The 72,089-nt window shown below is 46.0% G+C and overlaps 1 long non-coding RNA gene and 1 other non-coding gene across 2 annotated transcripts; one reads left to right on the top strand and one right to left on the bottom strand.

The window, feature by feature from the left end:
* Positions 1-31,391: 31,391 nt before the first annotated feature.
* LOC134365272 (U2 spliceosomal RNA) lies at positions 31,392-31,582 on the bottom strand. The gene has a single exon (XR_010021984.1). It is a non-coding gene; the product is annotated as a U2 spliceosomal RNA (small nuclear RNA).
* An 11,273-nt stretch (positions 31,583-42,855) lies between these two features.
* On the top strand, positions 42,856-50,554 carry LOC134364385 (uncharacterized). Its single transcript, XR_010021848.1, has 3 exons — positions 42,856-42,932; positions 48,477-48,574; positions 50,440-50,554. It is a non-coding gene; the product is annotated as an uncharacterized LOC134364385 (long non-coding RNA).
* Positions 50,555-72,089: the final 21,535 nt, after the last annotated feature.

Consider the following 72,089-nt stretch of genomic DNA (forward strand, 5'->3'; position numbering starts at 1 on the left):
TAACAATTCACTCTTATAAAGTAAAGGAAAAAAATTGCATTTCCATGTTTTCTTACTTACTGGGAAGATGAGTAGCTATCATTAAAACCATTATTGCTGCTGTCAAAATGCAGACATGGAATAAATCAAAAACTGTCACAAAGAACACTTATGTATTGATGGTTTAATGTATGATGGAGCCAGAAAGAAAAAAAAAAATGTTCAGAATATAGGATGCTGCTCACCCAGAGGCTACATGCAGGTACAGAACAAGAGGTATTAAGGATTGTTAAGCAGGAAGGGAAATGTTAAAAGATGATCTGTCAAGTTTTACTAAGGTAGATTCGATGTGCTGAAATAGTACATATTTTAATTTAATCAAGATCATGCAGATCAATACTAAATTTGGAGGCAAATTAATAAGATCTATAAAATAAAAATAAAATTTTAATTTGAGTAAAAAGCAGTAATTTTTATATCAATTTACCAAAAGCAGCTGATAATCAATGTTAAGAGTCCTGACTTAATTTCTGGAAGCAGACAACTTGGAAGGATATATATTCTGCAGATAGAGATGTAACTGATAATGGGTTTAGGAACAAATTTTCTATGCTGGAGCTCAGAAGATTCAGGAATGCTGAACACTATTTAGCAGAGCTAGGAAATTAATTCACATCTATCTTAACCCAAAGCCTGTGTGCTCTCTGGCTCACTATGGCTTACATGCTAAAATCTCTCCCTGTGAATCCATAAAATGTGCTATTTCACCTACAGGGATTTCACAAACCATTTAAGTATGCAAACAGGAAAAAAATTAGTTCATAGTTTCTTCATTACTGTTATGGACTGCATGTTTGTGTCCTACCCAAATTCAGATGTTGAAACCCTAACCCCCAATAGGATGGTGCTGTGGTTTGAACGTTTCTCCAAACCTCACTGAAGCTTGATCCCCACTGAAACAGTGTTAAGAGGGTGGGAAATCAGACTACGGTTTTTGAAAGGTGGGACCTCTGGGAGGTGATTGGATCATGAAGACTTTGTTCTCATGAATGGATTAATCCATTCATGGAAACAGGTTCATGGTTTAATGGGTTATCAGAGCGTGACTGGTGGCTTAACAAGGAGAGCAAGTGAGCATGTGGAAATGTGCTCTTGCTCACCCTGTGCCAGGTGATTGTCTGTATCACCATGGAGCTCTGTAAAGATTTCCCATCAAGAAGAAGGCCCTCACCAGAAGTACTTCCTGGACCTTGGACTTCCCAGCCTCCCAAACTGCAGGAAATAAATTTCATTTCTTTATAAATCACCCAGTTTCAGGTATTCTGTTATCAGCAAAGAAAAGTGGACTAATACAGATGGTACTAGAAGGTGAGGCCTTTGGGAGGTAATTAGGACATATGGGTGAAGCCTCTATGATGGGACTAGTGTCACAGGAAGAGGAGGAAAGCTTGCCCACTTGGTTTCTACCATATGATGCCACATATTGGTGGTCTGCAACCTGGAAGAGGGCCCTCATGAGAACCTGACCATGCTGGCACCCTGAGGTTGGACTTCTAGCCACCAAAACTGAGTAATAAATTTCTGTTTATAAGCCACCCAGTCTATGGTACTTTTGTTATAGCAGCCCGACTAAGATACTACCCATCTATCTAACTTGTTTCGCATAAAACAAGAAGGCATAGTACATGCCCTCAATAAGCTCTGATTTACATCTAATCAGAGATTAGAATTTGGAAAATCTTTTTATTTACAGAAGGCTTCAGCCTCAGTCAGAAGATGGAAAAGAAGTGATGTCAATATCCATAGTGTAAAGCTGTTTTAAAACACCCCCTAAAGAACATTTAAACTTTAGTAATCAAGGTCAAGAATTATTTTTGCAAATAGCATAAAGTTGTAGAACTGTTACTCAAACTAGGTATGTAAGAAGAAAACTCATATGGTTAAGCATTATTTCCAATTTAGTCTAGAAGGAAAAAAAAATGCACTTAAAGTATGCTGTCATCCCTTGGTATCCACAGGGGACTGGTTTCACGACCTCCCAAGGACACCAAAATCCACTAGTGCTCAAGTCCCTAATATAAAATGGCATAGTATTTGCATATAACCTACACACATTCTCTCACATACTTTAAATCATCTCTAGATTACTTATAATACCTAATACAATGTAAATGCTATGTAAATAGTTGTTATACTGTATTGTTATAAAATGACAAGGAACAATGACAAGGGGGAAAGTCTGTACATGTTCAATACAGATGCAATCATATATATACATATGTGTGTGTGTGTGTGTGTGTGTGTGTGTGTGTGTGTGTGTGTGTGTGTGTGTGTGTGTATAGACACACACATACATACAGCTTTCTCGTTACCAAGTTGATGGTCTCTGTCCTCTTACCTCCTTGGATTAAAAAGTCTCTAAGATGTGTTTATCTTGTGAACTACTACATTTAATTTCCATTTAAATTATACAGTGAGCATTAATTGACTGTCTTCTCACAGTCTACTGGGAATATGTTTTTGTAGTTATATCTACAGATGCTTATGAGCATGTACAGTGCAGTTGTTTTACATTTAGAGAGCAGAGTCAGGAAACTTATGAATTGCAAAGTCACCTGTCAAAGGAGTAGCTCTTTTATTCTTTTTTAAAATATGTATTGTAAGAATTTATGATGGAAACTGCCTCAGTCTATCCCTAAAGTATGGAACTGACTGACAGACAATGCTCTTTCTAAGGTGAGTCCTTTTTTAAGATGTGATCCACTCTCTTTATAGATGTAAGAACAAGAAACCAACCCTGAGACATAGGTAGGTAATTCTCAGTTTTAAAATAGGCTTTATTCCCAAAATCTAAAAAGCAGTTGTTCCAACCAAGTGCTTTTCCCCTACTAGCAATTGTAAGCATAGCAATCATGTTGCTGAAATACCTCACAAAGTTCACCCAACAATTAATAGAGTTGAAATGTGACCAAAGATCTATGTCCTGAGACCAGATCCAACCATGCAGAGAGGAAGGGGGAAGGATGACAAAATAAAGCTTTTCCCTTTTATAGCTAATGGCAGGGATTACCTCAAAAGGGTTTTGAAATAGGCAAATTGTGTCGGGAGTTATCTCACTTCATTTTTTATTCTCTTCCCTTGGTGCATGGCACCTCTCTCCACCGGTGACCCTAATCCCAGGGCCCTGATAGTCTTTATCTCCCCTATTGCATCCCCCTTCTCCCCCAGACTTACTTCCAGAAGCCATTTACTTCATTTTCCTGAAATCACATCTCAGAGTTATTTTGTACAGCGGTTCTCGGGTTGGAGTTACGAAAAAAACATTTAAGTTGATTTAAACTCTGTACCTCGTTTTCCACTGGCGTGAAATGGTAATAGACCTTTGCGTAAATCACATGATGGTAGTGAGTAATAAAATTTTAAGTATAGACTGTATGAAGACATAGTGTCAACTAAATTGCAAGCCAAATTCTAAGTATTATTTTGTTGGACAAATTTATACAAATGTATGAAGGAGTCATGGTCTGTTAACACTTTGAGAATTTTATACATTTTAGCAAGTGGGTGATAACTGATTCTAACTAATATCTAACTGGTAAAATTTCAGATAGTGTTAAAAACATAGGTGAAAAGAGTAATTTGGAAGAAAGATGCTCTGTACAAGGGGATGGATCATCCAGACAGAAGCTCCACAGTCTGCCAACGCCAGGGTCCCAGAGGGTCACCCGACTTTCTCAGGTTTTTTTTTCCCCATATTTCTCTTCTCCAAAATTACTAGTTTGTAATATATACACATAACACATATATAGAGGGTATATATAATTTTGTAAATAAGTAATCTTGAAGGAGTTACACACAAGTAGTTTTATGGCAAGGACAAAGGAGCCTTCATATGTTTCTGGGGAGTTCCTGTCACTGTTTTCTGGGAAGAAGGGGACAAGATGTGAAGGAGTGGCCATTCGTTAGTAAAGTCATCTGTAAATGGTAAGGAGTGATCAATGGTATTATTATCCAAGTGGCCACTGGGATGTCTCCAGTGTGATGGTTCAAAAAATTATTTCCAGAAAATGATTCAAGTCATTCCAGAAAATGATTCAATCATTGAGTCAAGTCAATGATTCGAGTCTATAATTTCTCCTATGTGGGTAAAGGCCAGCCATTTTTCGTCTTAAATAGATAGCCCATAATCTAAGTGTGCTTCTTAAAATGCATGAGTGATGTTCAACCACAGAACTTGCTTTGGAACATGTTTTAGACTGATAAAATAGGACAGGGTATATAAAATGGTATATGGCCAGAGACAGATTTTCACTGGACTGAGAATGGGCTGGGTCACTTTTAGTTTATTGTGTGTTCTTGCCACTCTTCACAGTTAGATAATGGTAAGGATAATTTGATACTCTGCTTTAGGATGAAAATATTTCTCCTTACAACATCTTACACTGAAAAGTATTTTCTTAACTCGGTAGGGCACTTAGGTAAAGACTTAAGGCATAATATTACAGGTCTTTAACCCACAATGGCCTTTGCTCTAACCCCAGCCACTGACTGTGATGTCTGAAATTTCCTCAAGGCAGGTAAGTCATCATGGGGCCAAGAAAGCATTAAGAGCACTAAATGCTACCTGATCAGGAAAGCTAATGATGGGCTGAGAGTGGAAATCCCAGACAACTGAAAGGCAGCATGTTGTCTGTACCAAATTCTTATCACTGTATAATAACCATTCCAAATTTAGTGCCTTAAAACAAGAATCATTTATTTGTTTATGTTTTTGCAATTTGTACAGACTAGGTCAGAAGGGCTTGTCTCTGTGTGGTTTCAGCTGGGGTCACTCAAGAGGCTACATTCAGTAGAAGCTCAGCTGAGAGTGCTGGAACATCCAAGCTGGCATGCTCCTGTCTGATGCCTCAGCTGGGATGGCTGGAATATATAGGGGCCCAGTGGACATCTCTCTCTTCCTCTCTCAATCTCTCTCCATATAGTCTTTGCAGCAGGGTAACTAGATCTCGTTATGAGTTCCAAGAAAGTGAAAGCAGAAGTTTTAGGTCTCTTAAGGCTTAGGCCCAGCACTGTTACAGCTTCACTTCTCTGACATTGCCATTGGTCAAAACAACTCACAACACAGCCTCAATTCAAGGGGAGGGTAAATAGACTGTACCTCTTGGTGGAAGGAGCAGATATAGATAGGTAGATAGATAGATAGATAGATAGACAGACAGACAGACAGATAGATAGATAGATAGATAGATAGATGAATGAATGAATGAATGAATGAACGAATGAACGAACGAACAAACAAACAAATAAACAAACAAACAAATAAATAAACAAATAAACATATATATATATATATGGCCATCTTTAGTCCACACTAATGTCCCTGCATGTAAAGTTCGGCAGTCACTCCAAACCAGATAGAGAGTAGTTCAGAAGGGGAACTGATTATGATCTAAAGATAATTGTTGCTGTTGTTTTGTTTTCAGTTTCACAGATTTCTGACCTGGTTCACTCATCCACTCTGAGTTCACTCTGGCCCTACACTTAAGTCTGACCATTTGCAACCTCTTCAGTGCCCATTTTCAGAGCAAAAATCTATAAAACGGCAGTGGAAAGCTACAGCTCACAGTGGCTGCTTTTGTAAATAAAGTTTTTTGGAAAACATCTCTATCCAGTCATTTGCGTATTGTTTATGGTTATTTGGGGGCTATAATAGCAAAGTTGAGCAGTTGTGACGAAGACCTTATGGACCACAAAGCCAAAGATATTTACTTTAAAAACTTGTTAAGTTTGCTAGGTCTACTGTCACAGAGCACCGCAGAGCAGGTGGCCTAAAGAACAGAAATTTATTGTCCCAGTTCCGGAGTCTAGAAGTCTGAGATCAGGGTGTTGGCAGGGTTGACGCCTTCCGAGGGCTGCTAGGGAAGGATCTGTCCCTGGACTCTGTCCTTGGCTTAGAGTTGGACATCCTCTCTGTGTCTTCATGTAATCTTCCCTCTGTGCCTGTCTGCATCCAAATTTCCTCTTCTTATAATACGGACACCAGTCATATTGCATTAGGAACCACCAGAATGTTCTCAGTTTTAATTTGATTTCTTCTGCAAAGGCCCTATCTTTAAATAAGGTCATATTCTAAGGTCCTGTGAGTTAGGAATTCAACACAGGAATTTGCAAGGGCTGCGGGCACAATTCAACCCATAACAATGGCCCTTTAGAAATAGAAATAGTATGGTGACACCTGGAATAGAGAAAAGAAGGCAAATCCAGCTGTTATAAGCCCTGGATTCTAGTTTCAATTCCCCTTTTACTAACTGGGTCACTACAGACAACTCACCAAAACTCTTTGATACTGTTTACATCAATATATGGGGTTCAATGGTACTTGGACTGCACAGCACACAGAGTGATAGTAAGATCAATTTGGGATGCTGTGCAAGAAAGCAGCGTGAAGAATAAAAGGTGTTGCAAGTGAGTTCTATGTATATGACGTATTGGGATAATTTGCTGACATTCAACTCTGGGGCTTTGTCCATTTGAACTTGACCTTGGATCTCATTCAGTAGGAAATATATTAGAAGCTTCCTCCTGGTTGGAGAAAAAAAATGATCTCTGTGGTCAAATTTGTTCAATGCTTCTGAATCATGCTGCTCAATACTGACCTGCAGTTTTCATAATTTCTGAGAGCTTCTTTCAGGAGCTTTTGACTCACAATTTCTTCTTGTGTGTCCCACCTGCCTACCTGGTTTACCCCTTGCCTAGCATCCCTCTGGCACAGCTAGTCTCAGACTCCTGCCTTGTATCTGAAAGAGTTTCTAGAACCAAACTGCCTCCAAAGCCTGACCCATCCTGGATCTGTACTTCCATCTCTGTGTTCTGCCTCCTGTACCTCAAAAAAAGCACCTAGAAAACTTGGACTTTTCCCTCTGATAGTAAGTTGCGTAAGTCAGATCATTTAGAGCTTATAAGACATGTTGTTAAATAAGGGAGGCATCTTAGTCTGTCCAAGCTGCTATAACAAAATACCATAAAGTGGGTAGCTTATAAACAGCAGAAATTTATTTCTCCCAGTTCTGAAAGCTGGGAAGTTCAAGATCAAGGCACTAGAAGATTTGGTGTCTGGCAGGGGCGCACTTTCTCATAGAAGTCACCTTCTTACTGGGTCACTCAAGAGGTGAAGGATCTCTCTTGTGCTTATTTTATAAGGGCACTAACCCCAATCATGAGGGTTTTGCCCTTATGACCAAACCACTTCTCAAAGGCTCCATTTCCTAACCATCACCTGGGGGTTAGAATTTTAATGTATGAATTTTGGAGGAATACAAATATTTAAACCACAGCAGGAGGAAAGATAATTACATTTATTTCATACAATGAACATTATTTTCTGTTTGCCCATTTTCTGTGTGTGTGTGTGTGTATGGTCAATTTCCTCTTAGCCTCTTGGTTTGTGTTTTTCAACTTAAAGATCATTTTTTAAAAGTTTAGGAAAAATGTGTGCATTTTATGGAATGCAGAAAAATTGGTTCTAAATTAAATTAAATATTAGTCTAAAGTGGTAAACGCAACTAAACAAAAAGTCTCCCCAACAGAACAATGAAATCATCTGACCTCAGCAAAACTAAACATTAGGTTTTGGCGGCTATGAGTTCAAGTACATAGTTCCACTCAGTAGAGCCAAGATAGCACTCATTTTGGAATTTGCTTTTAACGAAGAGAAATGGGTGCTGTTAATCTTACCTTGACAAATTATGAAATGCTATCCAATTTTCCCCATGTTGATATGCTACCTTGCCTTTTTTTTCCTATTTGCTGGGCTTGAACTTTCCAAATGTTCGAGTCAGACAGCACAGCAAAGTCACTTTACTGAAATGGGTATGTGTCACTGTCACTCTGGAAAAAGAGATGGCAGTGCTATATGCCATAACCAAAAGTCACTCAACCATAGTATTCGATCACTCTGCCAGGTATTTGCCAGAGATTGCATGCTGAAGGGTCCTAAAATCCTCAGCAAATATAATCATAACATTGCTCATTACTCCTAAGCTATCTCTATTTGCTGTGACATTTTAGCAACAAAGCCATACATACTCAATGTTATTAGTGATACGAGTGATTCAGGTATGGCTCTCCTCAACTAAACTTCATATCAATTGAGAGAAAATAATCAAGTAAAAAAAAAATCCAGTTTCTTTGACTCTGGGTTAATTCTAACCAATTCATTAAGCTTTAACTTGATGCTGTATCTATGTTTTGTTGAATTGTAATTTATGGAAAAGATTTAGTCGAAGATAGGGGTGAAATTAAAAAGTGTAAAATGAGCTGAGGTCTCTACTCTGTCATTTTAAAAACAGAGGCGATCTCCCATTATCCAATAGAATAGAATTAATAAAAGTTATATATAATGTCATAATAGATTTTATTTTGTTAGAACAACATTATTACATCTGATTGTAAATCACATGAATACTTTCTAGCAACCAAAAGAAAAAAAATCGCACTGTTGATAATTGTGTAGTTTCCCATATACCAAAATGTATGAGGGGTGTATGCTACTTGTATCATTAAATTCTTATTATATTATAATGTAGTAATCTAATTTCTCTAAGTGCCTCATTATTTTTTCATTTTAACTGCCAAATGCACATATATTTTATGCTGTTAGTGAATTAAATGGAAATATACTAAACAGATTGATATTCTGGATTCACTCTGTGATTTAAATGTACTGATTATAGTGTAAATTAAGACAAGGAAAAATATGCTATTTCCTGTAGGCCACACCCTGTGGTTTCTAATAATAATATCCATGGTTTATAATATCTGTATTGTGACTAGAAGCATATTACATGCAAACAACTGGTGTGATAAGTAATATGATTTTATTTTATTTTATTTTATTTATTTTTTTTTTTTTGTCGTTTTTTCGTGACCGGCACTCAGCCAGTGAGTGCACCGGTCAGTCCTATATAGGATCCGAACCCGCGGCGGGAGCGTCGCGGCGCTGCCAGCGCAGCACTCTACCAAGTGCGCCACAGGCTCGGCCCAAGTAATATGATTTTAAATGAGTGTAGTTGCTTATTTGAATCAGAATTTCTGAGATGCCAGCTACATTTAAGCTCTTAAAACATCTGTGGGTAAATTGCATTGTTAAGTGCCCAGCACAACCTAATGAGAATATAGTCACTTAGTAACTTACCTACCATCCCCAGTGATGACAACTCTTGGACGAAGTTAGATATGATTAGCATAGAGGGATAGAACAAAACAGAACGGTTTTTCACTTATCTATGACTGAGTCACAAATCATACCAAAACTTAGTCACTAAAATAAATAAATAAATAAATAAATAACCACTTATTTGGCTCAGAATTGTGAGTGTTGGTAATTTTGGTTGTGCTCAGTTGAGCTGTTCATCTGGTCATGGCAGGACACGTTCATGAGTTGTGGTCAGCTGTAAGTTAGGCTGGTAGCTATGCTGATCTTGGCTGGGCTCTCTCCATGTCTGGACCCCAGCTGGGACAACTGAGCTTGTGTGGCCCTGGTGATTGGTCTCTCATCACCCTGCAGACTAGCTTGGGCTTATTCACATGGCCTCCTAAGAAATCAATCAAAAGCACTTAGGGCCTCGTGAAGCCTGGGCATGGAGTTGCCCATACTACCTATCACTTCCACTAAAGTCTATCAGCTGAGCCAGCCCTGGTTTAGGAGTGGAGAGATTTAGGAGAGAGACTCTGCCCTGTGATGGGAGGAGCTGTGAGGTCTCAGGCCTAGATATAGGTAAGGGTAGAAAATTGCACCCATTTTTGTAAACAATCTCCCACACGTGGTGACTTATTAAAAGTGATATTTTGGATAAACATATTGAAAGAGTTCATCAGCGCTATTGTTAGTAGGACTAGTTAAAGGGCCACAAATACTGCCAGAGACTGGGGAAAGCCCAAATCTTGCCCTATGAATCATCTATAGCCCTTTCTGTCCCCTGCCATGGGGTTTCAAAGAATGATTACACAAAAAGCCTGTAGCTAAATGAAATTCATTTATTATTTTATTGATAACTGCTGCCAGGCCCTGATAATCTGTGGCAGGCTGGGTAGAGGAAGGACATTGGTAAGAACTATTTAGTATAGCCCTCTAACATTTCATCAAGTCCCCATGGACAAAGACCTATGGAAAAGAGACTGACTATATGTCTTTAATATGAAAACCTTTACTCACTAGGAAAACATAATTCAGTGAATATTCTGGACTTCTGACCATTACGATTAGCAATTGTTCCTCTTTTAGGATATTGATAGCTAGGAAGGAGGTGGTCAGGAATGGGCCTGACATGCCTCTGTCACTTCAAACCCCAAACTCTATGCAAAAAGTGAAGACAAAAACAATAATAACAAAGATAGCTTGAAGCTGGGTCTCCTGCCAAAATCTCAGCCAGACTGATGCAGGTGCTTTGTGCATATCACCAGCTCTGTCTATCCCTCCTCACAAAGCAATAACTCAGTAAGCTTGTGGTTTTACCCTTTGGAACAAGCTGACAGATAAAAATATGCTTATAACTTTGTAATAACTTTTCCAGCTGCAATATTGACCTGGTGGCTATTCCTGTAGTTTCTACCTCTTTCATAATTCAATATGTATAAAAATATTTTTTGAGTATTTAATCCAAGTTCATAATTTAATCCTAGGACAGTAAAGAAAAATAACCAGAATCCCCAGACTAGAACTGCTAATCCCAGCTCTATCAGTAGATAGCTGTGTGATCTTAAACATCACTGAAGTAAAAATACCTTCCTCTACTTATTTCTTCTTATCAGCATTTACGTATGCCTGAGTCTTTTGCAGTTTACACACACAGAAACACACACACACACACACACACACACACACACATCAAAATTAAAGCCTCCTCCAATGCCATTTTTAGTTTCTGTCCAGTGATCACTCTCGCCCACCTCTGCCTTTAGTCAAATCTCTACTGTAATTCCCTCCATCTCCTCATGTCCCCCTCCTGTGTGAGCCCGCTCCAGTGTGGCTTTAGCCCCGGCAGTCCCACCAAACTTCTACTAAGTCCGTGAGTGCCTACCGTCTTACTCAACCCAGCGGAAGTTTTCAATACTCATCTTTTGTTTGGTCCATATTTTTTTTTTTAACTTATCTTTTCTGACTGCTTGGAAATATCTGGTACAGCTGATGATTTTGTTCTTTCTTGGAATACTCTCCAATTTTAGTGTCCTTCTTTTTCTGGGCTCATCTCACTCCACTTAATCAGAGTTCTCACCCTACAATCTCCTCTCTCCTCCGTTCATACTCTCTCCAGTCTATGCCCAGGGCCTCAATTACATCTGTATGTTGGCAAATTCCAAGTTGAGCTCCTTGCCCATATTTCCAACAGTCCACGTTACCTCTCCACTTGGATGCTTTAGAGGAAGTTCAGATGAACTGACCTCATTATCTTTCCCCCCAAAACTTGCCCTTCTGCCAGCATACTTAAAGCCAGAACCCGGGGCCATCTTCCACCTGTTCCTCTTCTGCCTCACAGTGTCCCCACCACCATCTCTATCTCCTGAAGCCGCCCATTATGTTCACGTCCCCTGCCTCATACTAATTCAAGTCAATCTCATCTTTTGCCTGGTGCACAGCAAGAGTCTTCCATTGAGCCCTTTCCGCTCTCACCCTCTGCAATCCATTCACTGCTGTCCCATCCAAGAGATGTAAACCTGGTTACGTCAATCCCCAACTTCAAATCAGCTCTTCAGCATTTTCTCGTTTCCCTCGGAAATAAGTTTGCATCCCTTCACAGGCCCAGGAGGCCCCGGGTGGTCAGCCTCCCGGCTACCACTCTAGCGTCACTTTCTGACACCCTCCCCTTGCTCTTTACATGTGGCCTTCTTTGAGCTTCTGGATCGTTCAGGTTTTGTTTTTGAATTTTTTCTTCTCACCATTGTACATGCTCCTATTTCTCATGCAGAATGCTCTTCTACTCCATCTTCATAATTTTTTTTTTCTTTTTTTACCTTCCTGGCAAATGTGCACTGTACTCCATAACACATCCAATTGCTTGTTCAATAGCTTTATTCCTTGGAGAATGTATTATGCTTTCTAGAGCAGGGCCTCTGCCAAAAGCTTTCTGCCTAGTTAGGTGCCTGACACATAGTAGTTGTTTATTAATAAATGTTTGTTGAGTAAATAAAGAATCCCTAAACCTCTGAGTGTCTCCTGCTCAAAAAAATTTTCAAGTGGAAGTGTGAATTTCTCCACCCATCCCTTCCATCAGCCAATTCTTGAGGTGGTCTAGGGCATCTAACAAGTAATAAAAACAAATAGAAGTGACAGTTCTATGAAACAAAGAACACTTCCTGGAAGAAAAAAATATTGTAACACTTTCTATGTAGTATTTACATAAATGGTTTGAAAAGGTTTGGGGAAGGTTTGAGAAGCCAAATTATCATGAAGGAAAAAAATGGCCTCAAGTTTCAATGACATAGTCAGCAACTTTAGGCATTTCAGATGGAGACTGATTGTTACCAATCTTACTACCATTTGAATGTCCAAATCGCTAATTTCATGCCTTTTCAAGATCCATGGTAGCTTTCTACCCAACACCAACCCAGTGTTTAATCTCTTTTTTACTTTCTGGTTTCATTTTACAAATATCGATTATGAGACAATTACTGTATCAGGTAGATTTAGTAAGATAACCATCACATAGTTCTAGCCCTTTCCACTTGCTATTAAAACCATGGAAACCCTCTGATATAACGTGATGATTTAGAGGGAAGAATCTGTGTCCAGTAAGGTGTGGCTTGAATCTCACCTATGCCACTTACTAGATTTGTGAGTTTCAGCACATTTCCTACATCTCTGACCTTCAGTTTTCTTATCTTTGAAATGAGTAAAAACCTATTTTAGGCAGGACAGTTTTCTGGGTGGCCTTGGACAAACCCAGTTCTCTCTTCTTCTTGCTTATAATTCTCAAGAATAACCATAGAATGTGCTCGGAATGCAATATCCTGAGATATGAAAGAGCTGGTCAGAACCATCCAGGCTCTGATCCAGGCCCTCCTAGAAACAAGAGGCCCTTCAATGCTTTCACACAGCAATCCATGGTGCCCCTGGGTATAAAACTTAGACTGGGTTGCTTTCCTGGGTCCCTCAGCTGCCATGCAGATGAGATTCCATCTGCCCTGGGCAGCTCTCCTGAGCCTTGGGGGACCAGCTTGCCTTGAATTCTAGGCTTCTACTGTCCCTTGCTGCCTATTGTAAGTAACAAATTTGCTTCATGTAACTTATTGTGTGTGTAAGTGTTTCGTCTCACCAGATTTGGGCTAGTAGTAGAAACTGCAGTCCAAGATGCAGTGTGCTGAAATGGTAACCAGTGCACAGTGAACCTGCTTCACAAAATACCCAAAACAACCATCAAAACTACCAACAGAATTAAATGAGGTAGCTTTTGAAGCATCTAGCATGTGCTTTGCATGTAAGTACTCAGTAAAGTAGAATTACCTGTAATAACCCTGTAACAATCCAATACGACAACTAAATATGCCATTAAAAAACTAAGCTAAGGAAAAGCATTTCATTTTTCACTGTAAATAAACACAAATAACTCTTTTAATAAGTTTTCAGTTTCTGCATCTATGCTGCAAGATGACATTTTACTATGTGAGTGCATCATCTAGCACAGACATGTGCTTAATAAAATACTTGATAATTACATAAGAAGTACTTTAGATTAGTGGTCTCAAAAGTGAGGTGTGTACTCATTAGGGCAAAAAATGAAATATTAGAGCGTGATTTCATATATGTTTTTATCTCTAACCCAAGAAACAAAAGTTTAGTAACATTTAATCCACAAAGATGATTTTGGTACTCACCCTCAGTCTATGAGGAAATATTGAGAGATCTACAACATGGAGGGTTTGACAGCAGTACCCTCAGGAGTGATGTTGCTTTCAGAGTCTGCAAGATATTGTAGTCTACTTGTGCCTGCAGATTAAATTATTAGGTTGAAACCAATCTAGCCCTCACAAAGAAGACCAGTGGCTAGGAAAATTCCTGCAAACACTAGGATTGAAGTAACACTAATAATGAAACCACAAGCAAACACCAAGAAAACGGAAAAACTGACATTTCTTTTATTACAAATACTGGCTCTTTATCAGTCATATTATGAAAAAACAAACAATAGTAATCCTAACATATTCAACATATTACTCTCCCTAAAATTTAATATTCTGTCATTGAGCTCAATGTTTTTGTACATTAACAAATAAAATATAATCAAGTAATGACTAAATGATTAATTCATCTTTTGTAATATATTTTAGCATACATTTTATAATAATGATGATATTTATTAAGTTTGTACATGTGCTAGTTCTTGTTCTAAGCACTTTACATATGTTAACTCTCTTAATCCTCAAGATAACCTATAAAGTAGATCCTATTATCATCTTTATTGAATCAGTATGTAAGCTGAGGCCCTAAAAAATGATTTAACTTATAAGTTCATGTATTCAGTAAGTGGAGGAATTTGGGCAATCTGAGCCCAGAGTCCATGCTCTTAGGCTAATGTATACATAAGTAAATATACATATGTTATGGTCTTTTTGTTTTTACTAATAGCAGTGTTTTATCAAGAAAATTAAAATCCTCACTTTAAAGTGAAGGTAGTAGAATAGACCACCCCAAAGTATGCCATATTGACATAAGGATTATTTTGAGCTGGAGGCAATTGAGAAAAACCAGATACAAGGAAAGCTCTCTGCCCTCTGCCTATTTGCCTAAAAGCAGGACGTAAATTTACAAAGGTGTTCCTCTTGTCCTTTCTACCAGGGAGGACAAATTTAATCACCACAATTTATACCATTACCAGCCTGGAGATGGCACCAGAGGAATCCACATAACTACTCACCGGTCTTTATCTACCACTAGTTATCCATCGTATTTGCCTTACCTAGTTTTTTTTTTTTTTTGCCACCCCTAGAGACTCAAGGTCCTTCTCCTTTGTTTTTCACATCTTTAAAAATGCACTGCTGTTTGTTGAAGATGCTGTATAAGCTGGAATTCTAAGCCACCTCTCAGTTACTTTTTGAGTTTTCTCCCTTGTATATATGAAATATACATAAATAAACTTCTGTTTCTTTTTCTCTTGTTAATCTGACTTTTGTTGCTGGGGCCCTAGCTGACAACTTAGAAAGGCAGAGAGAAAATTATTTTTCCTTCCCTACAAAACCACAGAGAAGAGACCCCTGGCAGAGAATTCTGGAAAAAAATGGCAACATGCCAGTCCAAATGTTAATCTGCCTTTTCTAGACCAAATGTTGTTAGGGAAGAGAGAAAATGAATGCAACAAGATCTTGGTCTTTGTAGGAGAGAAGTGGTGTGCAGCTTTCTCCTTTGTGAGCTGATGTGAGCCTGGACACAGAATCAAACTTGTAAATTGAGTCCTTTCCATCCAGAGGCTGAAAAAATGAGAGAGAATTCTGGGAAACAGAAAGTATACTCTGGGTGCAATGGTGGAGACAGGAACTCTGCCTGCTTCTGCCATCCACTCCTTACCTGAGCTACTCTAACAACCAGACCAGAGATCCCGAGACAGGCAAAAACTCACATCTCATCTAAGGGGTCTTATTAGCAAAATAAAGGAAAAAGAAAAAAGAAAAAAAAAAAAGAAAGAAAGAGAAAAAAGAAAAAAGTCAATCCACCTAACTACTGAAGAGGTGTCTTCATTTTCTTTTGCTATATAACAAATTATCACAAAGTTAGCACTTAAACTAATTTATGATTTCACAGGAGTCTGGGCACAGCTTAGCTGGGTTCTCTGCTCAGCATCTTACCAAGCTGAAATCAAAGTGTTAGCCAGGGATGCGCTCTCATCTGAGTTCAGGATCCTCTACCCAGCTCATTCGAGTTGTTGTCAGGATTTAGTTCCTTGCAGTTGTATGACAGATTCTCATTTTCTGGTTGGCTATTGGCTAGGAGTCAAATGGAAGAAATATCTCAACGTGTAAACTGATGAAATCATCTCGGCTCCTAAGATAATAGCCTCTAATCCTAGCTACCTAGCCCTCTTATAACATGGCAGCTTACCTCTACAAGGCCAGCAGAAGAATAATGTATCATAATCTTGGGAGAACATAAACTAATAAAGGGGTAACAATCCCAGCCACCTGCACCAAGGCAAGGGGATTATCCTGGGTATGTGCACCAGGAGGAAAGAATCTTGGGGACTGTTTTAGTCAGGATTCTCCAGGGAGACAGAAACTATAGGATGTATAGTTTATTCGGAAAATTGGCTCTCTCTATTGTGGAGGCTGAGAAGTTGTCTGCAAGCTGGAAAACCAGAGTCTGGTAATGTGACTCAGTCCAAATCCAAAGGCCTCAGAACCAAGGAAGCTGATGGTATAACTCTCAGACTGAAGCTCAATGCCTGAGAGCTGGGGAGGCTCTGGGTGCAAGTCCCAGATTACAAAAACCAGATGACCTGGAGTTCTGATGTCCAAGGGCAGGAGAAGAAGGGTGTCCTGCTTCTGGAAGAGAGAGCTCCAATTTGCCTTTCTTCCACCTTTTTTGTTCCATATGGGTCACAGTCCACTGACTCACACATCAGTCTCCTCTGAAAATACCCTCACAGACACAACTGAGGAAGCCCAATCATTCTACTCAAAAGCAAAACCACCCAGGTTTCCCTTTCAGCAGAATAGCTAATGCTTGATCAGCTGTGTGGGCATCTCTTAATCCAGTCAAGTTGACACCCAACATCAACCATCACGGGAACCACCTTAGAATTCTGCTACCATAAGGAAAAAGACAGCAATGTGAAAAAAATAATAATACTGAGGAGTTTCTGTTCCATAAAAAAATGAAACACAATTTCTCTACTACACAATTTAGGAGGTTAAGTATGCCCACTATTAAGCCCAGACATGGAGCCAAAAAGAAAGAGTGGACAAAATACCTCAAAATGTAAAATGATGAAATCATCCTAGAAAATGTAAAAGGCTTGAAGGATAGATTCTAGAATACTGAAATGTGGTTACTATATTTCCATAAAAAGATAAAGTAACAAATAAAGGATGGGAAGTAAATCAACGACAGAAGAATAAAATTTCTGCATTGAAAACAGACTGTGTCTACAGGTCTCAGTCCTGACTGATGTCAGCATAGTGTGGTAAAATTTGTGAAGTTAAGAATTAAAAATACCTACAAGTATTTAAACAGAGAAAAGTTAACTTCAAAGAAATAAATATCGTATTGACATGATGACACTTAAGGCCACTCTAAAAGCTAGAAAATGGTGGAATACTGCTAAGAAAAAAACAGCTTAATTCAACAATCCTATACCCGGCCACGATGCCATTCATCTGTCACAGCATAAATATATACTCGAGAATTTGCAAGAAGACTGAGAAGTTGTGAAACACATAACAGAGCTTAGGGAAATACGTGCCTGCGTACTTCACCTAACACAAATGAAGTGGAACCAAACCTCACACCGGCAAAAACAAATAAGGGCTAAAACAGTGATGAGCCATGAACCTTCCAATTTATACAGATAATTGAAACAGATGATGATAGACCATCCAAAAATATGTGCTGCAATTGCTTGAAACACAATAAGGTATTTAGAAAAATACTGTAATGATAAAAGGCAACATTTAAAAGACAATATAACAGTAACAAACCCATATAGAACACACTAAGGAGCTAACCAGAAAATGCAAATATTCAAGAGATTCCAGGAGAACCAGATAAAAACATCCCTGGAGTCTTTAATCTGCTTCAGTCAGAATTAAATAACTCTAGTAAACTAAAAACAAAAAGACTGCAGAGGAGTTTAATAATACAAAAATAAAATAATCAAGAAAAAAATTAATAGGCATACATACTCACATCTCTAGAACAAATAATAAAAAAATTGGCATAAGAATGGAACTTTTATGAAAATCAGTATGGACTTGTCCACAAAGAAAACTTAAACACATTTTCAAAGCAGAAATCACATTCTCTGATCATAATCCAATAAATATAGAAATAAATAATAAAAACTTGGCAAGAAAATTACTTGGAAACTGAGATACATTCCTAGCTAACACTTAGGTTGAAAAAGAAATCAATGGGAAATTTAATACTACCTAGAAAAAAATTAAAAAGTGACTACTTGATATTAAAAACTATGAAAGACAAGAAAAGCTGTTCACAGAGAAAACTAGATAGGTTTCATTATTGAAAAAGAAAGGCTAAAGAAATAAAGAACCATATTCATCACATGAAATAAGAGAAAAAGCAGTTCTTAGGAGTACTCCTTTTGGGATTTTTTTGGTGGGTATATAAAATAATCCATAGCATATAATGGATCAGAACTTTGGGTGTATACATAACCAGCAAAATTTACTTTGTTTAAATAAAAAATCCTAGTGTGTATCAAATCTAAGCCATAAATAGTTCTTAGTAACAGCTGGTTAATTCAGGCAGAATGAATAACGAGATCTGTTTAACTATAAAATCAGAGTATGAATTTGAAAAATTATTGAACACTGCTAAGAATAAAGTCAAATAAAATAAAATAAAATAAAATAACAACAAGAAAACACCCGAAGAACTATATGGTATTTTCTGATGATGTCTACAACAATCTTTTCTGTAAGACTATCCCTACTAAAGGGACAGGCTTTATTTTTGGTATGCACAAATATGATGTAAGAAGTTTGAAAGCAGAGATGTTTTAGGATGCTAAGTCTTACAAATATCCCCAAAGAGCCAGATCCAGATGAGATTCCTCCACATCTCAGGATGCAAAATTTCTCTAATGAAGAACACCTTGTTCTTGGGGGCCCACAGAAAAAACTCAAGAATATTTTTAAAACTCACTATTGAATGAAGCACCTTTGTGTTCGTAAAAACCTGGCCCTTTGCACCTTCCCCTAAAATTATCATAAAACAGCCAATATAATAGATGAAAACCAGGAAATATACAACAGCACAGAAAATCAAAGTTAGGTGCTGTACACTTGCCAAAACACTAGAGGTTCCAAAGAACACTACAAACCAAACTGGGTGACAAAACATAGACGGAGACTTAACCATGTAATGAGTACATATAAATAGAGAAGGAAAAAGAACTAAGTCTTTTATAGCTAATAAACAATAAGAAATAACTTTACACACATATACATATATACACATAAACAAAGAAATAAAATAGTTAATAAACATTTAAACCTCAACAGAAATCAAAGGCTGTACATTAAGACTATAGTCATATACCATTTGCCCCTCAAATTAGTAAAATAAGGGCCGAACCCATGGCTCACTCGGAAGAGTGCGGTGCTGGGAGCGCCGAGGCCGCAGGTTTGGATCCTGTAAAGGGATGGCCGGTGCACTCACTGGCTGAGTGTGGTGCAGGCGACACCAAGCCAAGGGTTGAGAGCCCCTTACCAGTCACAAAAAAAAAAAAAAGAGTAAAATAATAATTATTAATAGTATAAGATTTAGTGCTTGAGAAGGTACATTGTGATAGACACAAACAGTTGGTGAGACTGTCAATTGAAACAACATTTTTGGAAAATAATTGTGCAGATTGTTTCCAGAAACTAAAAAGTGTTTATATCCTTTGACCCCATTGCTATTTTTCTAGAATTCTATCTTAATGAGGCCTCTTCACCACAGTCTTATGGTAGGAAAAAAATTCAAAAGAAAATAAATGCCCAACAACTTATGATTAATTAAGTACATTTATGGATCATCCATAATATTACATAATCATTAAAGTATCACTTATTAAAAGTTATAATGATACAGAAAAATGTTGTATAATTTTAATGAAACATGCAGTCTAACAGTCTATGTTAAATCAGAATGTAAAAATTGTAAGAAAAATGCTGGAATAAGATGCAAGAATACATTAACAATAAATACATTAGGGAAAAATTTGAATTTTGTTTTAAAGAGTGTGGTTTACTCTGAAAGGCTAATGTTTACAAGATTGGTTAAATTAGCTGAATTCTCTTATAACTTGGTTCCATGACAGTTTTGTAATTTACATAAGGAGTTATTTGTCCATGTTCTACAAACTATTGCTTTGTTTTGATTAAATTTATTTTCTTTTAATGCCATATCATATCAAGTCTCAGCTGAGGTCTTGGATATGCCTATTATAACATTGTGAATTCACGTATAAAACATTTCAGATTGCTTTGGTAATCAGTTATATTGAGAGCTTTTAATATCAAGATACCTGGAACCAGAAGTATTATTCCCTGTTATACCCATTTAAAAATTATGGAATTTTTGTCTTGCCATATTTCTTACTTATCTAATTCTCACGTTTTGTCCTCTATTTGCAGTCTTGTATGGCAGTTGTATTAGGGGTTTTTCTTCCCTTCATCAAATTCAGATTAAAAACAAGAGACAGAGTTTTATAGTTCTTCCAAATATACTTTTTGTGGTTTTCACCAAGTATATACTGAACCCTACTCTTTATTTCGTTCACTACCATGGACATACCCTGCTGTTTTGTTCTCATACTTTTATTCTCTCCAAGTATCACAAAACCAGCAGAATTGAAATTGTCACTGGTCCCTCCCCTCTACCCCATACCCAGCCGATCCCTTAATTTTATTTCAGAACATTCAGTGTCTAGAGTTGTATCAGAAATTTTTATCCCAACGTATAATGTATTCCCACTTGCTTCAGCAGAAATGAGTCGCCCTGAGAAAATGTAAGTTACCAAGACTTCATTTATATTTTTTAAAATGCAAGTCCAGGAATGCAGGCACTGTGGAAGGACTACACCTATCTTCCATCTAATACCTTCCTGACCTCTTGGTGTGAAGTGATCACCAATGCCACGACCTTCTAGAGTTGACAAGACCTCTTCTACCTGCACTTCCTGGGCCTTCTTACCTGAATCCTCCTATGATTAGCTAGTGATAAATCCTCTTCAAGATGTTCTGAGTTTCCACTGATGAAAAAAACCCTTATCTATTTTAAACATCCAAGGGTAAAGAGTTTCCTTTCCTCTTTCTTCCACTTCTCTCTTGCAACAGATATACTATCACACTCAGAATTCTGTTCTGTGAGAATTCCTTCCATTTAAATATTCTTTAACAAGATAACTCTTGCTTAAAGTGTATAAGAATCACTTGGAAAGATTTTCCTTAAATGACTGTAGTTTCCTAAGCCTACCCCCTGAGCACTCTGTTTGCTTAAGTCTAGTTTGGGAACAGACTAGACTTTTTAACAAACATTTCAGTTGATTCTAATACAGCTGCTTTCTACCCACACATTGAGAAAGACGGCTTTCACTTTTTAAAGACATCAGAACCTAGAACATTTCTCAAGCTCTTTCACCTCCTTCTATAAAAGGTTCTACATCTGAAAACGGTCTGCTTCCAAGCCTGCTTCCCAATCAGATATAAGAATAGCTACTCCAACTCGTTTTTCATTTCTGTTTGCGTGGTAAATCTTTTTCCGTCCTTTCACTATTAGTCTATGTGAGTCTTTATAGGTGAAGTGGGACTCTCGAAGGCAGCATATAGTTGGGTCCTCCTTTTTAATCCAGTCAGCCAGTCTGTGTCTTTTGATTGGGGAATTTATTCCTTTTATATTAAGAGTTGTTAGTGGAAAGTGTTGATTTACTGGGTCCCTGGTGATTACCTTGTTAAACTGATTTAGTTCTAGTTCTATCTTTCCATTTGATGGCTATGAGCATTAACCAAAAAGAAGATTAACAAAAAGAAGATTTAAATACTCTTTCTTAGGACACTTGCATTTGCTACTTCACAAAATACTTTCTATGACCCATGGGTTTTCCTTCTTCATGGTAGCAGGCAGCACCACAATAATACTGATTCACACCTTCCAATTCACTTCTGGGCTTCTCCTGCACCCGTGCACCTGAGTCAAAGGCATCATTTATTGTATTCTGAATGGATAAGCAGCTTTCAATATCTATATTTTTGTGGTCAATTATGTCATATAACTAGCAGTTATTTCTGATTTCCTGAATAAATTTAAATCAGGGCACCTCTATTTTATTTAATTTTAATATCTGCTCATGTAATACATCATTCTCAGCTTCTTTTAATCCCATCCCTTTTTGCCTTTTCTGTACTTTTCCTTATTTTCTTCCTTAATTGTCAAACCTGCATAAACTTCTGGTGCATTTACAAACTCTTTTCAAGTCAGCCCTGCAGCTACACAAAGCTTATGATAGTGCTTACTGTTAATACCTGAAAAATAATATGATGTCCCTTAATATTTTCTACCTTTTCAATCATAATTGGATTTCCATTATGTAATCAAGGCAGAGTAGTACAACAAATTGTAACATTTTTTTCTCTCTTCAGTCAAATATCTCACTTGCAATAAAAGGCCTATACCCAAAAAAGATAAATTTTATTTTCATTTATGGGACTGTGTTTACACATTAGAAACCTTCATTTATAAAATATTCTCTTTTTTCTTTCTTATATCAGGCAACTGACAGCTTGCAAAGAAGGAATAGTTTGCTGGTTAGGAAGAGAATGATAAGCAAGCTTAGCTCTTCATAGCACCATGAATGTACAGCCACTTCTCACAAATGCACATTAAACACAGTTGAACATTTTACTTAAAATATGCATACTATCAGCTCACCGATATCATCTTTTAAGTTAATGTACTCAGACATTTCTTGGGAGAAAAATGACTTCTGTGATGAATTTTAAACCAAATAACAAAAATATATTGCACTTTCAAAGTATATGACATGGCATTTAAATATATCAACACTTACAAATATTATAAATACTTAGTGACTATAAATAGGATAAATATAAAACAAGCAGGAAGTGTTTTCCTCTGCAATACAACTTAAATCAGAGATTATATAAATATTTTTCAACCAACTCTTAATTCATGGGAAATATTTCTAAAACTTCCTTGAGAGCATGAGTGAGCTGGTATCCTATGGAGAAGAGGCTAAGCAAGATGTGCCTTTAGTTCAATGGTTTGGATCAAATCCCCCTCCACCTCTTAGAATAAGTTATTTAACCTATTTATGCCTCCGCTCCCATATCTGTATGATGAAGGTTATTAGTGTTATTGGGAGGATTAGATGAGAAAATAAATGTAATGTATTTTGTATGTGTGTATTTTTGTATGATGTATATTTGTGCATTTTATGTATGTATATTTGTGTATTTTGTATTTATGTCTGAGAAAATAAATGTAAAGAAAAAAATAGACATAAAATAACGTTCTTGGCCATAGTGTAAACTCATTAACTGTACATCCTCCTCCTCCTCCTTCTTCTTATTGTTTTTATTATCATTATTATTAGTAATAGAAGTAGCATATGGTTTTTGGCCACCAAAGTTTCTGAAAGGGATTAAATGTGGGGTGTCTTGTTTTATTATTAGACTGGTTTCCTGTGAAACAGATATTTCCCAACTATGCTGTATAGTTGAAGTCTAAGGTAAAAAGCAGGTAAGATGGTACTAGGGAGAAGTACTTTCAAAAATAGACTGCACTCTCCAAATTGCAGGTATTATTATTATTGATGACAGTAGTGATGATGATGGTCATACATTCCTTAAATCTTAATGTCATCCAGATGAGCCCATTTTCTCCAGCCTTCTGGAGTTACTCTTCCTTTTTGAACAAATAACAGTAGTTTAAATCTCCATCCTTTGTTCTACAGTTTCTGCCAGCACTGAGAACACACTGAGGAATGCATACATGTGACACCATCACCCTCTCTGTGTTGTTTCTTCTCCAGTATGTACATTGCCAGCCCTTAGACATCCAAAGTACAGCTAAGACCAGGAGGAAGCCATAGGCAAGTGGAAGATCACTGTAGTGCAGAAGAAAGCACATAACTCTCCATTAGTCCCTTCACAGGGGGTTACGTGTTCTCCTTAGCCCCTCTACCAGTTCTCCTTAGTCTTTTATTTGCCAACATATTGTAGATGTCGACCTACCTCTTCCCAACTAAAGTTCTTCTAGAGTATGTCCTTCCTGCCCCCCTCAATCTAACACTCCAGTCCAAGACAGGTTTGTCTCCTGCCTACCCAAATGCTAGTCAAGCGGGGGGCACCTTTCCTAAAGTTTGGAAAGCATCATATAAAAGTCATAACCAGTTCCTCTTCACAGTCTTTTCTATATTTTTAGGAGAAGATTATGTTTGCACATCCTTCTAATCTTCTGGTCATCAGTGAACAAACACTTGGAGAAAAGAGAAAGAGAAGGGGAGAGAGAGAGAGAATCAGTCTGGCCTGTCTGTGTATGGCAGACGTTAATTTTCAGAGTCTAGCCAAAAGCCATATTTAAGGGAAAATACGTATGTTGGATTTTTTTTTAGGGCATATGTTTAATAAGTATACATCCAATTCAGCATTTTAGTCTGAAGTGTCTGTATTTTCATAACTTCCCTGGTTCTGGGTTTCCCAAGTACCATGAGATTAGGTACTTGCTTTACATCTGGTTAGTTAAACTGCATACAAAACTGGTCCCTCCCATGACAAAAGAAGTTTAATCTCAGATTAAATTTCCTCTTCAGCTTTGAAATTCAGAAACCATTTACCACCTCCCAAATGGCATTTTCCAGCTTCAATTGTTTTAAGATCTAACCATCCAACTTTGTAAATATGAATATGGATTTATATTTAAGTAAATATAGAGAACAAAAAGAAACTCTAAGAACTGTTATTTAGTAAGGGATACAGGAAGCATATACATACAATTCATGAGAGTCTTTTCTAATAGCCTGTGAATTCTAATATAAATATCAGATTATTGATCTTGTATTTGTAGCTGAAGAAGAGAAATTCCAAATAGCTCTCTCTCTCTCTCTCTCTCACCCTCAAAATATAACTAAGACAAAGAATGAGTTAGAAGATGATTTTGAGATAGATTCTTAGAAGAACATATTTGTTCTTCTATTTGCTGGTGAAAAAATAGCATTGTCTATTATGACAGCACTCAGCATAGTTATTAAGTATAAACAGAGCTTATTTAAACTTAGCTAAATAGTAATTTTGAAATGTAAAATATCAACACTAAGAAAAAAGAAACAATCATTCTGAAAACAAGTAGTTATATCCAGATACTATCACAATATAATTAATATTTTAAGGCACAAAAATTAGAGTGTGAAAGATAATCAGGCACAAGTTTAACTTACGATCTGAAGTGAATGGCCTATGGCCTATGAGGGTCTTATGTCCATCAGTAAACTTAGTGTGTATAGGGCTCTTTTTAATACGTGGCTTAGAGATTGATGAAGTTTCCATAAGCAAAAACTAATCAGGATAGACTCTGAAGGCCCAGCATGGGTCTCCTGGGAACAGTAGGGAATCAAAACTACCATCTTAAAAATTCTGAATGAGCACTGGAAACTCATTCACCTCTACCCAATTATTGATAATTTAAAGTTTCACATAAGGTGATGAACCTGCCTTAAATTTACTCCCTTTGTTGCATAATCAAAAGAACAGCTTTATTACAAATGGGTTGATTATACCCTTATAATTCAAACATTACTGGAAGTGTTTCACCTTCTGGAATCTTGATATTAATTGCAATTATCTAAGCAAACATTTTCTAAAATTATAGTTTTTCTAACTTAAAGTATAATTTACTTTCCCTCCTGTACTGTAAAATAACTGAAATGAATTTATTGGGTTTTTTTCTCTCTAGAGCGTTTCCTTTTCTATAAAGGCATATTTACCACTTGTACATCATCAGATTTACAGGAAGAATGACAGAACAGATGACATAAAGTTAGAGTACACTGAACAATTATGAAATTTAACAAATCAGTTGTTGTGATTATTTTAATCATTTTTCAATAAATTGTCAAATTGTAAATAAGAAATAGATCCTTATGATTTTGATAATAAACTATGTTTTATTTAAATCAAGATGATCTTTTATAATTTTACGAAAAATCTGATGCTTTGGAGAACCATTCTCTTCATGGGAAATTTTTAAGTTACATTAGGACTTGTGCATGAATTTCACCTTGCTGTTGCATAAAAAATTAAATAAATTTTCTCTGATTATGAAAATAATTCTTATCCTAATGCTCTTTTAAAGGTTCGACTTATGTGTTCATTCTCATGGGAATAAACCAGGAATTGTTTTTTTTTTTCTTTCTTCAAGCTTTTATGGTAAGACAGAAGAGACGGCACTGAAAGACTCCACAACTTTTACAATGACCTACTATATTGGTCACCTGTGAATGCGGCCTTCTGGGAATGCAGCTTTTACCATCAATGGTGATATAAAAAGCTTTCATGAATTCTGTTTCAAAGCTCAAGCAATGGTTCACTCTTCTGTAGGTCAGTTAGCACATTGCTCACAGTAGTTTTCTCATCTCTCCCAGGAGAATGTCCTAGCTTGTGTTGACTGATTGCATTTTTAACTATGTTAGAAGTAATGCTTTTTTATGGATGACAAGCAATGTATTCCTTCAATTATTTCTTTATTAATGTCATTCTTTCCTTGTGTTGCTGTCGTTACCAATCCTATCACCAATGTTCCCTGTTATAATTCCAAGAAGAGTTAGGCTTCTGTCATTTGATGAAAATATATGTTGCTTTCAATATACTGAGCTTTTTCTCTTTCAGCTAAAAAGTAGTCACTGTTAATGTTTTTTGAGGCTGCCTGTATGAGATTTTCTAAACATGTTTATGCTTCTAGTCTTGGGTGGTGTCCCACTAGTAAGAATGTGCACATCACTGACATGGCACTGCTGTGCATGAATATGTTCAACAACATTTAGATGTTCTGTACCCTTCAAACAGCACTCAGAGTGGTCAGTTCAAAACTAACACTTAGAAAATAATCAGGCAAGTATTAACAACAAAAATGAAAGAAATGAGAAAAATTAATATTTACCACCTATGCATTTACACATTCATTATCTTTCCTAATCTTCACATAACCATACAAAATAAGTATTATCTACTATTATGGTGAGAAAAAAGAATGCTCAGTGAACTTTCACAGGTCTCACCTTGACTCCAAAGACCATAGTATCCTTACTCTATGACATCCTAGTGGTAAATATTGTCCATAAAAATAAAAATCAGTATGTGAGGTCTTTCTCTCTTCTGAAGTATTATGACATTTCATTAGCTACTCTGTTGCAGGGTAGGATATTTTCAAGACTGCTTATATTTTAGCAACTGTGTGAAGGGAGAAGAAGCAGAGTCACCTGCTTTAAATAATCTTTTAAAATTGAAATTTGCTATGGGCTGAATGTTTGTGTTCCCCTAAAATTCATATGTTTACATTCTGATCCCCATGATGATTGCATTAGGAGGTGGGGCTTTTGGGAGGTGACTATGTCATGGGGGCAGAACCCGCATGAATGAGATTAGTGCTCTTATAAATGAGGTCCACGAGAGACTGCTCATCCCTTCCACCATGTGAGGACACGGAGAGAAGGTACCATTTTTGAACCAAAAAATGAGACTTCGCTAGGTATCAAATCTACAGGCGCCTTGATCTTGGACTTTCTAGCCTCCAGAGCTGTGAAAAATAAATTTCTGTTGTTTATAAGCTATACAGTCTATAGTATTTTGTTATAGCAGCCCAAACGGACAAAGACAGAAAATTGTATATAGTTAAGGCATAGAGCATGAGGTTTTGCTTCATTTTTTAGAGTCCTGGTCACCACATTGTCTTTACGAGAGCCTATTTACCTGCAAATGCTTCTAAAAAAGAAGAATTATGCCTTCAACCATTATCATTTAACAGCGTTGCAACTGAGTAATAGCAGATACAGTACATGTGAAGTATGTACAGTACAAATGAAGTCCTCAGGGGGCAGCAGGACGTGGTTCTCGGGGTCCCCAGTTGTAGGCTCCTCTGACCTGGGCGACGTCTGGCTCCCCGCGGGCTCTAGACAGCACCCGGCATGCCCGTGTGACACCGGGGAGGCGGTGGGAGCTGAGCCACCCACCGCATCCTCACGTGGCGTCTCCTGCTCGTAGCTGCCTTGGACGTGGCCGAAATCGAACCGACCGTGGAACCGCATCAGAACGGTCCCTCTCACCCCTCTGGACCCCGGACCCAACGAGGCCTGGCCCGGCTCGGAGATGATGGAGAACAAGGGCCCCTGGGAGTGACAAATGGGAGGCACTATGGCCCTGAAGGACCGGTGACCGTGGAGCAGTGGGACCAAAAGCCAGACTGTGAGGAGGGCCAGCGTTGTGGTGAAACAGAGCTCCCCACACCCTCTTGACGTACGCTATCTGCTCCTGTAGAATTGCTTGCTTAACCTAAGTAACTCCATTTGGCCCCTGTCTGACCTGCAGACTAACACCCCCCTCCCCCACACACACACCCTTCTGCGTGAGAAACCGTTCACCTTCTCATAGAAACAAAAGACAACTGCATGGGAACAGGAGCCACACACAGTGAACTATTACACGGGAACAGTTCACTGTGTGTGGCTCCTGTTCCCATGCAGTTGTCTTTTGTTTCACACGGTGAAAAGTTGTACGCTCGGGTGCTCTGACGGCTCATTCTCGGCTTCTGTGACCTAGTTCCCTAGCTTGCTCTGGGCACCTGGACAAACCCGCGTGCCAACGGGATGTAGTTTGTGCCTCTTTCAAAACCCCGAAGACCAAGGCTCCAATTGCCGTTCTTCCTTGGTTGCACGTCGGGAGACGGACGCTGGCCAGCTGGAGTGCATAAAGAAAAGTGCCCTTTTCCGCACGAGTGGCGTGTAAGTGCGTTTCTTGTGGGAGGGTGCCTCCCAACAGTGCGGCAAGAGGTGAGGCCGGGCGGACCCAACCAGGCCCTCTCTTGAGCCATTCCCTGGACATTCCTCTCCTCGGCCGCCAGAGCTGAGGGCCCCTCAAGTTTTCTTCCCAAAGTCTTGTTTTTCCTCGGCCTCCCTCAGGCACTCCACAAGGTCTCACAGTTTATCCTCCCTCACCCCCACGCTGGATCCTCAGGGCCAGATATATTTTGGATTTCAGACTTTTCCAGATTCTAGAAATATGGACTGTGGACTATGAAACACCCCCACGGGGCCCACAGCCGCACCCTAGAATCAAACGTTAGTACTTCTGCATCCCATTATGTGAATATTTGCAAGAAGCAGGAGAAATGTTCATTAATGCCCGCTCTCAGTTGAGGTTATATTCTGCTGACGACAAGTCATGAGAAGAAATCGTTTTCAGGAACGAGGGATCTCGGCCTAGGCGTGTGGACCCACCGTGACAGTAAACTCTCTCAGGGTAGGGCCTGTCTTGTCTTTGTTCTACCTGTGCACCTGTCACTCGGTCTTAGCACATAGTCGTGATCCAATAAGTGTTTATTGAAGGAATAAACCCTAATTGATAACACTCATTTGGATCTGACCTGGGGGGGAGGGGAGAGATGCTTTGCTCTCAGAGGTACATGTCCCTGCTCTCTTCCCGAGTCAAAAAGGTCACATAAAATTATTACCAACTGTATGGATCATGTATTTAATTTTCTGTATTCCTCTCTCTCTCTCTCTCTCTCTCTCTCTCCACCCCCCCCCCCGCCATCTTACCAAATTTAGTTTTCTTAATCGACACGTAATGATTGTGTACATCCATGGGGTATGTTGTGATATTTGGGTACATGCGTACAACGTGCACCCATCGAATCAGGGTAAAGGGCATACCCATCATCTCAAACATTCGTCATTTCTTTGTGTCGGGAACACTTCAAGTCCTGTCTATGAGCTATTTGAAATCACGCGACAAATTGTTGTTCCGTAGTCTCTCTCTCTTATTTTCTGTATTTTATGATGCTGTCGTATGTCGGGGGCCTGCCTGGCTGGCCAAGGGAGAGCCTTCCCTTCCCAAGGCCAGCTCATTTCTGGAGACAGCAGACGACTTGCCTGCAATGGGCCCATCCTATGCAAACCAACCAATCAAATAAATTGCTCGGACTTGCCTACCCTGGCTCTCACCCAATCGTTCCTCCGACCTCCCGTGCCACCCCCACTCCCGTCCCCCACACACGCCCTACCCACGATAAAGGCCCTGAGACATCGTTTCTCCTTTACTTCTTCTGACTCCCGACTGACCCGCGTGCCTCCCCACGTGGCCCCGTGTGGTGCGATGGGCCCCCTCCTTTTGGGAACTGTCCACCAAGCCTCTGTCCTTTGACCAAAACTTGAATCAGGCTCCTCTGGGTCCATTCTGAGTAGGCTTGACCTTGGGTTTCCCGCTCTGTCCTCGTAGGATCCAGTTTGAGCAAGAAACCCGCCAAACCAGTTCAGTGAAAATCCTCCCTCCTGGTCTCTTATCACCCTGGCTTGCCTTCCGCAACAATTCTACGGAGTCGGAGTCCGTCTAGCAGAAATCCCTCTTACCGCCCCCCCCCCCCCCCGATGTTTCTTTCCTCTTAGTACTTTTTCAACCACTGACACACCCCCAGCCCCCCCCACCCCCACCCCCACCCCACTTCCTTGGCTGTAACCACTCGTCCTCGTTGGAGTTAGGGTTAGGGTCCAACCTGTTTCCCACACTGCAAGATCCCGTTGCAGCGTCCCTATAACCTATCACCGTGGCCCCCGTTGAGTTTTTGTTCAAGTCTACCCGGCCGTCGTTAACAGGTGTCACGAATCGTGTTTTGGCTTTCACGCCACAACGCCGGGAACAGCCGGCTCATCATTTTTACCCGCGTTCCGTCCGGGTGGATCTTCATGGCTCTTGGCACCGAACTGCCTGCTGGGCTCGTACTTTGTACGTGGACGTTGAAATCAGGAAACATGAGGACAGGCGTACCGTTAGAGAAACCCCGAGAAGCCAGAATCCGTCCCGAGTGCAACGGGAAGGGCCGTGGGGGGGGGGAGGGGGGAGTAGAGCCCGAAGCCAGGAGACGCAGAGCCAGCGTTGTCGTTTGGCTTTTAAGGGTGGTAGGAGAAGGGTCTGGAAGCCGAAATCAGCAGCAAGTCCACGTGCTCCCGCCACCCAGGTAGTACAGGCTGAGGCGATGTGGGAGAGAAGAGACACAGACAAGCCCCCGAGGAGAGCAGTAGGGATAGGCAGGTGTGCGCAGCAATAGGAAGAGAGCATGTGGAGAAGAGGCAGAGAGAGGACAGACGGGACCTCCCCAGTTGATGAAAGAAAAGATGGGAACGAGGGACGTGTCGAGCCTGGCGACGGCGACGAAAGCAGGTCAAAGCCCCCCCACCGGCCCCAGGTCCTAGGTGGGAGCGCAGCCGGGCGTGACCTCGGCAGCAGCTTCCCTCTCCCGGCGCACGCAAAGAGCGGGCCGAAGCGCCGACCACGCCAAGCGGCAGCGCCCCGCGGGCCTGATCCCCGCTCGCCGGGTGGGCGGGCAACAGGGCGGAGGCCTGCGCAGCTATCAGCCCCTCAACACTCCGCAACCCGTCCCCGCCATCTCTCATCTTGGGTCGCCAACGCTCTTGTCCCCGGAGGGGTGCACCGCGCCTGGAGGCACTGCAATACCAGGCCGATGCGTGGACTGGACGGAGCAAGCTCCCGTTCCACGTCCCTGCTCCAAAAGTGCATTTAATATATTGTCCTCGGATAGAGGACGTATCAGGTATTAAACTGATAAGAACAGATACTACACTTGATCTTAGCCAAAAGGCCGAGAAACGACGCCCGTCCCGCCGCCCCTCGCCACCTGCCGCCTCTCCCTTACCCATCTTTAGCTCACGGTGACCAACCACACCGTCGCCGTCTGCCTCCTTCGCTTTGTCACAGGCCTGTGCAGAACGCTGCGCCCCTCCGCGCATATCTGATGCTCTGCCTTGGAAAAGACACCTTTTACATCCCTTTCTCCTACGGCGGTTCCCCGGCTGAAGCCCCGTTCTCATTTCCATGCCCCGCCCATTCTGCCTCTGGGAGGCGTGGCCACTGCCACGGACTCCACCCTCAGGACCGCCTTGACGCGCTGCCGCGGAAGCTGGGTGCCGGGGCCCGGCTCCTGGTCTGTACCGACCTGCCTTAAAGACTGAGCGAAGGGGATCTGAGCTGCGGGCCGGGAGGGAGACTGTCGGCGCAGAGTGGCCCGACCTCTGCTGAAGAAAGCGGGCGGTGGGGGTGGGGGCGAGGGGGAGGAGGGGCGCACCGCGCCTGGAGGCACATGCAATGCCAGGCCGATGCGTGGACTGGATGGAGCAAGCCCCCGTTCCACATCCCTGCTCCAAATATCCACTTCTGGGACTCTCTTTCGCCGAGATTTTCAAGGAAACATCTCAGAAACTAATTCCTGTATTGCCCCCATAGGCCTTAAACATAAAACTTCCGGTGTCTCATTCCTGCCAGCTAGATCGAAGATGCACTTTCTGGTGCTTGTTTCCTTAAAGTTAAACTTGCTTCTAACTGGGAAACCTCCAGAGACTGCTTGCTTTAGAGATATGCAACAGTGTTTTTTTCTCCGTAGTGAATGCCCATTCCAATGTTATTTCGCCTAGAGGATGCAAAACCAAACTCCTTTAAGCTGTATGCGAAGGCTTTTCAACACTTCTTCAGTTCACTGAGTTATGCTGTATTCTAATGGGGGAAGCTTTGGGACTATCTTTCGTATCGATTTTCCAGGAAACATCTCAGACTCTTGTACCAATATTGCCATGGAAATCCGAAAACATACACCTTCATAACCTTAATTCCTGCAAGCTAGATTGGAGATGAACATTCTGGTGCTTGTTTCCTTAAAGTTAAACTTGTTTCTGACTGGGAAACATCCGGTGACTGTTTGCTTCAGGGATATGCAACAGTGTTTTCTCTCCATACGTGTATGCTCGTTTCAATGTTAATTCGTCTATAGGTTGCAAAATGAATCTCCTTTGAGCTGTATGAGAGGTCTATCTACCACTTCTTCAGTTCACCGAGTTATGCTGGATTCTAAAGGGGGGGGCTTCTCGGACTCTTTTCCCATAGGTTTCCAAGGAAACTTCTCAAAATCGACTTTGAATATTGCTTCCAAAGGCCTGAACCATACGACTTCCAAACCTGAATTCCTGCCACCTAGATGTGACATACACTTTCTTGTGCTTTTTTCCTTAATGTTAAACTTGCTTCTAACTGGGAAACCTCCAGTGAGTGTTTGTGACAGAAATATCCAACACGGTTTTCGAATCCTGTGTGAATGCCCGTTCCAATGTGATTTCCCATAGAGTTTGCAGAACAAAACTCCTTTGAGCTCTACAAGAGTTCTAACTAATGCTTCTTCAGTTCACTGAGTTATGCTGAATTCTAAAGGAGGAAGCTTCTCGGACTCTTTTTCTCAGAGGCTTTCAAGGAATCTTCTGACTTGACTTGGAATGTTGCCTCCAAAGGCCTGCACCATACAAGTTCCAAACCTGAATTCCTGCCAGCTAGATGTCAGATGCACATTCTGGTGCTTGTTTCCTTAAAGTTAAACTTGCTTCTAACTGGGCAACCTCCAGTTAGTGCTTGTGACAGAGATATCCAACACAGTTTTCGAACCCTGTGTGAATGCCCCTTCCAAAGTGATTTCGTGTATAGTATTCAAAACGAAACTCTTTTGAGCTCTACGTGAGTTCTAACGACCGCTTCTTCATTTCACTAAGTTATGCTGGATTCTAAAGGGGGAAGCTTCTCGGACTCTTTTCCTCAGAGGTTTTAAAGGAATCTTCTCATACTCGACTTGTAATGTTGCCTCCAAAGGCCTGCACCATACACATTCCAAACCTGATAGCCCTGGGCACAGTGCCTAAAGGATGAGTCAGCCCCGCAGAGCCACTCAGGTGACTGAGCCAGGCGATGCCCAAGTATATGCCCTATGGGGAACCCATGACTGGGCACAGAATCGGATTTGGCCGGCAGTCAGCGGGTGGCCCGACTGCTAATAGTCCCACCCTTGGGGGATCCCAGGTCCTGCTGGATGCCCCTGCAGAGGGATAAATTGATGGAATGATCCGGACTGAGCCAAATTGAAGGACGAAGGTAGAGGCAGGCACATACGCACCACACACACTGGGAAAGGGATGCAGAAAAACGGGGGAGGCTGTTGGCCTCTATGATGCTCAGGGAGAGCAGAGCAGCCTCTGATCCTAGCTTGTCTGCTTTCTAGACTGTCAGCTGTCCAGGGAGCCCGCGCCGGGCCCGCCCCCCGCCCCGCCGGCCGCCACTAAGGCAGCTCCGCAGCGCCCCCAGCGGCCGCGCCCGACCACGCCCCGCCCGCCCGCCGGCGCGCGGGGAAACAGGCCGCGTGGCCGGATCCCGCTTCTGGAGGCGCCTTCCACGAGGAGGCGTGCTTGGCACTTGAGTAGGGAACTCATCAATAAGAATGACAATCATAGCGATAAAATCAGCGACTAGAGGAACATGGGCCTCCTCGCTCTTCCTCCCACATGTCAGGCTCAGTCCTGCCCCAGGGCCTTTGCACAGGCTGTGTCCTCCGCCTGGAGATTCCACCCTGGCTGGCTCCGCATTCACGTCTCTACGCAAGTGTCACCTCCAGGCTCCCCACCTCCTTCAGGGTGAGCCACGTCACAGCTCCATTCCTGGGCTCCCCCACAGCCCCCCATCCCCCTAACTAAGCACCCAGCACCCCTCCCTCATTCCCTCCCTCTCTTCCTCCCCGCCTGCCATGTCTCCCCCAGATCTGTGATGGGGGGGCTCTTCCTGTTCCCAGAGCTGGACCCACAGAAGCAGCTCAGCTGGTGTTTGCTGACTGAGTCAGCTCTGTGAGGAGAGCAGGTGAACAGGTGAGCTCTTGCTCAGGTCATCCTCGCCATGACACCAGGGTGGTCCCTGGACCTCGTACAGAGCCCCCTCCCAGAAGAAGGAAGGCCCTGACCAGATGCGCACCCTGGACTGCGGACTTCCCAGCCTCCAAAATGGTGAGAAATAAATGTCATTTCTTAATACTTTCCCCAGTTTCAGGTATTCTGTTCTAAGGGACCAGGAAGCCAGCAGAGGCCGAGCTCGGCTCACAGAAACGCGCCCTGCAGGCAGCCGAGCCTTATTGGAGCATCTTCTGCCCATCACCTCTGCAATCATCCCATTGGCCATAGCGAGTCATGGCCACGCCCTCACCAGTGGGTCGGGAACTTCAAATCGGCTGTCAACGTGGGTGGGGGGGGTCCAGGGAAGGGGACAGAATTCGGAAGAGGAATAAAAGGGGATAGAACAGGAACTGGATCTGCTATCGCACTGTCCCTTTTCTTTTTCCAGACCCCCTTCTTTTATCCACACGTTCTCCTTTTAAAATAACCACTTTATTGAGATATCATGGACACATCATAACCTTTACCCTTTCAAATGAACAAGTCAGCGGTTTTTAGAATATTCACAAAGTGGTGAAGTCATCACGACTTTCTAATTCCGGAGCATCTTCATCAGCCCCCAAAGGAATCCTGTACCCAGGAAGAGCTTGATGGTGTCCAGGTCCTTCCTGCCCTCGGTCTGGGCCCCGGGGGGCTCGGGCCCTTCGCTGCCACCCACGGGCCATGGCGCGCGCGGGACCGGCGGCGACTTGCAGCTGCAGCGGCGGACGCAACCGCACCCCCAGGCCCGGCCCGCGCCCCCGCCCCGGTGGCCGCCACAAAGGCAGCTCCGCAGCGCCCCCAGCGGCCGCGCCCGGGCGTGCGGGGAAACTGAGGCAGCACCGCCGGATCCCGACTGTGGAGGCGCTTTCCTGGAGGAGGCGAGCTCGGCATTGGAGGAGCGAAGTCATCAGTGATCATATGAGCGACTAGAAGGAACGCAGGTTCCCACTAATAACAACAGGAAAAACACCCAGAGCCGCGCACAGTTGTGTGTGGCGCCTCCATAAGTGTCTCTGGCACGTGTGAGCGTGTCACTCGTGCACAGCAATGACAGCTGCCTCAGGAACAGGCGCTAGCCGGTAAAGGGACCCGAACTCTGGGCCTTGGTGTTATCAACATCGTGCTCTAACCAGTCGAGCTAACTGGCCAGACCCTGTTCTAGGTTTAATATAGGATCACTAATCATGTCACAGCGAGCCAAGAGGACGTGTCGGTAATGCCGATGCTATCTGTATTTAAAATGTACACACACACACACACACACACAAACACACACACACACACACACACACACACACAAATAAATAAATAAATAAAATGTTGACACTGTTTATCATGGATTCGGGGGGCATTAATTCTGATTGTAAAAAATTATTGCTTTAGAATATTAGTTATCTTAATGACTGATGTTTTTCGGTGCCCCGTTAAATTTTGTTCCCCAGATGCGTTCACCCCGTCCCCAACCAGTTCTCAGAGCAACCTTAGGAGTAAGTACTGTTCCTACACCCATTTTACAGATGGGGGAATTGAGGCCCAGAGAGGTCAAGTCACTCACACAGGGTCACACAGCAAGAATGATGGAAACTAGGGCTGGCCAGGTAGCTCAATTGGTTCGAGCTGGTGCTATTGGATCAAACCACGGTCCAGGGTTCGATCCCCGTTAAAAAAAAGTTGTGAAATCTAAACCCAGGGAGGCTGACTCAGAAGCCCACACACCTCCCACAATCCTATACTGTCTTCCCCACGCTTCAGGCAGCTGAGCCCCAGTTCCCCTATTTGCCAGGTGGGACTAAAGAGAGAACAGGGTCAAGTCCCTGTTGTGCATGCAATGAGCTAAAATGTGAGTGTCGCGTGGTGCCCAGGACATCCTTTGCACTCAATCAGTGGCTGTGATCATTGTTGTGACCAGCACCCCTAGACACGGCAGAGCGCCATGGAGAGGGGTCAGCAGTCCCCCCTCAACATTTTGAACCCTGGCCCTGCCCAGGCCCTGGAGCTTGGGCTCAGCTGAGGCTGGAGACAGGCTCCGTCTCCGTGGAGACTTGAGCAGGAAGCTCAGAGCGCCCTGGGCCTCGGCTGTGCAGGGTGAGTCGGTGACAGAATCAAAAGGAAAACCCACCAACTCTCCCAGGAGCCAGAGAGGCACTTTCCCCAGCCACTTCCTCCTCTTTCTTCCTCCCAAAACAAGTTATGGGGAAGGGATGCGGAGGAACCCAATGTATCTGGGATCTGGCCTCCAGGAACTTAAATCCAGCATTCACCTCCCAAAAGGCACTTGTCCCTGGAATCTACTCCCTGACACAGCTGGCATACCTCAGCCACATCAGGGGATGGGTCGGGGCACAGAAACATGAGGCTGTGCACCTGGAAGCCTCCAGAGCCTGCTAAGCCAAATCTCTGATTGATTATCAGCTGGAGGAAGTTGGGTCACAACTGGTGTACCTGCAGGAGGCCCAGGACAGGGGCTGTTCATGAAGAAATAAACAGGGTGGGAGCAGGGCCTATGGGGCTGTCGGGGGCTGGAGGCTTCTGGCAAGTCACTGGCTCTCTGGCTTCTGCGTCTTTAGAGACCTGCCCCAGGACCTTTGCACTTGCTGGGTCTGCATCTCCTGGGTTTCTCATGAGAATGGATGGATCTAGACCACAATCTCTCAGCCTCAGCACTGTGGGCATTTGGAGCTGGGTCACTCTCTGTGGTGGGGTGTCCTGGGCACTGCAGGTGCTGACCAGTGTCCCTGGCCCTCAGCTACTCCACCCAAGGAGCACTCCCCAGTTGTGACAACAACAAATGTCCCCAGACATTGCCAAATGTCACCTGGGGAGCAAATCACCCCTGGTTGAGACTCACTGTCCTACAATGCCTTTCCCCCAGGTATCCACACCCTCCCTGCTTGCCCATCTCAAGGACACCTGTCCCCGTGCTGGTCACCTCTACCTGGTTATCCTGCCATTTTTCTTTATACTCCCAGCTTCACCTCCAGGACTTGCCTGAGGCATCGCCTCCTCCAGGAAGTCCTCCTTGATGTGCCAGCCTGGGCCAAGTAACTCCTTGTGGCTCCTACAGTGCCTATGTGTCTACCCACCCTGACCTCCATGACCTGTAGCCTCGGCTTTGCCCAGGAGGGCGGCCAGGGCAGGGGCTGGCACTGGTTCACTCCCCACGGCATCTGCCTGCCCAGCCCAGGGACAGCACCCAGCACCTGCTCCACAAATACCTGCGGGCAGTACACGAACGTCACAGTTACAGTGACTGGCAAGCCTTTGTGTTTTTCCTTCCTTTAAATTTTTTTTTTCTTCTTTGGAATTTTCTCTTCTTTCCATCATTCACAAAATGATCGTGAATCATTTTGAAATCAAGAAAGTCTAAAACTTCAAAACAGGAAAGGAAACGGCCGATTTAGCAGTCACGACCATCAGATGGAGGATTCGCACACCGAAGCCAATACGGGCTGGGTTTATTCTTTTCAGTTCTGTGCCCAAGAGAACCAAGAGCTTCTGAAAGCAGCTAGGCTCCCTGGCTGCCGGGCCTCAAACACATGCCAGCAGGTGCCACGCTGTCCCTGCCTCGCGGGGCATCCCAGACCCCCGTGCAGGCTGGTAAATGGTGGCAACGATAGACCATTTGCCATTTGTTGGGCACTGTCAGGTGCACGGCGGGGATGACCGTTATCCCCATTTCTCAGAGGGGCACATCGAGGCACCCGGAAGTTCCCAGGATGAAGCCTATGTTTTTCCTTTTCCAGAGCTCAGGATCTTTTCCCAAGCTTGCGTGTTTGTCGTCCCTGTTTTCTCACTGGCTGCCATGTGGATCCCTCTCCAGACAGTTACCAACTGGGCTGTTTCCTTCCTACAGGACAGTGGGAGATTTTCTTGCTCCAGTGGGCTATGATGGAGTCTTAATATATAATGTAGTCTAGTCATAGGACTGACATCTATCACTTTTGCCAATTTTTCAATTTAAATATGTATTTAAAAAATTTTTAAATGCATGGATCTTCCCTCCCCCCAGTATCCTGCTGGCTGGAAGCAAATCTTAGCTTCTGCTGAACTTAAAGGGAAGAGTGACCATGGTGGGGGGGGTGACTCATTGGGGTCACCTAAGGATGTGTCTGCCTCTAGCACTTGCCATGTGCCAGGCATTCTATAGGAATAAACTCACTTAATCCTCACAATAATCCTAGGAGGTAGGCACTCCTTATAGCCCATTTTACAGATGAGGAAACTGAGGTCCAGAGAGGTGGTGGAGCTGGGACTTGAACACCCAGGTGGGCCGGCTCCAGAGCACAAATTCCACATCTCCCTCCCTACTCGCTGCCCCTACAGTCAGTCATAGGTCCACAAAAGCATATCACAGGGTGAACGCTCTGGCACACGTTGTCACCAAATGGTAACATTCTTGTGGTCTCGCTACAGCCCCGAGCACAATGCAGAGCCCCCCTCCCCCCCCCAAAGCACCCAAAGGCAACAGACAGCCTTGAGTCCCCCCCTGGGCTGGGTGTCTTTCAAGCACTGGCCGAGGACCTCGAAGGCTCAAACACGGGCTGTAACTGGCACACTGGGAAGTGTGATCAGGAGCGAGTGTCCTGCCGAGTGCACGGGTCCCACATCATCGCATCTTCACGGTAACCAGGCCGGGGTTGTTCTGATCCCCATTTTCCAGGAGAGGAAACTGAGCTCAGCGAGGAGGAGAAGCGACTTGCCCACCATTTCCAGCTTGGGACTCAAGAAGGAGGGCCGGGCTCCTCCTGTCCAGCTGGTTCCTCTGCTGTCCTCTCCCCAGTCCAGAAGGCAGGATGGTTCAGTGGTCACATGCTCTGACAACCTGCTGTGTGACCTCGGGCAAGTCTCTTCCTCTCTGGGCCCTGATTTCCCCGGTGGCCCAAAGCTAGGCTCCTTTCATCCACCCCACTTAGCACGTGGCTAAGGGCATACATAGCCCATGGGTTCATCAGACCCATTTGAATCCTTCATGCCAGGCCTCTGCTTTCTCATCTGTGAAATGGGCACCATAAGAGCACCTACCCAAGGTGGGCACAACACCCCTTCTTTCACTTGCCCCTCTTGGACAATCGGCTGCCCTCATGATGTCCCTCCCCTCCTGCCCCCTGTCTGTCCCCAACATCATCCAGCTCCACTGGCCTGGGCCAGTGCTAAAGGGGAAAATAATGACTGTCACTGTCAAACGGACAACAGGTACCTAAAGATGTGAACCTAGATGTCAAATGCTGAGTTCATTTGCTCAGCAAATTCTGCCTGCATGCTTCCTCCTTTCCCTCTCCCAAAGCCAGGCCCCTTGAGGAGCACATCTGGGAGCCTGAGCATGTGTTAGGAGACAGACTGTATGCAGGGGGCTGGAAGGCTGCAGGGAGTGTGCATCTGATGAGGTAAATCAGGAGCCGCCTGGAGTTCTCTACAGGAAGAATTCAAAGTAGGGGCTTGGTTACCCTGGTACCCTAGGAGCCGCATGGAGTTAGCATCAGCAGGAAGTCACTGCTACCACCCCTAGCCTGGAGTTTCAGGGGTGGGGGATTCAGCCAGCCTGGGTATTCACATCCTGCCTCCACCAACTCTCTGGGCCTCAGTTTCCATTGGTAACTCTCAAAATTAGGGTTGAAATGTCAAAAGAAGCCAAGATTGTATGTCCACTGCAATATGACCAAAGATCCATTTAGTTCTCTAGTAGTGGCCAAAGTTTTTCCACTGTGAAAGAGAAAAAAAAAAAAAAAAAAAACAGAGAGTAGGTTGAGGATAGCAAACTTTTTCTGTAAAGATCTGGATGGTGAAATTTTTAGGTTTTGCAGCCACCTGGGCTTGGTTACAGCTGCTCAGCTCTGCCAGTGCAGTGGGAGAGCCCTTGTGGATGAGACATGAATGAATAGGCATGGCCATGTGCCAATGAAACTTTATTTACAATAACAGGCAGTGGGCTGGACTCAGCCTGGGGGTCAGAGTTTGCTAACCCCTGGTTGAACACATTTCCCCCATGCTCCTATGGCTTGGGACAGTGGAAGGCTGGCAACAAGCTATGTGTCCCTCAGCAGGGGACTGAGTGACTAACTCCTGGTATGCCCTGAGGATAGAGTATCATACAACTGTGAAAAGGGGAATGTGGCCTTGTAGATCCCAGACTTGAGGCTAAGTGAAAAAAGTGTAGAAGCAAGACAGGGACAGCAGGATGCTATCTGCATAAAACACTGAAGGCGAACACACAATACTGAAGAGTCTACAGAAAAATGTTTTTTATTTTATTTTATTTTATTTTATTTTACTTTTTTTTTTTTTTTTTTTTTTTGGTCTTTTTCGTGACCGGCACTCAGCCAGTGAATGCACCGGCCATTCCTATACAGGATCAAAGAGTGAGGACACGTACCAATGGATGAGGCCTCTGGGGAGAAACCATGATGGTTTCGAGGGACATTTGCTTATGTTTCATCAATTAAGAAACAAAAAGTCCCCAGGAAGAGACCAAAGCCACTGAATCTAGTCTCTCTGGGTTCCTGAGAGAGGGTGCGATGTCGTTGCCAGAGGACGTCTTTGTCCACATCGCCTGCTGCAGTCCAAAGTTGATGGAGACTCAAGGTGATGCCCGAGGGCCCCGAGGGAGCTACAGCTTGAGCCCTCAGGTGTCCCTAGCACCAGCTGCATGATCTCGTTTCATCTTGATAACTGCCCTCCAGCAGCTGGCGACATTTCCAGATTCAATGAAGTTCAGGCCACGTCCCTCCTCTCTTTACCCGCTGTCCCCCTGTGTCCCCAGCACATTGAGAATGAAATGCAAATGCTTCAGCAAAGCCCAAGGGGCCCCCTCCTACTGCCCCCTTGCTTTCTCTGCTCTGGCCACACGGCTGCTCCTCCCACACACCAGGCACAGTCCTGCCTCAGGGCCTTTGCATGGGTGGTTCTTGCTGCCTGAATCACTCTCCCCAGATTTCCACATGACTTAATCCCTGGCATTCTGATTTCACTCAAAGGCTCCTCCTCAGGGAGCCTTCACCGTCTACCCAAAGCCCTTCTTCCACCTACCCTGTAAAATTCTGTCCCTGGTGTTGGTCACAATCTCAAAGTGGTCCTCTCCATCTGATGACTTCGTACCCATCTTCCCCAGTGGACTGCACACCTCACGGTGGCTGAGGTGTCTCTCATACACGCTGTATCCCAAGCCCACCACAGTACCTGGCACGTGGCAGATTTCCAGATATGGGTTGAGATCATAGTTGAATAGAACTAATCTACAGTGACAGAATCAGTGGTCGCCTGGGGGCCAGGTGGGGCTGGAGGAACCCTTCAAGGCGGATGTATGTATTCACCCTTGACTGTGGTGATGGTTTCACGGGTGTGTACAAGTACAGACATGGAAACTTGTCACTCAGAGACACTGTGCACTTTAGACATGTGCCTTTTACTTTGCATGACAGTGATGCCTGGAGAGTGATGTTCACAAAGAAACATACTTAAAACTTTTTATGTAGAGTCGAATGAATTCTACCATCCTATTTTCAAACTTAGATGGCTTGGACACACGCACAGAACCCACATACCTCGGGAAAATAAAGAGGATGAAAAACACCAGCATGTGGACGGTGGCCATCTTTGCCGGCTGGGCTCAGTGGTGGTTTTCATTTTGTTACGATCAATGGAACATTTTGTGTGAAAAGGAAGAAGTATCTGTGTATGTTAATATAAGACAACAGGCTGGCTTTGACTCTGTTAGTCCGTTTTGTGTTACTATAACAGAAATACCTGAGACTGGGTAATTTATAAGGAAAAGAGGTTTATTGGGCTTATGATTTGGGGACAGCTGCACCTGGCACTGGCCTCAGGCTGCTTCTACTCATGGCAGAAAGAGACAGGCAGCCGGCGGGTACAAGCAGATCACATGGCAAGAGGAGGCAAGAGAGAGAGAGAGAGAGCAGGTGCCAGGGTCCTTTAAACAATCAGCTCTCTCGGGAACTAATAGAGCGAGAACTCACTCACTGTCCCTTCTCCTCCAGGGAGAGCACTAATCTGTTCGTGAGGGATCTGCCCCCTGACTCAATCAGTTTCCAACACTGCCACCCTGGGGATCAAACTTCCACGTGAGTTTTGGAGGGGACAACACATCCAAACTCCATCAACCAGCGCCACAGCTATGGGAACTGTGACAAGCAGAAGACATGGGTTCTGAGCTCCTTGCCCCGTTTTCTTCAGGCACCAGAAGCCCATAAACTCATTGTAAGTTGAAAATATTTTAAGTCAAAAATGCATTTAGGGGCCGGCCCGTGGCTCACTCAGGAGAGTGCGGTGCTGATAACACCAAGGCTCCGGGTTCGGATCCCATATACGGATGGCCGGTTCGCTCACTGGCTGAGCGTGGTGCTGACAACACCAAGTCAAGGGTTAAGATCCCCTTACCGGTCATCTTTTATAAAAAAAAAAAAAAAAAAAATGCATTTAGTATACCTAACCTGGTGAACATCATAGCTTATCTTAGCCTACCTTAACTGTACTCAAAACACTGATGTTAGCCTACAGTTGGGCAAAGCCATCTAATGCAAAGCCTTTTTTATAATAAAGTATTGACTATCTCACGTAATTTATTGAACGTGGAACTAAAAGTGAACAACAGAATGGTTGTATGGTTGAAGTACAATTTTTACTGAATACCTATAGCTTTCGCACCATCATAAAATTTAATAATCATATGTAGAACCATTGGAACTTGGGGACCATCTGTACCACATCAGTTCAGAGATCTGATTGCAGGCTAGACGGTGGAGGGTCTCACTGGCCACTTTGAGAATGTCAGCTTTTACACATAATGTCATTTACATTTTAAAAGAACCTCTTGATGTGTTGTGCTGAGAACAGACTAAAGAAGTGCAAGGGAGAAGGTAATGGACCTGTTTGGAGGCTACAGGAATAATCTCGGTGAGGGATGATGGTTTTGCTGGTGTATTGGATGCATTCTATATCTGATCATTCCAATATCTGAAGACTCTCTGGGTCTACTCGGACAGTTGTTTCTCTCTCTTTGTGGGTCTGATTCCACTTTTGATTTCATAATCTTTTTTCCTCAACTCTATTGCAGTGTTTGATAGTGAGCTTCTGTTCACTGAAACTTTATTTGTAAGTTTTTGGTTTTTCTTTTTCTTTTCTTTCTTTCTTTTTTTTGTAGTCTTAGATTTCTTTGAGAGTGTTATTTGCTTTTGTTTAGGCACGTGTGGGCACTGCTGACCCGGGGACACTTGAAACGGAATTCTTGTCTTAGGTCTTTGGGGCCTTACAGGTAGTGAAAATTCAGACCCTAATTCCACGTTGGTATTTGCTTGTAGTTTTGAATTTTCAGGGAAGACTTTTCCCTACTACCCAGAGAAGCTAAGGAATGCAATATACTGGCTGGTTCCTTTTAAGGGAGTGGGTGTTTTTTCAATTTAACTTTTTGCTAGATCTTTCAGTATCTAGCTTTATTGTCCCCAATTGAAACAAAATCCTAGATCAATGAAGATTGGTAGGATTCCTTAGGGAGGTTGCAATCTTTACTAGTTTATCTCTCTGCATTGCTGTGTTTTTTTTTTTTTTTTTTGATCGATTTGCCTTTCATTCTTGTTACTTCATTGAAAAAACATTTTTTTCTTACCATTATATTTATAGCCTTTTTACGTGTTCTGTAGTGGGAGTATTTACCTGAGTAATTAGCCTTCCATGTTGCCATATACAGAAGTCTCCCTATCTTATGTTAATTATTTTGTGGACTTCTTCCCAGCTGACTGAAATGTTCCCTGTATTACAAAGAAAGTGATGCCCAAAGTGCCTAAAATAATCAGTTACAAAATTTCCATTGCTCACTGTGATCAGTGATCACAAATGGAGAGGCTGTAATGTCTCCAAAGTTAAAGAAATTTCCCTTGTGCGAAGTGATTAATTTTATAGTTGGATTCTAAGTGATCAACTTATTGCTCTTAATGGGAGGATGAGAAGAACCAAATGCTAATTGGCTCAAATGTCTAATTGATGATTATTGTTTTCAAAAGATGAACATACGTTAACTGTCAGGGAATCATTTTGAAAAGGGCTTAGAGCCGTGGAGAAATAAAACAGAGATTACTCTGCTGGTCGGAGCTAGCAGACAGCATGCTGCAGTGATTAAGTTTTGCTGTGTTGTCATGTTGTGAGCAACTAATCAAGCCTGGAAGGTAGATGCTTTTCTTTCACTTAACTCCAATACAAGGGTACTTCAAAAAGTGCGTGGAAAAATGGAATTAAAAGATATACGAATCTGTCCATGAACTTTTGGAAGTCCTCTCGTATACTGTAACGTTTTCTTTTTCTTTCTTTCTTTCTTTTTTTTTTTTTTTTTTTGGCAGCTGGCTGATATGGGAAAGCAAACCCTTGACCTTGGAGTTACAAAGCTGTGCTCTAACCACCCAGTCTAGCCAGCCAGACTGTGACCAGTTTTTAAGGCTCGTTGACACCATGCTGTGATCCAGTTTCTTCTTAGGCACCACGGGTCCATTAGCATCACCTGTTATCGGAACAAATGCGAATTCACGTCTCTCATATCCATACCTATACTGAGTATTCCCATTTTTTGCTTTTGTTTTGTCGCTATTTTGTAAAGGTTTCAATGAGTATTCTGGTACACAGGGCATCACCCTTGGTCTACAAGGCGGCGGGAGGTGGGCGAGGCTGAGGAGGTCACGGGGGCAGCCAGTGGGGCCTGCAGGGTGGAGAGGGGCTGGCGTGAGCCGCTGCTTCCCCATGCAGACAGCAGCAGGCTTTGCCTCTGAACATTTTAGCATACATATCGTTAATTAGAATTTGGGGCCAGAGACCTCCTTCCAAGGTGGCTCATTGTCATGGCTAGCAATTAGGTGCTGGCAAGTGGGATCCTCTCCACCAGGCTGCCTGGGTATCACCATGTTGTGGCAGGTGGCTTCCCCTAGAGGGAGCATTGTGAGAGACCGACCAGGAAGCTTCAGTGTGTTCTATGATGCTATGTCAGATGTCACACGCTGTCGTTTTGAAGCACTGTATTGATCACCTGGGTCATGTCTGATTCAGTGTAGGAGGGGACTACACAGAACATGAATACCAAGTGGCAAGGATTCTTGGTGGCCAACTTACAGGCTATCTAACACGCCTACTCTTTCTCCAGACTGCCTTTTCTCATGAGCCCCGAATTCCTTTTCTTCTGCTTCAGCTTGTCCTCGAGAGCCTGGTTTTGTTGTTGCTGTTTAGGGCCTTGGGAATTCATCGCCTGGTTTGGGACAACATGGGAGGTCTCCTTTTTCCATTTCTCTCTCTTTTTTTTTTTGCGGATGGCCAGTCTGAGCTCTTGACCTTGGTGTTATACGCCGTGCTCTAATCAGCTGAACTAACTGGCCAGCCTCTTCCATCTTTTTCTTTTTTTCCTTATACTACTTACCTCTCTCTGCACCTCTCAGCCTGACCCTCACCTCTCTCCTTCCTTTCCTCTAGCACCCCTGACCAGTAGATGTTCTGAGAGTCAGCTGGGGACGCGGCAAATAAGAGGGGTCTGCTGAGTGCAGGAAATATTCTGAGAAGGTTTGATTGCTGGTCCCTCATCACCTGCTGCACTACGGGGTGGGGGGTGTCTTCTGTCTTGTCAATGCTACTGTCGTCTTTCATGTTCTGCGTGGGGTCCCCAACATTCCTTGGGGAAGAGGATATTCGGTTTAACGGCTCTTATCCATCTGTAACTTGGGAACAGAGATATCTGTATTGCAAGGGGTGGCTGAAGAGTTGCCTGTTGGGGCACAGGTTGTTCCTTGTGTTTGGGACGAGGGGTCACCGCAGAGGCAGTCATCTCATTTTGGGAAAGATTTGAGGATTTGCATCTGGGCCTCCCTCCTCATTTGTATGAGAACGTTGCTTGCTGATGCTTCTTTATCAACTCTTATTTGGGGATAAGAAACAGAGAGAGTTTTCTGGGGATCTCTTTTGTCACTTTTGTTGCAGAACGTGCTAGATTGCCTGTTGATATTCTGATCATTGCTTGTGTTAGGGTGTCATTGCTGGGGGTACTTATAAAAAGTATGGAAAGACAAGGGATGCAAGTTGGGATTGTGTTGGGTGCCCACACAGGGGTGCCTCTGATGGTAGCTGTCATGCCCCCTTCCAGGCTGCTGTGTCTCAGAAATGTACCCTCCTGAGCATGTGGGCAGCGTGAAGGGGCTGGTCAGAGATGAGGTGGACTTGGGAGATAATGCACAGCATGGCTCAGGGCTCAGGGCAGGAGACCACTCACTGGCCACCTCTTCCTGGGGTACTCCACTGAAGGTCTCAATGCCATCATTGTCTTTGCTGCCTGCTTTTGTCTCCTGGACAGCAGCTCTCCCAACTACCACTACCTGTAAGTAGTGGAGAACCTCTTCCTGTAAGTCACTTGCCCTCTTGGAGAACCTCTTCCTGTAAGTCACTGAGCCACTGCGGGCAGCCTGTGGCCAGCCACTGACAGCTCTGGGGGGATGTCCAGGTTGCTGGTGGGGCCAGGCTGTGAGAACCACGCCGCAGGAACACTGATTTTCTAGGACATGCTTTTTGATTTCCCTAGAGTTGGTAATCACCTGGAGTTTTTGCGTCTGCGACTCCTTTTCTCCCAGAACCTCCCCAGCAGAGCTGACTTCTCCACTCCTGTGGCTGCTGCCACCCAGCTGTGGTCCTGGCCTCTCTCTTCTTCACTCCATGGGGATTCCTGGGATGTAGCTCCTATTTCTTGGGTCCACGTTTCCCTGTTTCTTGGTTTGCTCCCTTTTGGGGGGCGGGGAATGTGTGCCCCCTAGGGTTTCCAGAGAGAGCATGTTCCTCCTACCCTCCTGTGTAAAATTGGTGGTTTGGCTGAGAACAGTATTCTGGGAAGTGGATAATTTCCTTTGCCCCATGTCTTTCAGCTTCCAGTCTTGGGCAGCTGAGTGTTCTGAAACTGTCCTGCCCTTTCATCCTCTGCTTGTCACATGTTCTCTCTCTCTCTCTCTCTCTCTGGAAGTTTGTAGAATCTTCTTACCCACATCCTGCACTCTTATGGTCTTGAGCTTTGTATGGGGCTATTTTAACCCACTGTGCTGCGCCCTTGGTGGGCTCAGTCGTGCGTTCTCTTCCTGGCAGACTTCTTTGAATGATATAATTGGTGATTTCTCCCACTTTGGTTTCTCTGTTCTCTTTCTGGAACACTTTCTTGTCATACGTTGCATTTCCTGTGTAGATACTCTCATTTTCTTGCCTTTTTTTCTCCTTTTTGTCATTTCATTCTACTTTTTGGGAAATTTCCTTTGCTTTTTCTTCCAAATGTTCTATTGGCATTTTGACTATCAGATTTTTTATTTCCAAGGGCTTGCTCTCGTTTTTTGATTGTTCCTCTTTAAAAGGCCAACTTATACTTGTTTCCTGGCTATTGTATCTTCTATTATCTCTTTGAGGATAATATACATAAGAGTTTTTTCTAGAAATGTTCTCTCTCCTCCAAGTTACTTTTATTTTCTCTTTGTGGGTTTTGGTCTCTTCGTTGGCTGACATTTATGAGTGGAGTGCTACAGAGGTGACAGAAAGCTCCTTGCCTCAAAGGCAGCTCCCCTCTGGGCCATTATGGGGGAGCCAGCCACTGTAGAGGAATCCCCAAACATCGACAGCCTCTGTAGGGCTTTTCTCACAGCCTGGTGGCCAGTGCTCTGGAAGCCTAGAGAGGGATGGCATCTGGGGTCACCATCCTGTAGATGACTTCCATTTCATATTTATTTTATTTTATTTTATTTTTGGCAGCTGGCTAGCACACAGATCTGTACCTTTGACCTCGGTGTTATCAACACCATGCTCTAACCAAGTGAGCTAACCAGCCGGTGCATGACTGTTTTCAGATGGTGAGTGTTTGCTGATTGTCTATTGAATACATTTAATACTCATTAAATGAATGAGTAGATGAAAGAGAGGTCGAGGAGAGAAGACATCCCAGAATGAAGCCTGTTAAACTTGTATCCATGTGCAGAAAAGCATTTTTAAAATGAGCACAGTCCTAACCTGGGAGCAGAGAATGAGGGCCCTTCATTTACAATGACAGGGACACTGGCAAGGCTCATTTGGAAGGCAATTTGTTGCGTGTAAGTTTCATATGCCTTAATATGTCCATGCCCTTTGGTCAAGAAATTCCATTCTTGGGCATCTATTGGAGGGATAGAATCCCAACTGCTTAGGAACAATCTGTTGTGTAATTTATAATACAAAAGCAATCTAAATGTCCACTAGTAGGGGAATAGTAAAGCAACGTCCCCCAGAACATTCATTTGATTTTATGCAGCTATCAAAAACTCTATATCTCTTCATAATAGCTGAAAAGTAGAAACAATTCAAGTGTCCATCAACTCATGAATGGGTAAAAGCAATGTGTATCCACATATTGGAATATCACTCAGCCATGAAAAGGAATGAGGATCTGACACATGCTACAACATGGATGAACCTTGAACATGTCACGCTCAGTGACAGATGCCAGACACAAATGGCCACATAATGTGTGATTCCATTTCTATGAAATGTCCAGAGCAAGCCAATCCACAGAGACAGAAAGTGGATTTGTGGTTGCCGGGGGCTGGGGGAGGGGATGAGGAGCAAATAAAGTATAAATGCAAAGCACACAGTAAACAGGTGATAAATCAAAGTTGTTATAATGTCAAGTGAAGAAAAGCAGGAATCCAAATGGTATAAACGGTCCATCCATAACCAAGAGTGCATTAAAAACAAACAAACAAACAAAAACAGCTGAAGGGAGATAGAGTGTTATTAATAGCAGTTGAGTGTTTTGTTTTCCTTTTTTAATTTTTCTGAATTTTCTAAGTTTTTTATAAGGGGAGAAACCAATACATTTTTAAAAGTTTATTGTGGTAAAAAACACGTAGCATAAAATTCACCTTCTCAGCCATGTTTAGTGCACAGCTCAGTGGCATTAAGCACATTCACATGGCTGTGCAGCCATCGCCACTGTCATCTCCAGAACTTTCTCATCTTCCCAAACTGAAACCCTGTCCCTATTAAACACTCACTCCCCGTCCCCCTCCCCAGCCCTTGGCACCCCCCATTCTACTTTCTGTCTCTGTGGATCCGACGACTCTAGGGACCTCCTGAGTGGAATCACACAGTGTTTGTCCTTTTGTGTCTGGCGTCTGTCACTGAGTACAGTGTCCTCACGGTCCATCCCTGTTGTAGAGTGTGTCAGAACTTCCTTCCTTTTTAAGGCTGAATAGTATTCCAGTGTGTGATGGCCACATTGTGTTTATCCATCCCCTGAGGGACACCTGGGTTGTTCCACCTTCTGGCTACTGTGAATCATACTGTGAAACATGGATGCACAAGTATCTATTTCCCGATACATTTTATTTTCAAAACTTGGACAGACATGAACAGGAAGGCATCCCCCAGATATCTCCTCCACCTTAACAAAAAACATGGGTGCTCTGGCTTGTTCACTCAGCAGAGCCTCAATCTGCTTTCCTGAGACATCTTTCAGCCCCAGAAGCCCAGCTAAGGAGGCCACCAGGGAAAGCATGGAGCCAACACTTCCCCTAGCAAGCCGGGGAACTGGCCGGGCCTTGGGGATGCTCCCTGGACCACGGATTGGGACCAGCCAGGCCCGGGGCACGTGGTGCATCTAGGCAGCCACCTTTCCATGCTATCAGTGATCTTGCAGATGAAGATGACAGATCTGCCCTTTCCTTTCCATGTCTCCTGCCAGATTCAGCTCCAGCTCTGCCCACATGGCCACATCACCCCTCCCACACTCACCGACATCTCCTAGCAACCAGCTCGCCACCTGCATCCTGCAGCCTGAGGTCCCCATTGGCTCGGGTTCTCTGGGGGGTTTCTCCAGCCCCAGCAGTCTGGTGTCCTCCTGCCACCACTGGTCAGCCCTTGGGTCTGCTGCCTGGTGGGACAAGGGCTGTGGCGGGGGGGGAGGGGAGATGGCCAGAGTGACTGCTCTTTAGGCCTTTAGTGAGTGGCACTGCCCAGACGGCTCACTCATCTGGGCCAGATCTTTCCTAACTAGCTGCTTGGTTTTGCTATTGTGTTACCGAAACTCAGCTTTTTGGAGTTGCTAGGAGGGCTGACTTAACTCTTTGTCACTTGGTTGGTTTTCAGCCACCTGGTGGGGAGGAAGGAGAGCATCTGCCTTGCCTGGGAGCCAGAGACAGGAACGTGGACAGGGGCAGGGAGGCTTCTGAGAGCTGCCCCACCAGGATGTGAGGGAGGGAGTCAGTCTGTGAACGCAGCCCACAGTTCTGCTGCACCTGCCGTGTCCCTCCTTGTCACCAAGGCAAGCCCCTCCTCCCTTCCCTTTCCTTTCTTCCCACTGTCCTAGCTGGAGTCTCTCTCCTGGGTCAAGATGGAAAGAAACAGTGTCCTCTTCACTGCTGGGAAGGGACTCTCTGAGGGTCAGAGAAGGGCTCGAAGCATCTCAAACCCAGATGTACCCAGCTGCTGCTGTGTGCCTGGCCTGCTCCACACCTGCAGATACAAGGGCGAACAAGGCAGACTCGCTTCCTTCCCATAGAGAAGTCATGTCCTCGAGAGGAAGGCAGACAGGTCATTTTAATTGGCGATATGTGGCATAACGACAGCAAATAGGATTACGTGACAGGCTGAGGCAGTCAGGGAGGCCTCTCTGGGGAGGTGACATTTCAGCTGAGACCTGAAGGACAGGAGGAGGAGCAGACCAGCAGGTCAGGGGAAGAGCTCACCAGCCAGAGGGAACCACACATACAAAGGCCCTGGGCTAGCTCAGCAGAGACAGCAGGTCTGAAGTGGAGGGGTCGAGGGAGAGGGCGGCAGATGGGCTCTGTGGTTGTGTTGCTGTTGTTGTTGTTGTTGTTTTAATATCTGAACCTCTCCAGTCAACATTTTATTTATCGTTATTATTTCTGTGGCTGGCCAGCGCAGGCACGGAAGCCTGGACCTTGGTGGTGTCAGCACCGCACTCTGGCCACCTGAGCAACCGGCCAGCCCGCAGACTGGTTCTTGTGGGGCCTGGTTTGGATCTGGGGTTTTGCACGCAGTGCAGTGGGGCCTCTCGAGGGCGTGAGCAGCGAGTGCCGCTGGGGCTGGAGAGAACCGTAGTGGAAGCGACAGGATTTCTAGACGGATCGGCTGCGACTGCAAAGGGATCCAGGAGGACTCCCTGGTGGTGGTGGCGGTGGCGGTGGCCAGCCTGGGCAGCTGCTGGGTGCGTGGCCGTGTGTGGGGGCTGAGGGTTAGGGAATTTGGGGAGTTCCCTGCATGAGGTGCAGAGAATGGGGGACAGCAGGAGAGAGGCCGTGCGGGGGAGGGGGTGGGGCAGAGGGACCTGCACTCGTCCCCGTGCCCAGGCTGTGGCTGTGGCCGGGACCAGCTGAGGGGCTGGCTCTGCCTGTCAGTGTTGTACAGGTGCCCACTCCACCAGGAAGGGGCCCCATGGCAGAGGAGAGCGGCCTGCCCACCTGGGGGGTCTGAGCGGTCAGGCCCCAGGGAGCTGTTTCCTATTTTGACAGATAATGTGCCTGCCTGAAAGAAATGTTTTGGCCTAGGGACTGAGGAACAGAGGCCCGAGGAAGGCGGGTCCTCCCTTTGGCCTGGGCCTGAGAAGGGGGTCCCAGTGGTCTCCCTGTCCCAATCCCTCTGCAACCAGCCCGTGCTCTGTGCCCATGATAGGTGCCGGGGCCACGACCACCCTGTCCCTGCCCACCTCCCCCACCCCCCCTCCACCCCCCCACTGTGACCCAGCAGATGTCCATCTGTACCCCTTCCACCCTCTGAGGTTTGCCATGAGACTTTGGGGACACTGTGGGGGAGGTGCAAACTCAGCCTTGCCACCCCCCCCTCCGGGAAGCCTTCGGGGGCCTCCTGACTCTCTCGCTGTGCGTGGGTGGCCACAAATCTCCTGGAACAGCCCAGGGACGGTCCTGGACAGTGAGGCCAAGTCCGGGGTTGTGGGATTCATTGAGACAGCGCCTCTCGGCCAGATTTCTCTGCGCCCACGGGGGACCCCTGTGTGGGGATGGCCTGAGAGTGCCCATATCTGGGGAGCAGCCACTGGGCAGCCCTGACCCCTCGGACCCCCTTCCTGCCAGTGCTCAGGCTGCAGAGCCTCCGGGAGTGAGGCCTGCTGGCTTGAGCCCCCTACCCAGGACCAGAAGGAGGCGGAGGGCTCAGTGTCCAGGGTCACATGCCCCCTCCGAGTGAAGGACTGCATGGCCCATGCCAGAGGACAAGCAGATCTCCTGGATTCCCCACCTCTCCATTTCCAGGTAGTTCTACAAAGACATTCAGATGCTGGCCACACACGGGTGTCCTTGAAACATGTAAAAATGGAACAGAATGAATCGAGTAACCACAGATCACATCTGTCCAAGGATGGACTTTTCTTTGTCAAGAAAAACTCCTCACAAAGGGAGAGATTAGGGCAAAATGCAACGGGGGCCAGGCAGGGGTCCCCCATGTCCACCTGTGCCAGGAGGTGCCTGCCCATCCTGGACCCTGCACCCACGAGGGAGGGCACCGGGACCCCTTGCCCCAGCCTGGCCAAGACCTACATCAGGGAGGGAGGGTGGGAGGGCGGGTGAATGACAAAATCCAGGTCTTATTGACAGTCACAAAGCATCTCCTCTCTGTAGAAGGCACTCAGTGGAATGGGGTGCCGTGGGTTGGGGTCTCTGGGGTCAGGGTTAGACTGCGGGGTCACAGATGTGTCTAGGTCGTGGTCCACCACGGTCTGCCTGGCTCTGTGACCCTTCACAGGCTTTGGAGCTGGCAGGTGGGTGGGGGTCTGTTTGGAACAGGCTGGATTTGGGGCCGCTTGCAGAAGCGGGCCCCAGGCCTACTCCTGGACGGTGGCAGGGGGCCCATGCCCAGGATCCTATGGACCTGCCAGAAGGCCAGCATGTGCTGGACATACTGCTGGAGACGTGGCCATCAGGACAACCCTCCTGGCCACTCCCGGGGCTGCGGAGCACCCAAGGGGCCTCGCAAATGGGGCCACAGGAGGTCCAGCTGGGCCTGTTCTGGGTCCTTCGGGACAACCCTTCTTGCAAATGCCGAGCTCCAGTCACCCCAGGATGAGAGGAGTTTCACTGTGAGCCGCTCGATGCCCTGATGCCCCTCAGAGCACCAGCTCTTCCCGCCTCACCAGAGGGACCCAGATCCTGCAGTGCGAGCAAGTCTACTCGTCCATTAAGGCCAATTCACAAACGTCAGATGCAACATGATTTGATTTTTGTACCACCCGGATGCTTTCCTTATCCACAAATTTGCAGACAAGGAACCCACAGGGGATGCTGGCCGTGCCCTGCCCTGGTGCTCGAGACTGGCCAGGCTGGGCCATGCCAAGTATTTATGGACCAGAGTGGGTGGGGGACTCCCAGGACAGTCCCAGCCAGTGTGACCCTCTGAGATGGCTCTGAGCACTGGCTTAAGGCCAGGCTGACACTGACACCCACGGCCACCCTCCTGTCCCCACACAGCTCTGCAAGGAGGGAAGGGGAGTCCTAGACTACTTAAGGGGGTGGTGCTCAGCTGCAAACAGGGTTGGGACCCAGGTGCCACCCCCACCTGGAGACAGGTGGCCTTGGGGCCCGGCCTTCCTACCTGGGCACTGGCTGTCATGTCCTCCTGCTCCTGGAGGTCACAGGCTTGAGGGCGTCCATCTGGTCTGTCTCGCAGGGATCCAGGAGTCTGGGCCCGTCTTCATGGGTGGAGGTGGGGGCAGCAAAGAACAAGAGAACACCCTTGTGAAAGAATGCCGATGACACAGCCATTCTGCCGTGCCAGGGGACCCCAGGGGGTCTGCTCCTGTGCCCACGGCACCCCTGACTGATGGGCCACACTGAGCCAGCCCACCCCCTCGGCCAGCACAAGGTCCCACCTGGGGGCATGTGGGAGTCCCCCATGGCCCCACTAGACACTCTGGCCAGGGCTCCTTCTGGCCATGTGCCTTTGTGTGCATGTGTGTACATGTGCCCATGTGTGCATAGATACACGGCTCCTGTGAGGGGCCCAATGCTTTATCCTCTTTTTTCACTTAATGTCATCCCATGACACTAGCAATTCCTAGCAATTACTGGAGTTTGGAGAATATTCCTAAAGACTATTCCAGGAGGTTCCACGGTGGCTGAGACTCCAGGGAGTTCAAGCGTGCAGGGTTTTTCCTGGCACCAGCCTTCACTGCAGTCGATGACCAAGGCCCGTGTGGCCCTCTGGCCTCCCAACACCGTCTCCACTCTCCCTGGTGCTGCAAATCTGGCTTCAAGTCCCCCATGAACCCCTGTATCCCATAACTCAATAAGCTCTCATAACCCAATAAGGACAAGACCAGCAATCCAATAAAAAACTGCCCAATGAAATAACAGAGTCAGTAGAGAAAACACAAATGACCCCTTTTACACAATGACACAAATCACCCCCATAGTCAGAGAGAAGCAGATTAAAACTATGAGTTGCCACTGTCAACTGTGTGAAGGACAAAGTTCCAGTGGTTTCTGTAGCAGCCCAGCCTCCCTGTCCATCATCACCAGCCTCAAAGTCACCTGCATTCACCTGAGCCCAGCCTCCCACCTGAAACGTACCTTCCTTCCCATCCCGAGCCCCTCCACATCAGGCTCCCTGCTGTGAAGTGGCGCCTGGGGTCTCTGCTTCCACCACAGGCACGGGTGCGCTGCCGGCTTTCCTGCGACCTTAGCCATCTTTATGCAGCTTAGGACCTGTCTGTGCAACTGGGCTGTGAGTTTCCAGAAAGCAGGGCCTGCATCTGAGCAACCTTTACACCTCCATGGCAGTTAGCAGAAAAATGTCATGTCACCAGTGTTCAGGAAATGGGAGATTAAGTCAGTGAAGTCACAGCACACCAGTCCCCTGCTGAAAACCCTCCAGTCTCCCCACTTTCCTGAGAATGCAATCCCACCTCCCTGCATGGACTTCAGGCCTGGCTTGATCCAGGCTCTTGTCCCCTCACACCCACCTCTCCTGTCCCCGGGCCTCCTGCCTGTGGCCTCTGCTGGTGCTGGGTATTGTATGTGGAATACCCCCACCCCCACCCCAGACAATCCAACACCTCTTTGTTCAGGTCTTGCCTCATGTGTCCCATCCTGTCAGGGACACATGCGTCCCCTGATCCTGTGTGAAGGAGCCCCCACTCTCCCCAGCTGCTGTCTAACTGGTGCCCAATTTTTATTTCCTCGCAGAAGATGAACTGAAATTAGCTGGCTCCTGTGCCAATTTATTCTGTCTCCCTGACCAGGGCCTGTCTGGCCCCCCGCACCCAGTGCCCAGTGGACATGTAAGAGAAGCAATGTTGAATTTAGACATTTTGAACCTAAGGTGGTCGACTTAATTTGTGTGTGTGTGTGTGTGTGGCTGGCTGGTATGAGGATCTGAGCCCTTGACCTTGGTGTTATGACGCCGCATTCCAACCAACTGAGCTAACCGGCCAGCCCCCATTTACCTTTTCTAATGGCAGGTTACATTTCTGTTGGGTGGATGTCCCATGAGTTGTGATTCCTCAGTGGAGGGACATTTAGATTGTTTTCAAGTTTCTTTTTTTTCAGCAGCTGGCCAGATATGGGGATCTGAATCTGTGACCTTGGGGTTATAAGGCTGCTTGTTTTTAAGTCTTAAACTGAACTCTCTTCATAAAGGGACCCTAAAGTTGCTAGCCCTCTCTCTTTGTGACTATAAACTCTGGTTGGTTTCTAAAAGTGATGTCTCTTGTTTCTTAAAGTTGCATAGAAACAAAGTTACCCCCATCTCAGAGCCCAAGGGGCTCTTGGGAGCAGTTGGTGGCCTGACACCAAGGGGACTTTACCGGGAGCTGCAGGGCCAGCTGCTGGGCTATCCTCCACAGCAGGGCATGAGTGGGCTTCTGGGAGCACAGCAGGGCCAGGTGCATGTTCCTGTCCCCCCGCAGCAGGCGGCCTTCCACCGGGATGCCGACCCACATGATGCCCTTCAGGATCTGGGCCAAGGGGCAACGCCGCTGTACAGACAAAGCCATCAGGGAAGGGAGGCTGGGTACTCTGGCCGCTCCACTCACAAGCTGCAGGGACCCTGGCAATTTGTGGAGCAGCCTCTGTGACTTGATTTCCTCATCTGTAAAATGGGACCAAGCCCACTTTGCAAGTCAGAGGCACTTGCTGGGATGAAATGAGACACCATGCGATACATCTAAGAGGTGCCAATGCCGGTCGGTGGGAAAGGACACTGGCCTTTCGTGCAGAGCTGCCCAGTCAGTGGAACACATCAGGTCACTGGACAGCAGGCATACCCATCCTCTCCTTACGCCTCATGAGTTATGACAGCTCCATGGCTCAGAGATTTTCCTTTTCAGGATTTGCTGCATGAGGGCTGGCGGCTGGCTCAGCTGGGCAGAGTGTGGTGTTGAAACACCAAGGTCACGGGTTCAGAAGTCGCATTGCATTTTGGATTCGCTCTGGCCCCAGAGGTGGATGTAACAGACTGGGGAGGCTCTTGTGCTTAAGCTGAGGGGTGGGCTGTGGGTGTCCATCATGTTAGGACACTGTCACTCCCAGGTACAGGACACGCATGTACTTCTATACAGACCAAATGCTAAGGTAGAAGGAGGCCACCCACACTCGGCATAATCACCCAGGCACAAAAGGCCACATAGCGTGTGATTCCACTTACATGAAACGTCCAGAACAGGCGAATCCACAGACATGGAGGGTGGGTTAGCGGGTACTTTAAACGAAATGGGAGTGAGTGTTTAATGGGAACAGGGTATCAGTTTGGGAAGATGAGAAAGTTCTGGAAATGATGGTGTGATGGTCACACGACAATGTAGATGTGCTTAATGCTGCTGAACTGTGCGCTTAAACACGGTTAAAATGGTGAAATGTATGTTATGTGACAATGAAAAAGTAGCTACTGAGAGAGGAAGGCCTTGGGACAGCTGACCCCCTTGTGGGTGATTTAAATCGTGTGACAGCTGACCACCACAAGGGGGGGCTGTCTCATCTCCTGATAATCATGGTGATTCACTCCGGCTCTCAGTGACATTGTGTCCCCTGATTGCTTAATCACTCTGTGAGGTGGGGAAGACATCTCAGAACCTCCCTGAGCTTCCTTTTGCAGGTGAGGAAACTGAGGTTTACAGGGATGCTGAATCCTTCACGAACTCCATTTTTGGATGCGCCTCTGATAGCAAAAGGGAATGTCTGCCGCTCAAACAACAGCTGTCACCAGCTGCCACCAGACCTCACTTGGAGCCTCAAAGCTCAGGCTCTGAGATTTGGGGAACGCCCCAGCAGGCCACAGGGTGTTCGAGGCTGATCAGAGGTGGGGGCTCCTCCTGGCCCACTTACCATTTTTCCCCTTGACAAACTGGAGGTTCTGGGCTCCTGCTCCAAGCTCACACTGCAAGCCCACCCCTGCATTCACTGGGGGAGGAAATGTTTGGTCCTTTTCCCTCAGAATGTTGCTGATCCTCCCTGAGGGCTCGAGCAAGCTGGGGACACAGAATTTACTTGGCAGGTAAAACGGACAAGAGAGAAAAATGGATAGATGCTTTTGTTTTTCATAAACCACATGAGAATCTGGGAAATGCCTCCTCTAAATTAGTGGTTCTGAACTTTGTGTGCACAGAAATCAGCGGCAGGGTGGAGGGGCAAGAGCTGTAAAAATGCAGAGTTCCAGGTCCCAGCCCCCAGCCTGACACCATGACACAGCAGGTCCAAGGCAGGGCCCAGCAATCTCCACCGTGAAATACGGGTGATGGGATGCCACACACTCAGTCTGAGTGACACCGTGAGACATGGCTTTTGGGACACTGGGTGACTATGGCTCTTGGGACAGGAAATCTCCCTGACACCCACCACCCTGTCCCTGCAGCCCACCTTCTGTGGCTGAGGCAGAGCCCTGGGAGGCAGAGGTGGCCTGGGTCTACTCATAGATGGACAGCAGGGCCTCGTCTTCCATGGCAAAGTACACGGGCACAGTGGTCTCCATGACCATCTTCTCAGGCTCCATCTCCGTGAATTGTTGCAGACAAGACACTCATTTAGGACAGGGCACAGGAGGGCATGGTGCCCCCCAGCTGTCCTTGGAGGGCACACAGGCACCAGTGAACCACCCAGCACTAAGCCGGCCTCAGGAGAGCGTGAGCTTCCCCCACCCCAAGCCTGTCATCTGCAAGAGCGTCCCCACCCGGGGTCTCCGGTGCGATCCTGTCAGCCTGTTCATTCAGAGCAGCCTCTCTCCCGCCTGGCACCATCGACATTTGGGCCAGCTCCTTCTATGTGGTGGGTGTCCTGGGCACTGCAGGTGCTGAGCAGCGTCCCTGGCCTCTGCCCACTCTATGCCAGAGCACCCTGTATTAGTCTGTTTGTGTTGCTTATAACAGAATACACAGAACTGGGTGATTTATAAAGAAAAATGAAATTTATTGCTTGCAGTTTCTGAGGCTGGGACGTTGAAAGTCCATCTGGTGGTGGCGACAGCAACCCGGGGTCTCACTTGCAAGATGGTGGAAGCAGAGAGAGCAACAGACAGACTCTCCTCTTCTTTTAAAGCCCTCAGAACCATGCCCCTGACCACATTTTTAACCCATTCACTACTGCACGGTCCTGCAATCCAATCACCTCTTCAAGGCTCCACCTTTCCATTACACTTATAGGATTTCCCACCCTCTTAACAGTCACAGTGGAGGCTAAGTTTCTTTTTTTAAAGATGACCGGTAAGGGGATCTCAACCGTTGGCTTGGTGTTGTCAGCACCACGCCCAGCCAGTGAGCGAACCGGCCATCCCTATATAGGATCCGAACCCGTGGCCTTGGTGTTATCAGCACCGCACTCTCCCGAGTGAGCCACGGGGTCGGCCCTCAACCACTTTTTGATCACGTTTTATTTTTCTTTCACACCAGGCTCCCGCCCATCCCGGCAGGCCCGGCCCCCGTCTCCCAGCAATGCCTGACGCGCCTCTGCAGGCCGGGAGCTAGCGCGCAGGCGCGCCGACCTGCTTGCCCCAGGCGGGCCCCGCCCCGCGACGTCGCCCTGCGTGTGCGCTCCCGGCCGGGCCCCCGCCGATTCTTCCGACATGGCGGCTGCACTGGTCGTGCTGCTGGCTCTTTCGCTGTTCGGTGGCTGAGGAGACTCCGCGACCGGTGAGGAGAGGCCGGGGGTCGGGGGATACCAGGGAGCCGAGGGTCCGGTCACCGAGAAGCCGGGAGCCGGGGACCCTGAGGTCCGGGGGAAAGGGGAGCCGGAGTTCGGGGAAAAGGGGAGCCGGGAGCCGGGTATCCGGAGGTCGGGGGAACTGGGGAGCCGGGAGCCGGGTAGCCGGAGTTCGGGGGAAAGAGGAGCCGGGAGCCGAGGTTCGGGGGCACAGGGAAGCCGGGAGCCGGGGGTCGGGGGCACAGGAAAGCCGGGAGCCGGTGGTCGGGGGGACCGGGGAGCCGGGTAGACGGAGTTCGGGGGGACAGAGGAGCCGGAGTTCGGGGGAAAGGGGAGCCGGGAGCCGGGCTCCGGGGAGCTGTGAATCGGGGGAGCCGGGAGCCGAGGTTCGGGGCACCGGGGAACCGGGAGCCGGGGAGCGGGAGGTCGCGGGGACCGGGGAGCCAGGGGTCGGGGGGACCGCGGAGCCGGAGCCGGGGGACAGGGTGGACCCGGAAGCCGGGAGCCGGGCTCCGGGGAGCCGGGGATTGGGGGACCGTGGAGTCGAGTGTCGGGGGCGAGTCGGGAGCCAGGGAACAGAGGGTCGGGGGTACCAGGGAGCCAGGGCCCGGGTGGACTGGGAGTCGGGAGCCAGGGAGTACAGGGTCGGGGGCACTGGGGAGCAGGGGGTCGGGGGGCCCGGGTGGACCAGGAGCCGGGGAGCAGGGTGTCGGGGGATGAGGGGTTGAGGCCATGGTTTGTAGAGTCTGGAGCAAAGGCCGTGGGATGGAAGCCCTGGACTTGGAGGGTCCTGGGGGTGAGCAGCCCCTGACCAGGGGGCGCCTTCTTGGCAGGGACGGCGCTGGAGGTGAGAGGAAAGCCTGGAGTTCGTGGGGTTGGCGGCAGTGCTTGGGAGTGAAGTCCCCGAGGTATCGGAGGGCTCTGTGGGTTCTCAAGCAGAGCTGTCCCCCAGGTGTCCCAGAGGTGCTTCTGTCATGGTGTCTGTAAGTGTGAAGCCCTGGGTTTGCTGGTGGGGTGGGGGTCCCTGGCTGAGGTGTAGGTCGAGGAACTAACCTGACCCCTGGGCGAGGGCATATGCAGGCGGCCCACCTGCCCGTCTTTGCGGCTGGTGGGAGGGAGGCCCCATGCCTGGGTCCTTGGACTTTCCTTTTGGACTGGAGCCAGGGGTCAGAGGCCTGTCTAGCACCTGCTCAACCCACCCTCCTGGGGACTGGGTCCTGCAGAGCCTGGGGAGGAGACCTGAGAGAGGGATAACGAGGGGTGGCACGCCCTGCCTGTGGGGTGTCAGAGCGAGAGACTCTCCCCCAACCCCAGGACTCCCTGGGGCCCTGCATGGTTGGTCCTGTTTGAAGAGTGGGCCATTGTCCTCCACTGGGCACTGGGACCAAGTGTGTGTAAACAGCCCCCGAAAGGGTCAGGCCTGGCTGGGGCCTGGACCGGATTGTCATTCTTTGCAGGATTTAGCTCTAGCGTCTTGCCCCAGTATGCACCTGCCCCCTGTGTTCCGTCCACAACGCGAAGCCCGTGTTAGGCTCCAGTGAAGGGCCCTGGCTGCGCGGGCAGGTGGGAGATCCCAGAGTTTGATGCATATTGCTCTCTGATTTTGTCTCATTTGGGGGCACAGGATAAGATGGCACCCTCATCCTTTTTCAAGTGGGGAAACTGAGGCCCGGGAGGGGAGTTGAGGTTTTTCAAGGTCACAGTGAGGTCGCCTTGGGCACCCAGTTCAGAGCAGGGAATGTGGAGAGCTGTTTTTAGCAGACTCCCATGGCCTCTGGGTCTCAGTGCTGTGCACAGGACTGGACCATGTTTTGAGGGAGGGCACACGTGGTATAGAGACTGGTTGTGGGAAAATGGACTGGGGTATATTTTCCCAGGCGAAAAGTAAGACAGCGTCTCTTCTGCTTGATAGAAATTTTTTTTCCTTATTGAGGCCCCAGTTTGGTTCTTGGTTAAAGATTCCTAGGGACAGACACATAGGGAGGCACGTGTAGAAGCAGAGGTCTGGGGGCTCTTGGAGAGGTAGGAGTGGCCTAAGCTGGGTCAGCTGTCCTGAGCAGGGAACCGCAGGACCAGGGAGGGGCTGCCTCTTGTAGGAGCTTCGCCATGTCCATCTCCTCTTCCTTGTAATCAGAGTAGTCCTTTAGGAAATGCCTCTCAAGAAGGGCATTGGCCCAGCAGCCAGGCAGCTCTCTGAAAGACACAGAACCCCTGGCGAGGTGAGTGCAGGACTGGTGGGAGCAGGTGGTGTGGGCTCGTGTTGTGGGTACAGATAGGGTGGGGCTGGGTTGATGGGTGCATTTTCAGGGGGCCTGGACCCATGGCTCCATTTTCAGCGGTATGAGTCCGTGGGTACAGTTTGGTGCGAGTTGGGCCCATTGGTGCACTTTTCTGAGGGCTAGGCCCGTGGTTGCACTTGGGGGCAGCTGGGCCAGTGGTAGTGCTTTGGTGGGGGCTGAGCACACGGTAGTGCTTTGCGGGGGCAGGGCCCGTGTGTGTGCTTTGAGGGGGACTGGACCTGTGGGTGCGGTTGGTGGGGGGTGGATTCGCGAGTGCAAATGCGGAGTGCTGAACCCGCAGGTGTACTTTGTGGGGGCTGGATACGTACGTAGAGTCGGGTTTGAGCTGGGCCCCTGTGTGCATGTGGGTGGGGGCAGGGCGCATGGGCGTGCTTTGGGTGGGGCTGGGCCTGTGGATGCACTTTGGTGGGGGCTGGGCCCATGGTTGCACTTTGGTGGGGACTGGAAATGTGGCTGCAGTCATTGGGGCCTGACCTGTGCATGCAGTTGGGTGGGGACAGGGCCTGTGGGTTCACTATGTTGGGGGCTTGTCCCGTTAGTGCAGTTGGTGGGAGGTGGCGCTTCTGGGTGCAGTGGGGGAGGCACTGGCCATGGGTGCAGTCGTGTAGGGGCTGAGCACTTGGATGTACATTGGAGAGGACGTGTCCTTGGGTTTACTTTGAGGGAGGCTTGGCCTGTGGGGGTACTTTGGTGGGGACTGGCCCCGTGGGTGCAATTCAGTGGGGGCTTGGCCTGTGGGTGCAGTTCAGTGGGGGTCTGTGTTAAGACTATTGATATAAATTTGGGGGTCATTGTCATATAGCGGGTACTTAAAGCTATGAGACTAAATGAAGCTGATGTCAGAGGTAGGGTCTGACCTGACTGGTGGGGGGGTGTCGGGGGGCAGATAGTCCTCCTCAACCGCCTCAGTCCTCTTGTCAGGTTCTTGACCCCACCAGAGGAAAGAATTCACGGGCAGACTCAAGGTAGAAAGAACCAGTTTAATAGAACAGAAAAGAAATATTGGTTCCATAGAGAGAGTGCAGCCTAGCTCCAGAGACCAGAGCATGGCTCGGACCAAGTGTAATATACATGTAAGTTCAGTACAGACATGAGGTTTAACTCCAAAATGAGAATTAAGCGAGTTCAGCAGAGAGCGCAGGTTGGCTCAAGAGTGCGAGCAGGTACCTGGTGAAGGTAAGTTCTGTGCACAGTTAAGCAAACACACCTCAGCCAGGGCAGCGCAGGCTGCCTCCAGGACAGTCAGCAATGACCCCGATTTGGCGTCTGTGGGTTCTTTGCATAAGGAACATTCAGTGAAGGGGGTGGCCCCCAGTTATGGAACATTAGTCTTGGACACGCTGAGTCCGTCTCTTCCTGGAGCGTGTTCGTTGGTCAGACCCTATTGCACGCAGCAGGTACATACATTCAAGAATTTCCTGTCCTCTCTCCAGAGCACGCCCAGCCACTGGATTGGCATGAGCCTGCAGCTTGTGGTCACGTTTTCCCCATGTTGATGCTAAAAATAAGTCTAAGTGGCAACTGTAACTTTCCTCCAGGGAAGAACCCAGAGGAGGGGGCCTGAGACCTCAGGGAGTGGCTGGAAAGCCGGAGACGTGTCCTGGAACCCAGAGCCAGGGAAACCGAACACCTTCTGTGTCAGCATCGTTGATTGGAGACTGTGAATGTAAAAAGAGAAGTCCCAGGACAGAAGCCAGGTGAGAGAAGGTGAGTACGGATGCCTCGAGTGGGGTGACATGTGAGTCGAATCTTCAAGATGGGGTAGAATTTGATCAGTAAGTGACGAAAGACGACGTGTTAGATGACAAAAAAAGAAAACCAGACCAAGGTTGTGAGTGCAGTTGGGGGAGGGCTGCGCCAGAGGGTGTTGTGGCCTTGGGTGCAGTTGGGGATGGCTGACCATGGGTGCACTTTGCTGTGGTCTGGGCACATGGGTGCAGTTAGGATGGTTGGGCTCAGGTGTGTACCCGGGGGTGGGGGGTCCTGGTCCCATGCGTGCACCTGGGTGGGGGCTGGGCCCGTGTGGGTAGCTGGTGGGTCTGGGCCCATGGGGGCAGTTGGGTGGGGTCTGGGCCCGTAGGTGCAGTTGAGTAGGCGTCGGTCACTGAGTGTACTTTTGGGGGTGCTTGGTCCATGGGGGTACCTTGGGGTTGGCTGTTCCGATGGGGAACTTTGGCAGGTACTGGGCCCTTGGTTGCATTTCGGGGAGGGCTGGGCCAGAGGGTTCTGTGACTGTGGGTGCAGATGGGGCTGGATGGCCCGAGGGTGCAGTTGGGTGGGGCTGGGCCGTTGGGTGCAGTTTGGATGTTTGGACTGAGCTGTGTAGCTCGGGCAGGTGGGGGTCCTGGTCCCACGTATGCACCTGGGTGGGGGCTGAGCCCGTGTGGGTAGTTGGTGGGGCTGGGCCTGTGGGTACAGTTGGGTGTGTGCTGGACCTGTAGGTGCAGTTGAGTTGGCCTGGGTCCGTGGGTGTAATTCTGTGGGGGCTGGGCCCGTGGATACTGTTGGGTGGGGCTGGGCCCATGGGTACAGTTGGGTGGGGGCTGGGTCCGTGTGGGTAGTTAGTGGGGCTGGACTCGTGGGTACAGTTTGGTGGGGGTTGGGCCCGTGGGTGTGGTTGAGTTGGCCTGGGTCCGTGGGTATAATTCTGGGGCGGCTGGGCCGGTGGATGCTGTTGGGTGGTGCTGGGCCTGTGGGTGCTGTTGGGTGGGGGATGGGCCCGTAGGTGCAGTTCAGTTGGCCTGGGCCCGTGGTTGTAGTTCTGGGCGGGCTGGGTTCGTGGGGGTACATTGTGGGGAGTGCGCTGGGCCCATGGGGGACTTTGGAGGGTACTGGGCCTGTGGTTGCATGTTGGAGAGGGCTGGGCCAGCGGGTTCTGTGCCTGTGGGTGCTGTTGGGTTGGACCTCGCCCGTGGGTGCAGTTGTGTGGGGGTAAAGGCCATGGGTGTAGTTGCTTTGGCCTGGGCCTGTGGGTGTCCTTTTTGGGTTGCTCGGCTCATGGAGGTACCTTGGGAGGGGTTGGGTCCGTGGGGATAGTTTGGCGGGTTCTGGGTCCATGGGTGTATTTGGGGGAGGACTGGGTCAGAGGGTTCTGTGCCTGTGGGTGCAGATGGGGCTGGGCCCATGGGTGCAGTTCGGATGGTTGGGCTGAGGTGTGTAGCTGGGTGGGGGGGGGTCCTGGTCCCATGCATGCACCTGGGTGGTGACTGGGCCCGTGTGGGTAGTTGGTGGGGCTGGGGCCGTGGGTGCAGTTGGGTGGGGGCTGGGCCTGTAGGTGCAGTTGAGTTGGCCTGGGTCCGTGGGTGTAATTCTGGGGGGGCAGGCCCCATGGATGCTGTTGGGTGGGGCTGGGCCCGTGCGTGCAGTTGGGTGGGAGCTGGGCCCGTAGGTGCAGTTGAGTTGGCCTGGGTCCGTGGTTGTAGTCCTGGGGGTCCGGGTTCGTGGGGGTACCTTGGGGGGGCGGTACTGGGCCCGTGGGGGGCTTTGGCGGGTATTGGGCCTGTGGTTGCATTTTGGAGAGGGCTGGGCCAGAGGGTTCTGTGCCTGTGGGTACAGATGGGGCTGGCTGGCCCGAGGGTGCTGTGGGGTGGGGCTGGGCCCGTGGGTGCAGTTGTGTGTGGGTCAAGGCCACGGTTGTAGTTGGTTAGGCCTGGGCTGGTGAGTGTCCTTTTAGCATTGCTGGGCCTATGGAGGTAACTTGGGAGCTGGGCCCGTGGGGGTAGTTTGGCGGGTGCTGGGTCCATAGGTGCATTTCCAGGAGGGTTGGGCCAGAGGGTTCTGTGCCCGTGGTTGCAGTTGGGGCTGGCTGGCCCGTGGGTATAGTTGGGTGGGGGCTGGGCCCTTGGGTGTACTTTAGAGGGTGGTGAATTAGTCCATTTTTCTTGCTTCGCAGAAAATACTTGGAATTGGGTAATTTCTAAAGGAAACAAAAGTTATTGCTTGCAGTTTCTGAGGCTGAGAAGTCCAAAGTCCATCTGGTGTTGGTGACAGTGACCCAGGGCTCTCACACTGGAAGGTGATGGAAACAGAGAGCAAAAGGCAGACTCTCGTCTTCATTGAACGCCCTTAGAGTCCCGCCCCGAGCACCATTTTTAATCCGTTCACTACTGCGAGGTCCTGCAATCCAATCACCTGTTCAGGGATCCACCTTTCAATGACCAAAGTAGGATTTCCCACCCTCTTAACAGTCATAGTGGGGGCTGAGTGGCTAATACATCAAACCTGGGGGACACAATTCAAGCTTCACGCAGTCTTGGGGGGAACATAATTCCACCCACTACAGGGGGTTTTGTCCTTGGGGGTACTTTGAGGAGGCTGGACCCGTGGGTGCGTTGGGTGGTGGGCTGGTCCGGTGGGTGTAGTTTTGTGGGGTTGTGCCCATGGTTGGAGCTGGGGTGCGGCCAGGCCCTTGGGTGGAGTTGGGGGGGCGGCTGTGCCCGAGGGCGCAGTTGTGGGGAGCTGAGCCCATGGGTGCCCTTTGGTTTGGGACAGGGGCCGTAGGTGCGGTTTGGCTGGGGGCGGAGTCCGTGGGTGCAGTTAATGGGGGTGGGGGGCCTTGGATGCAGTTGGTGGAGGGACAGCCCGTGGGGGCGGGGCCCATGGGGACAGTTGGTGGGGGCTGGGCCTGTGGGAGCAGTTGTTGGGGCTTTGGGCTGTGAGGGCAAGTTGGGTGTGCGATGGGTCAGAGGGGGCACTTTGCTGTGCGCGTGTCCCGTGTGTGCAGTTGGTGGGGGCTGGGACCTTGGGTGCAGTTGGAGAGGGCTGGGCAATGAGGGGCCTGTCACCAAGGATGTAACTGTGGGGGACTGGGCCCGTGGGTGCGGTTAGGATGGTTGGACTCAGGTATGTAGCTGGGGGGGTGGGGCCTGGTCTCCTGCGTGCACCTGATGAGACGTTATGAAAGTGATATTGCACCTAGGAAGTCATTTTTATAACCTGTCTTTAATTTGGTCCTTTTGCTAAAGATTGCAGTCACTGCTTATTTATTATACCATTGGGCATAAGGTAGTAATGCATTTATATTTTGTTTACTGGCAGTCTTTGATATTACCTAAAAGAAGAAGTATTTGAGAAAAATTTTTTTTCTAACATGAGATGTTCTTTGTTACTTAAACTTTTTTTTTACTATGGTAATTATTTCTAATTATCTCCCTGTTTATTGTTAACAAACAATAATGGGATAATGGTGATAAATAGTTAAACTTCTGAATTTGTTTTTCATTCTGTTTTTTAAAATATATAGAGCAACTGGATAAAAGTGGTTGTTGGTCACTTTGAAAATGGTTTCTTCTTTTATCTGCAGGACCAAAACCAGTCACGATAATGGCATTTAAGAAAAAAATTTTTTTGGTAATACCTCAGATTTAGCCTGAGAAAACTAAATTTTCAGCCCAAAGGTATAATATATATGTGTGTATAACAACAACCAAAAAAACGATTGTGTACACTAGCATAAGTGAGATGATGATGAGGGAAGTAAACATTATTTTTTTTCACTAAAGGTGTACAACGGATAAGGTAAGTCCTCTTTTCAGTGGGCTTACATCACAATAAACAGCGCAAGTTGTGATGTAAAACAGCTGTGGTAGTAAAGTGCTTGTCTGCCTCATTTTGCTTTGTTTGGCTGGTTATGAGTGGATTAAATATACATTTATTTAAAAACATTTCCAGCATAGGTTGATTAGTTTAAAGTCAATTTTCTTTGCAACTAGTCCTTTTCACAGCTTACCGGTTACTACAGTTAAATCCCCTCTGGAAAATGGGACATCAGAGCACCAGTTTAAAACTATTCTTTGTCCCTAAGGGCAACCAACTGTTGCTTTTTATTTATATTTTTTATAGTTCCATTTAATTGTAAAGCATCTTTGGAAAACCAAAAATAAAAAAACAAATAAACATACTGAGTTGTAATTACAGAGTTTTACTGCATCATGCTTGAAGATGTACTTTTTCTACTTAAGCATATCAGTTCAGATATTTATTACCAGTTTTAAAAGTATTTGTGGGAGAATATCAGTGGCCAAACTGAAGTGATTCTTGGTCAGAAGTTACTTTGGGGATATTTTTTAAAGAAAATAAACTTACAAAGTTTTAAATTTTAAACCTCCTAGTGCCATTGTTTAGAAGTGCTTTGTTTTGCTTATTAATTAATTTTGCCTTAGTAATCCAGAATTATCCCCAACTGGAAAGTCAACCAAGGTAGTTGGTTAGGAAAGGAAGGTTTGGGTATAAGCTGTGAGAATGGTTTGTGTTTGGTTCACTGTAGCTTTCTGGTCTCTGCACTCCAAGGCAAGATCTCTAACCACCCAAACACGATGTGTAAAGTGAGCTGTTGGCTTGGCTTTGCATCTTACCTTGATTATGTGTTCCTGTTACAGGGAGAACAGATCCCATTCCAATTGTTGTCAAGTATGATGTCATGGGCATGGGTCGCATGGAAATGGAGGTAAATTGATCATATTAACTCACTCATTTTATTGGGTATTTAAAATTGGTATTAATTCCAAATTCAGATGCCAGTGCATCTGAATACATTTATCAGATGGAATATAGTTTTAATACTTTCTGGACAATTAAAAATATATTTTACCTTCTTATTTAGTGCTACCTTTGAGGCACATAGGGTGTAAATAATGTTCTTGTTTTAACTGGGGCATAAAGAAGTTTGAGTGGTTTACCCAGGATGAAAAAGCAAAACAAGATCAAACTTAGACCCAGGCCCTGGTGCTTTTTTCAGACAACAGTGTTGCTCAGCTCTTAAAATATTTGTTGAGCTAGAGGCTTTATGTACAGCTGTCATCTGTGATATCTGCATTTCATTGCCTAAAATATTTTTTCCATTTACTCTTAGTTCTTTGGCATTGAATATTGAAGTGAAATCTGTTATCATCAATAAATGTGCCTGTTGGGAACCAGCAGCATGAGAGGGTTGATTAATGAACTGTCCTTGCATGCTATTTTCTCTACAGGATGACAGAAAAGCAAGTAGCAGCTAAGCAAAATACAAGTTTTTTTGTTTTCAAGCAACACTGTAGTTGTGCAAATGACTTTTTTATAGCTAATATGGGGATACTTTAGGAATTGAGACTAATTATAAATATTTGTGTCAAGCTTGATTATGCTGAAGATGCTACCAAATGGCTCCATGTCCTGGAAGTGGAAAAAGAAGACACGGAAAAGCTGAGACAAAAGTACAAGGTACTTAAATGAAGCCATTTCTTTTTTTTTTTTAGTTAAAAAAATTTTTTTTATTGAAGCATAATTGATTATACATATTTTGGGGGTATGGAGAATGAAGCCATTCTTGTGTAGAGTTTGCTCACACTAAAGAAAAAAAAGAATCTATGTTGATGACAACATTTGTTTGACATTTGGTGGTGATTAGAAGTTGATCTCAGGTTTCTTTTACTTTCCTATTTATAGCCTTTGTAAAAACTATAGAGATAATAATACCTATTCATAAGTTTGTTGGGAAGATTACATTAGTGTTTGAAAACACAGTGCTGGATGCACAGTAGGTAGTCAAGTTAGCAGAGCTGTAAAAATTGAGTCCTTTGAGAGCTTGATACCAATTGATAAGGCTTTCCTTTTCTTTTTCTTTCTTTCTTTAAATTTTAAGAACAAATTGAGAACTTTTTTTGTTCACAGTTAATTAAATCAGTTCCAAAGCAGAGATTTGTCTTGTCCTATGGAAGTATCAAGTTGAATTTACTCTTTCAGTATTTTCCTTTTTTTTTAAGGTGCTAATTATAGAAAACTGCAATTTAGGACATGTTATCAGTTAGCTTTCAAAAAGGCTGACTAGGGGGCTCACTGGTTAGCTCAGTTGGTTAGGGCTCAGCCTTATGACACAAAGATCATAGGTTTAGATCCCCTTACTGGAGAGCCACCAAAAAAAAAAAAAAGGACTGATCAAGGAACATGCTTTTGTGTGTGTGTGTGTGTGTGTGTGTGTGTGTGTGTGTGTGTGTGTGAGACCGGTAAGGGGATCAGAACCCTTGGCTTGGTGTCGTCCGCACCGCGCTCAGCCAGTGAGCGCACTGGCCATCCCTAAATAGGATCCGAACCCGCCGCAGCTGTGCTCCCAGCGCCGCACTCTCTCGAGTGAGCCACAGGGTCGGCCCAAGGAACATGCTTTTTAAGGTGTTCTAGTGTACCCAGTCTCTACTATAAAATAGCTAAATTTGAAGAAAAGAAACAAGCTTAATTAAGACTATCATATAGAAACTGATTTTGGTTATGATATTTAAGGTGAGAAAAGGGTTTTATTTTTTAAAAATCTGTTCTACCATAAGAAAGAGAAGAAACAAAGCCATATCCTTTTAGTTGTGCGAGTTACCCAGTGATCTATAAGAGACCTTATAAAAGTGTCACAATTTGGGCCGGCCCGTGGCTCACTCGGTAGAGTGCGGTGTTGATAACACCAAGGCCCCGGGTTCGGATCCCATATACGGATGGCCGGTTCGCTCACTGGCTGAGCGTGGTGCTGACAACACCAAGTCAAGGGTTAAGATCCCCTTACCGGTCATCTTTTTAAAAAAAAAAAAAAAAAGTGTCACAATTTGTTTGCACTGCCTATAAATTTAGCCTAGGTATCTTGAATTCCCTAAATTGGTGAGGAAGAGTTAAAGAGGTAATTTTCCAACTTGAGGCCATAAGAATCAGTTGTCATTCTTGGAAGTCAAAGATCTGTTATTTCTTTTTGTTGTTAAGATATATAAAACTTCGGTATAAATTAAGATAACTATCTAAAGACTTGAAAACATTTGCTTCTGTTTTGAATTTTTAGTGCTGTCTGGATTACATTTAAGTGATTATAGGTATTGTAGAGGGAGTAAAATTGAGTTAATTTACCTATTTCAATATTCTAAGTAATTATGAGTGAAGAAGTAGGCATTTTCCCTGCCTCATTATGTCCCAAGCAGTGATAGAAAGAAATTGAAGGAAGTAGCAGCTGTGGGATGCAATTTATTTTGGGTCTTGTACAGTACAGTGGTGGGAATATGGGACTAAGAATCAGAAGCCTTTGTAGTTTGTGACTTAATATCTGTATCAGTTTTCTAATTGTAGAATAGAGATGATAAGGACTCTGCCAAATCCAACTGATTGCCAGATCCTGCATTATCTCACAACTTGTTAGAATAAGGTTCCTAAAGGTATTTTATAAAGCTAAAAGAAGCTGTATCTAGTGTGGGGGGGGGGGATATAGTGGTACTGACCTTTCAAAAACTTTTTTTAAAAACCTTTTATTTTAGGACAGTTTCAGATTTACAGAGAAATAGCTAAGATAGTAGCAAGAGTTCCTATATACCTCATACACCCTGTACCCAGTTTCTCCTATTATGAACATCTTACATCACTATGGGACATTTGTTACCATACTAATGAAGCAAAATTGATACATTATTATTAACTAAAGTCCGTCCTTTGTGTTCCCCTAATGACCTTTTTCTGTTCCAGTATCCTGTACAGGAATACCACATTACATTTAATTGTCATGTTTCTTCAGGTTCCTCTTGGCAACTTCAGTTTCCAAAACCTTTAAAAAAGCAAATGTTGGGCCGAGCTCGTGGCGCACTTGGAAGAGTGCCGCGCTGGGAGCGCAGCGACGCTCCCGCCGCAGGTTTGGATCCTATATAGGAATGGCCGGTGCACTCACTCACTGGCTGAGTGCCGGTCACGAAAAAGACAAAAATAAATAAATAAATAAATAAATAAATAAATATAAAAAAGCAAATGTTTAGTTAATATTAATGTTGTAATTGTCATATTAATTTTGGGTCTAATTTAATAATATTTCAGTTTATCAGAAATGCTGTATATACTCTTAAGGCATAGTGGGACTCTTAATTTTTATTATTTATTTGTTTTTTAAAGCAAGCACTTTGACTTGTACATTTTTGTTTGTAGCATTGTTAGACACGGTGATTATTTGG

This window comes from Cynocephalus volans, chromosome 16 (genome assembly GCF_027409185.1).
Source record: "Cynocephalus volans isolate mCynVol1 chromosome 16, mCynVol1.pri, whole genome shotgun sequence".
Lineage (NCBI taxonomy): Eukaryota > Metazoa > Chordata > Mammalia > Dermoptera > Cynocephalidae > Cynocephalus > Cynocephalus volans.